Below are 72089 nucleotides of genomic sequence, written 5' to 3' on the forward strand. Positions count from 1 at the left end.
CAACCTCGGGCTTTGTACAAGGCAGATAAACCATATCTTTCATGTGTCAAAGATTCCTAACACTTAGGATCTTTTCCCCATATAGTCATCCATACTCAATTCGTTTATTTAAGAGTCCGCCACAACCTTGGGCTTTGTACAAGGCAGAAAATAATATTTTCCCTAGCTAGAGTCAGCCACAACCTTGGGCTTTGTACAAGGCACATAAAATAGAGTCATTCATTCAATTATCCTCAACAGTCAGCCACAACCTTGGGCTTTGTACAAGGCACACAAATAGAGTCTCCCTAAACAGAGTCAGCCTCAATTCTGGGCTTTGTACAGAACACAAAAATACCCTGTAATTAATCCCCAGTGGAGTCATCTCCCAGAGTCAATAATATTAATTAATCAATCAAAAAGCCTCAAGCTTGGGCCTCATACAAGCCAGCTAAAGTCAAATCTTTCATACAGTAGATAGACATAGCTTATCTCTATAGAGAGATATTTTTACTACTCTACCACATTCAAACAAACAAACATTTCAATTTCAATTTCAATCAAAGTCTCCCATTTAGGACTCTGAAAGACATGCTCTGGCACATCCCCAGACTTGTACACTTTCCCTAATTTGGACGAGCATTTTTCTTTCATTTAAGAGGCATCTGACTGGCATACTTGTACACCCAAGTAAGGTCCCCCTCTTGAATGAAATGAATTCAGTTATTCTGTCACTCCTTCAAAATGTTTGTGGTAGAATAGTACAAATACCTCTCTGTAGAGATAATTTCATGTCTCTTTACTGTAAACAGAGATTTAATTCCAAGCTTCAACCTTGAGCTTCAAGCAAGGCACCAAAAACAATTAATTTCCCTAGTTAGTTCCCCGAACTACATTAAGCTCTGACTTCCACTAGGGATATGTAGGCATGAGGTTCACAAGGAATCTCAGCGAGCTAATAAAATACCAAAAATAGTCAGTCTGTCTATCTGTCTGTCTTTCTTCAATCAATTCAATTCCTTCTCCTAACACAAAGGAGAAACTTTCCCAATCATTAGCAGCAAACACAATCACAATGACACAGAGAAGGTTCCTGTAGAGTACTACAGATATGTAGGGTGTTTAAACACTTCCCTATGTATAACCGACCTCCCGGACTCCAGAATTTCTAGTCTAGGTGAAATCCCCACACTTAGCAAACTCCTAGGGTTTAGTTGAGATCTTTTTTTTCCCTTTCCTACTCGTAGGACAAATAAGAAAGTTCGTGTGATATCGTAGGAAGAACTGAAATAAAATTCATCCCACCACGGGCGCATTCTCCTTCCAAATTTCGCGTGAAGGGTCTAGCGTGCCGTCCTCCCAAGTGAAACGGGGAGGTAAAAGAAAACGACACCACACCATGTCTGCAACTTAAAGTTTGAAAGATGATAAGTTAGGTCATGATACAAACATTTATGTCTCAAACATTTATACCAAAGAAAAGCTTTAATAAACAAACTAAACCATCTATATTGATCATCACTTGTTCATACACAATATATTCACAAGAAATACATACAAAAGGCTAGGAAGATTACATCTTATCTTGATACAAAAGAGATTTAGCTATCCATGAGAATGGTAGCTTGCTCAAGAAGGAAAGGATGAAGATCAACAAGCATCAAAGGCGATTAATCGACGATCAAGGCTTCGAATCTTCAACTCTTAGTTTGCTACAGTGTTTTGTGCTCTTGGTTCTCTCTCAAAATATCTCTCTCTATCTATAAAGTGATCTGCCCCATAAACTAATTAAACAAAGTTTCGCAGACCGCGCTTAGCGCGGTGTAGCCCGCTAAGTGCGCTATCAAAAATTGCTAAACCGCCCAACCGCGCTAAGCGGGCTCCAGACCTCGCTTAGCGCGGAACTCTCTGCCAGAACTTCCTTCTTTTCTTTAAAACCGCGCTTAGCAGGCTCAACCTCGCTTAGCGCGCTTCCTCTTTTCAGCAATCCTTGGCTTTGGTCTTGGAACATCTTCAAAGCCCTTTTTCCATGGTCCAAGCTTCCAAATATCTATAAAAACTACAAAATCCAACACAGATTGCAAAGATAAGAACTATTCAACAATATTATAAATATAAGAATATATATATACCAAATGATAATAAAATACTACTATTAACCACAAAAAGACTTGAGAGTTACCAAAAATTTCCTAAGATATTTACACAAATTGGTAACTAACAGATATCCACTTGTGTGTCATTTCAACTACTAATTTCTAAGTAATGATATAATTTACATTTTTGTTCATTGTCTGATTTTTTATTAATATGGTTCATTGAATTATCTTGATTTTGAAGTAGAGTAATAAAATGAATTAAGCTCAAAGAACATAGTTAACACAATAGTAATAAAATAAATTGAGTTCAAAGAACTTATTTAACACAATAAAACTATGCTTTATTATGCATCCATCTTCGATAGTTTCTCTTAGTTAAATTACATGCACCTGTGTAAAACATAATTGCTGAAACAAAGCATGTATAGCGACATATTAATCAATACTAAGCATGTATTACTCAATACTCAATATTCACCACTCAATACTCAATACTCACCACTCAATACTCAATACTGGAAGCTCTACTCAATATTGCAATAAGATTACTAAAATAGGCAATGTCATTACTTAAATACTTGAAAGTATTAGTCAAACTAACCAGCCACATTAATCAATATTGTGCTATCAACATACAGTTAATACTAATCAATATAGTTACTAAACATCAAAATTATATTTCCCTAAACACCAACATTCTTACTACACAATTCAATATAGAGTTTTTTTTCCTTTTTGTCCTATGTTTTTCTGTCTTTTTCCCGGCTTCTTTCTCGATCTTGTCTACGACCTCTTCAACTTCTTTCTCAAGGTCTTGTTCCATAGAACATTCTTCCTCTTCTTCATCCAAGTTAGGGGCTGACTTCTTTATCTTCACTTTTTTTGTTCTTCTCCGCTTCTTTCTCCAGGTCATCCGCCATAGCACATGCAACCTCTTCTTCTGCCAAGGTCAGAGCTAACTTTGTCAAGTTTTGAAGCAGCTCATCGTCCTCACGCTTCAAGATGTCTAGCAGCACTTTTACTCTTTGAATCTCCATGAAATCATCTTGCTCTTCATTTGTCATCATAACCCAATGCTTAAAAAAATCCCAAATTGCAGCTTGCTTGCTATCCCATTTCTCAATATATGTGAGAACAAACAGCCCGCATGATTTCCTATCATGTTGTAAAGGCAATTTCACATCCTCCCAACTCCATTCATTAAAGTCTATAGGTTCATTTCTCTTAGCATTTATCAACTCCATCCCATATCTCACTTTCCACTTCCCCCAGTTGTCCCATTCATCTTCTTTTCGAAATGTGAACCTTTCACAACTATTCGGAAATCCGAACCTCTGTTCTTTGAAATCAATCACATATGCAGCATAGTGACTCTTCAAATAAACTGGGAAAAACCACTGTAATGATGAAAAGAAATCATGAGTACAATAATCAACATGGAACTTAATACTATCAATACAGATTACTCAATACAGATTACTCAATACTATCAACATATTAATCAAAACAGATTGCTATAGCTAACCTTGTAATTAATCAAAACATATTACTCAATACTATCAACATATTACTTAAACATTATTGAATATTATCCTACATATTTTCTATGCACAATAACTTGACCCTATTTAAACTATGTATACTATTATGTAGATGTAACGCCCCAACAATATATTTCTAGAATAATATCATTAAAGCGTTAAATTTAGTATATAGCATAAGAGTCTAAAGGACACCACAAAATATACAACTAATAAAGTACGACATGATACTAATGTATATGATGTAATTGTCGGTACAAAACTACAACATAAGCACAGCGATTAACATAGAAATATGAGACATCCAAGTCAACAAGTCTTCAAGTCATCTTGCTTTTAACATTATGGTTGCCCAAGATATGTGAAATGAACAACATGAATGGGGTGAGATACTACATTTTAGTGGAGTTTCAAACTACACCACAAGTCCGTTCGGCTATAAGGGTTCTCGCACCCTATTCTATTTTTACAAATGATTTCTTAATACTATCAAAACATATCACTCAATGCAGATTACTCAATACAGATTACTTAATACAGATTACTCAATACTATCAACATATTAATCAAAACAGATTGCTCTAGATAACCTTGTAATTAATCAAAACAGATTACTCAATACTATCAACATATTACTTAAACATTATTGAATATTATCCTACATATTGTTCAATACTAGCACAAATATTAAGCAAAAATGTACTTACATATTCAGGACTTTCGATGTCTATATCATTAAAATCTATGTATTTGAGTTGTCTTATTAAATCTTATGCATACTCAGCCACTACATGGGCTTCTCTATGATCCTTTTTGCGTCTAGTGATCTTGACGCCATGGTCAAACTATGTGCAAATAATTATAACAAAATACATTTAATATGGGAATTTAAACAATGAAGATATTGTAAATTTTAGTTAATTAAAACTAATCAATATGTGATACTTACTTCATATGTAACCGGGAATATGAACCTTTTCATCTTTCCTTTCATCCTCTCTTGTTTATTCAAGAAACTAAAATAGTTTCCAATGACATCCCCCTCTAACTTACAATCCTTCTTGAGACAAAATAAGGATCCCCTGTTAAGGTTTTCTACCATCTTGCATTTGTCTTGGAACAATACCTCCCTTCATGTTAAAATCATTATCAATTAGAGATGAAATATAATGAATCTCATTTAAAAATTGAAGTTAAAAAAAAATATTAAATGGCTGGAATTAAAAAATCAACGTACATAGCTCCTCCATTTGCTTTTGCCAATGTCCAGGCATAGTTGACCAATTGTGTGTCTTCCTCACTCAATTTTGCCTTCTTCATTTGCATTACATATGGGGATCTAAAGTATTGTGACAATGCTGAGATCCTTTTTGGAAGCGGAAACTGTTCATTTTGTGGTATGTTCTCCATATGTGTGTATGTTGCCACATCAGATGGTGACTTTCTACTTTCTTCCATTGGTATTACTACTTCTAATGATATAGGAGTACTGAATCCTAGACTAAAAGAAGGCTGACCCTAATCAGAATCATTCATCTCCCCTGTAACACCATGCTTCTCTTGACTTTCTTCTTCAGGCTGATTTGCATCATCTTCTTTTCCGGGTTGTTCTGCATCATCCTCTTTATCAACTAAATTTGCAGCTTGTTCTTCAAGCCCATGATCCGAATCATCATACTTGTCTTCACTCTCAACCAATTCAGGACTTGCATTTCTAGGCTCATGTGCATCATCCTCTTTATCTCCAACTTCTTTTCCCGTCTTAGAACGATGCTCCTTGTCTCCAACTTCTTTTCCTTTTCTCATTGAAGACTCAGCTTCCTCTGCCTGTTTGACCCAATAAGTCTTCCAATCTGCCCAAAACTTCAGCTTTTCATCACAAATCGTTATTTGTTTTTTAGCCTGCAATGTACATAAAACCACTCAAATGAATAGCCACATATTACTCAAACTAAGCATGTATAGCCACATATTAAACATGTACTCTCAAACTGTAATACTGAATACTAAAATAACAATGAATAGCCATATATTACACAATACTGAATACTCAAATAACAATGAATGGACATATATTACTCAATACTCAAACTGTAGCACTCAATACTGAATATTAAAATAACAATGAATGGTCATATATTACACAATACTCGATACTCAAATAACAATGAATGACCATATATTACGCATTATTCAATACTCAATACTGCTAATATATTACACTACTAAATTTGAATATTGAGTATTTCGTTCAGATATACCTCTTCTAATGTGTAGTCATGTGGAGCCAAATGAGCCTCCATCATTTCATCATCCACATTTTGTGTCTTTCGCTTTTTCCCTTTTCTTTGGATCACTTTCTCTCTACTATGTTTTACAGTCTCAGCAATTTTGTCCTGCATCACTTCATTATCCATGTCCTTTGCTGTCGTACTACTTTCTGGAATATCACAATCTTGTTTATCAAGAACGATCACCTTGTTGAAACCTCCCTTCTCCTTTATTTTCTTCAACTCCAAGATCACAATGTCATCCTCCCAATTTTCACAACTTGGTGGTTTTTCAACTATTTTCTTCTTTTTGGTTGTTTGCACCATATCTAAAAAATGTACCTACAATGAAGATATTAAATTGGATTATTAAATAAAATTTAAAGAGGATACATTCAATGAAAACAATATTTTAATAGATTACATACTAGAAGAAAGTGGAAGTCTGCTTTCCCAGAACATGCATCTTTCTTAATCCCTCCGTTGGCATGTTGAATTAAGTGTTGACACCAGTTGTAGTTACTAACTTTCTTTACTTCGCTCAACACTGTAGCATAGTTCAAACTAACCAAATATGAAGTAGTAGGGCAAAGAATGGTTCCGATAGCCAATAATATAAAACCTTTTGCCCAAGCTTTGTTCTTTGTGATTTCAAACTTCATCAATTTTTCATACAAAACATTGGTATGTATGTTGATCATACTATCATAAGTCTCCCCTATGTACCCGAGTTGCTCCTTAAATTTCTTCAACTTTTCTTTATTTGATTTGTCAACCTTTTCCAAATCAATTATCTTCTTACCCCTTGGCAAATCATATACCCTCTTCACATCTTCTTCTCCAACAGTAATTCTTGCATTTTCATTGACAATCATTCCCCTATGTTTGTCAAAGTTATTTAAAATCCAGCTTACAAATACCCCCGGGATAATGGTGATGTTCAGTTTCAACAATCCACCAAATCCACATTCCTTAATATACTTCTCTTTCTTAATACAGTCTTCTTTCTTCCTAGGATATTTCTTTCCCTCGTTCAACAACAAAACTAATTCTGTCAGCTTCTTAGGAAAACACCTATGCAATATCCTTGATGAAGTTTTTTTGCTTTTCTTATTTCTCATATCAGCAATTCCATCCTCTTCCTCTTCTGTGCTAACTGCAGCAGTACGATCATTTAAGTCTTCCTCTTCTGTTGTCTCAAAATCTTCTGAATGGTCATTGTTGTCAATTCTTGCCGCAGATCTTATTTTCATACCTGTCCATACAACATATTACTCAATAACAAGAACACAAAGTAAGGAACAGAACATACTCAATATTAACAACATATTACTCAAATCCAAAAACAGATTATTCAAATCCTTACTTCTATGCAATATCCTTGATGAAGTTTTTTTGCTTTTCTTATTTCTCATGTCAGCAATTTCATCCTCTTCCTCTTCTGTCCTAACTGCAGCAGTACGATCATTTAAGTCTTCATCTTCCGTTGTCTCAAAATCTTCTGAATGGTCATTGTTGTCAATTCTTGCCGCAGATCTTGTTTTCATATCTGTCCATACAACATATTACTCAATAACAAGAACAGAAAGTAAGGAACAGAACATACTCAATATTAACAACATATTACTCAAATCCAAAAATAGATTATTCAAATCCTTACTTCTGGGAACTTAAATGCTGGATATTTAAAACTATTTGTTTGGCCTTAAGAATTTAACCTTAGTATCCAACACCAAACATCAACTGAAGTGCAAATTTGAGTTTATAATTTCTCAATCAAGAAATTAAAAGGCTAACAACATGTCAATCAACCAATATGCATTAATATCTGAAATATGAAATATATATTGCGTAAAGAGTGCAGATCAAACAATTATTTCAACACCACTCAGTTGATGTCACATGATAATATTACAATGGAGATCTTCATCCTAGCTACATACACAGAAACATATTACTCAAATCTATAAACATATTACTGAAATCCAACACATACTACTCTAAGTCATTATAAATTACTCAAGACCTACTACAGATTATTCAATTTCTGTCACATTACTCAATTTTATGACACATAAGCTATCATAAATTACTTTAATCTATCATACATTACTTATGACCTACTGCAGATTACTCAATTTATATTTCACAGTACTCAATATTATGATTCAATACAAACCACATATTAATCAAAACATAACATTCTTTACTCAACCATGTATATTACTCAATCTTGCCTGCTACAAATAGTGCTCATAGTAGACCACTCATTACTCAATACATATTACTCTATTTCATACATATTACTCAAATCAACATGCATTACTCAGCAAGTTACATATCATCAAGTTACATATCAACATGCATTACCTAAACAAGTTAATCAATCAGATTACTCAATATTACTCAAATAATTGATTTGGAATAAACATTACTCAATCAGATTACCTATTATTACTCAATATTACTCAAAATCGTGACCTAATATGACCTAATCGCAATAACTCAGACACAAATTGATTTAAAATCGTGACCTAATCTGACCTAATTGTAGTAACTAAAACACAAATTGAAACAAAATCGTGACCTAATCTGACTTAATCGGAAGAAAGTTTAATCTTACCTAGATGATTTTGAAGAAATAGTTGTGGATGGCTATGGTGAAGATTCTGCGATGGTGATGGTGAAGGTGTTGCCATGGTGGTGGTGAAGGTGCTGCGATGGTGGTGGTGAAGGTGTTGCGATGGTGGTGGCGGCGAGAGAGAGGGAGAGATTCCGAAGCCCCAAAATCGTGAGAGAGCGAGAGAATGAGATTAGGTTTCCTCTTTAGCAAATGTCTTATGTATGCCTAATATTCACCGCTAGATTAAAATGTTGATCCAAGGGCATAGATTATTCTATGCATGGTGCATATATTATTCTCTATGTACAGTAACTTGACCCGTACTATTGGAGTAAAAATTGGATGAGTTATTTCAAAATGATGTGGCTTAATGGGTCCCACAAAAAACTCACAAATATGTTGCACCATTGGAGATGCTCTAACATTTGCAAGCTCATGATACTCGGTTCGAGCGCTAGTTGCAGGTTATAGTTTTTTTATAATTATTCTACTTTACTCCAAATAAAGCGCTAGTTGCAACATCTTTTTACAAACTTATTTTACTTTACTCTAAATAAAACATGTATATTTATATGGATCGCGAAACTTTTTAAATTTTCTTAAAAATGAAATTTGAATAATAATAATAATATATATATATATATATATATATATATATATATAATTATGTTTAAAGATTAATCATATAAATACATTATTATTAATGTCTATTTCTATTATTTTTTATTTTATTTTATAAAAAATATATTATTAAATTTTATTCTATAATAAAAATTAAAATTTAAAAAATTCAATATTATTTTTATTTAAGACAACATAATTATATAGATAATAAATTAATTTATTAAAATTAAATATTATTTTGAAGAATTGTATTAGAGTTAATCTAATTTGATGTACTATTTATATGATTTTATAGTTTTATTTCACTAGCTTTCCTTATACTTATATATTAATTCTAATAACATCATGAGCCTTTAATTGCTATGTCTTAATGTTTCGAAAGTTTTTTATTTTAAAAATATTTTTAAACTATAAATTTTTAATGTTTATTTTTAAAATCATAGGATCAGTTATTCTCATATTTTACAATTTTAAAATTTAATTGTTTATTAATTAAAACACTTCCATATTAACAATGTATATATAGAAATTATAATTGTATTATTAGTCAAATTCTATTGAGCTACTTTAAACTATTTTTTAGTTTTTAATATTGTTTATAATTTAAATATAAAAATATTTTCCTTTGAATGTGTTGATATAAACATAAAGTTCATATATGTTTCCTCAATACATTTTCACATTTTTACGTATCGATCTTTTTTTAACTATTCACCATCGAACATTTGCCTTCAACGCGTCAGCCACCTCCGATGACAACCACCGTCTTTTCCTTTAAGTTGATACAATGTTCTTTTCTCGCTCTCTCTGAAACAAAAGAAAGAAACACAACAAAAAAAATTCAAAGTTAATCGCTCAATTTTTTTTATCATGGCTTAATTTTTATTATTTGCCCAGGACCTCTAAAAAGTCAGGACCGGCTATATATATATATATATATATATATATATATATATATATATATGGTCTCTATCTTAATTTTAGTCGGGGCTGGTTAGTAATTTCTGAATATTTTTGGTGCTCTTAGTTTTATTTGTACTCTATTTAACTCTTGATTTTTTTATTTTTAATATATGACTCCTAATCTACTATTAAAGTATTAGGAACAAAAAAAAATTTAAGGGAGGCTAGGTTGGGTGAATTTGTTTCTCTAGCCTTAACTCTTTTTTGAAAATAGTTTGGTGTTAGAGCTAAGGGCAGTTGATTGCAAGTGATACGAATGATTAATTAATGAATCCATTAGTTTTAATTTAAATTTCGTTGTTGTGATTCTCTCTTATTTTCTTTCTTTTGTATTAGCCTATTAGGGTAAAGTACATCTTATACTCAGATTAACTTATTAAAGAATATTAATTGTTACATTCTTGAAAACTATTATAGTATGAGATTTATTTATTCAAATCGTGTACACCAAATAAATTTTGAATGAACTTATCTTTAAGTAGGACAAATAAGTAAAAAAACCAAATAAACAAATTAGAAAAACATGCTTAAGGTCGAAAATTCCAAGTACAAGAATTATTTTATTTCATTAAACAGTATCATTTTTAAAAGATAATCAATTTAGAGATTGTCCATCCATGAGAAGAAAATGGAGTTAAGGATTCAACGCATGAAATATGCGATTAACATTCCAAATCAAAGAAATGATACAAATCGGTGCTATAAATTTTCGAAGTCTCTTCAAAACTACTAAATCTACATTACAGATCTCTTTCCAGTTATGAGAAACAACCAATGCAGTTGTGAATGCGCTTACGAAGAAAGTGTACATTGCACTAACCAGGGAAAGAATGCTGATTTCTATAACTGATGTTACAGTTAATAGCAGCAATATGCATAAGATTGTAAAAATGTTCTTGTTAATGTTCTTGTTAACTGGGCGGCATGTCATAATAACAATTATCATCATTTGGAAAAGTGAAACAAGAACTAAGGGAATCACTGAAATTCCTCCAACATTATCTGTAATGAATTTACCACAGCATGATGATGTCTTTAGTGCTGGAAAGATAATCAATAGAAAACATAATACCATTGAGCTCACTGCTACTATTTCCAGTATCTTTTCTTCGCTTACTTCCATCCTATGTAGAGGGAATAGAGATCAATTTTTAATAATTTATTAGAAATGTTACTAAATTTCATATATTCAACTTGGAATTAATAGTTATTGTTAAGGAGATCAAATTTATAATAAATAATAAATAAGAATTATTGTGAAAAAATAAGTTGATCCATATTCTTTTATTGTGAAAAAATAAGTTGATCCATATTCTTTTATCGTGAAAAAATTATTGCATCTGGCCTCCATATTTTTTGGAGTTAGAGTTTGAATTTTAATATTGAACTTTAACAATTTTGTCCAAAAGTGTCCATATGTTTAAAATTAAAAAAAATAACTATCATACGACAAAAACTTTATAAAAGTGGGTGAAAATGTATAATTTGATGGAGTAGTTAGGGAGGTCAACATGATCCGGCAATTTAGAAGATCAACACAATGGGGTAATTCAGATTTATATTTTTGAGATTTTTCATTTGAGTAACATATATTTGTAAGAGATAAATCACATACTTATCCAAAATATGTGAGTTTTCTCGGCTCCACTTTTAATTACTCAAGTATTCTTATTCCTAATCAATTTGAAACTTCCCCAAAATACTCACACTTATAATTCTTTTTTATAAATAATTAACATTTTCGCATAAATTGAAAAATGTAATAAATAAAAGAGAATAGTGATTTTATCGATTATTTTTATTGGTTATTGATATAATTTAATGAGAAAATGGATGATGCACTGACAGTGTAAAATTGATTAGAAATAAGAATACTTGAGTAATTAAAAGTGGAGCCGAGAAAACTCACATATTTTGGATAAGCATGTGATTTATCTTATAACTATCTTTTACACTCTAATTTAATTATCATTAATGTAAAACGAGATAAATAGTAAATTATATATATTTAATTAAAAAATATTATTAAAAAATAAAATTGAAAATTACATTGAAAACTAAAGGATTGGTTCCTTTGAATGTATAGTCTATCATTTCAAATACATTAAAATACACTATTAAATCATATAACAATATTTGTTGAAATTCTAGATACATCCTTAACGTAATATTAGACGATTCAAAAATTAATTTAATTTAATTCATCTTCTTTAAAAACCTATTGAAAATACCTTGGATCATGCTGCGTTTCCTTCATATTCACGTGATCTTCTGTCTTTTTTCACTGTAACAATAACAATGTACACATGTGTGTTCATGAGATATATATACATACAGTTATATAGCTTTCTTGAAAATTGCATAAAGATTAAGAGAATATTATAGGGATGTAGTCACACCTTGGATTAATTGAGTGAGATTTTTCTTCCCTCACTATCACTTAATTCATTCATTCAATATATATTATTATAATAGATGGCATTCATACTATTGTGATACCATTTTTCTCGAAAGATTTAGTTTTGATTTTGAAAAGGTATAGCTAGAGAATCTCTCTTCTAATTGACTCATTCATAATTTAAAATAATTTTTAATCCAAAACAGTACAGAGAAACAAAAATAGATTGGAAGGGGAAAAGTTAATTTTTAATCTGAAGCATTTTTAATTTAAAGGATCTTCCCACTCTCACATAATCCGAAAGCTTGTGATTAGGGGTGTTTGCAGTGCGATTTGAGCGGTTTTGATGCTAAAAATCATCTGAACTGCAAAAGTATGTGGTTCGGTTTGGTTCGGTTGACTTTCAAAAATAAAACCAAATCAAATTAATGCAATTTGGATTGGTTCACTTAGTTGGTTTTTCACAAAAGAATTTATTTAGTCATACATACACATATAGAGGAAAATATAATTTTGTATTTAATCGATCATACATTAACAAAAAAAAAAGTTTATAATTGTCAAAATAAATTTATAATTTGATATATATATATATATATATATATATATATATATATATATATATATATATATATATATATATATATATATATATATATATATATATATATATGTCTTACAATATTATCTTGAGTCTAAAAAATAATATACATAAGACCATATTCGTAAATAAATATTATACAAAGAATATAATAAAATATATTTTATATTTATAAATAAATAATATTATGTTTTTTTGTGATACATAAATTAAAATAAATATTATACAAAAAAATATAATAAAATGCACACATAATTGTCTCTACAAAATTAAAGAAATATATACATTAGTTAGTAAGAAATTGTAACATAACGTGGTTTGGTTTAGTTTGTCAAATACAAACTGTAAATTGAACCAAACCATGCGGCTTTGTTAGAAAATGGCTTAAACATATCTGAACTAAATATAGTTTTTTGCGATTTCAATTTAATTTGGTTTGATTTTATAATTTTTTATTGGATCTAATTGTGTTGTTGTTTTCCTTATTTTCTTTTATTCATAAAAGTTCCTTTTGATATAAGTTTCTTTTGATTTATATTGACAACAATCTCTTTTCCAACTTTGTCTTCTTCCACTAGGGTATCATAAAAAACCACACAGCTTGTAAGTTGTAATTTAATTTCAGTTTGATTTAACAAAAAGATTTGAAAGGGCAACTGAAAACGTGATTTTATTTTAGTCTAACCATGATAGATAAATTTACAAAGAGAGATTGAGGAGATAGAATGATAGATAGACTAAGACGGCACCATAATTGTATTTGGTTCAATACGCTAAATGAGTCTGATCAAGATAGTGTCTGAGAAGGACAATGTAATTGAGTCCATTTTAAACAACCACCTAAAACAATACATTTTTATCTTGTTATCAATAAAAAAAATCTGAAAATTGTAAATTAATCATTTCATCTCTTATAATAACTAGTAATCAACCCGTGCGTTCGTACGGGTTCTGATACGGGACGCGCATTTATTTCAGATATATATTTTTTAATAGAAAAATTTCTGGTACCCGTGAGAAAATAATAATTAAATATATAGAAAAATGTCTGGTACCGTGAAAAAATAATAATTGAATATATAGAAAAATATCCGGTACCCGTGAAAAATAATAATTGAATGTATAGAAAAATGTTTAGTACCCGTAAAAACATTTAGATCAATAAGATCATTTTATAAATAAAAAACTTAAAAATTTAACTAAAATGACATATATTTTTATAAACACGTTTAAATATCTATGAACTGTGCATTTTTTATATATACACATCAATTATACAAACATTAATAATTAATTTTTATGTATACTTATTATACAGGTTGGTATCTAACTATCATTACTATCATAATTCATCATAGAGTATTGATGAATTATCCTAGAGAAAATCAGATCATTTTATCTACTCATTTAATAAAAATAATAAATTTATTAAAATAACTATTTTAGTTATGGGGATAATCCTTTGGTATAACATATTTAAGTAAATGGTATTTAATATTTTCTCTTTTTAGTTATTTTCAAAATTATTTTTATATATGTTATCTTGATTGATATGATAAATAAAATCATATATTTATATATTTATTTTATCCTCTAGCCTTTATATTGTAGATAAAATTTATGCTTTTCATAAACTATAGATAGAATAGTTATAAAAATCAAAATATTTATATATATTATAAATAATATTTATTACTTAAGAAAATTCAAATTTTCTTTACATTCAAATTCAAATTGTCCTAATTTAAAAAAAAAAATAGAAGAGAAATTAATGCGTAGTAATAAATTTCATTACAAATGAGTGCTAACACTAAAAAACTACATTAATTTTCATTTTGTGAACTTAGCTAGTTGTACAGAAAAAAATTAGAAGCCAAATTAATGCATAGTAATAAATTCCATTACAAATGAGTGCTAACACTAAAAGACTACATTTAATTAAGATTTATTTAATTATTTAATTTTATTTATATTTTAAAATATAAGGATATATTGAAATAATTGATTCAATTAATGACATTTAATATTTTCCTGTTTTAGTTATTTTTTGTCGTAAGATCGATAAAATATTTTTCGTTCGTAACATCGTAATCAATTTGACATAAACTATTATCGTATTTACAATCATTGTTTTAATAATTTTTACGACTAATATATAAGGTTTTTAAAAGACATTGATATAAGAAAAACCTATTTGTCTTAATGACATATATTCTTATAAACATGTTTAAGTATATACTAAGACCTATTATATAGTCTATTCTATAGATTTTCTTTGATACAACCAAGACATTAATTATCTATATTTATAACATTTTTTATTTTCAACAAAATTATATATAAATCTATCTATCATTATAAAAAAAAATTATAACATTTGTAGCTTACATTTAGAAAGATTTATATCCATTTTTTTCTAACTTATTTCACTTTTAGAAAAATTAAATACTGATTAGAATCAATTTAAGTAATAATGGTCTCCCTTTGATAATTTCACCAATCTAAAAATTATAAATAAATAAAAATTAGAATAAATTATGAAATAAATAGAAACTAAAGAGAGTTAAATGAGATATATTAATGACACATTAGAATAACATTAATTTGATTCTAATTATATTTAAAATTTACTTTAAGCTAAATAAAATTATTTAAAATCAAATATTTACAAATAAACTCATCAAATATATCAGCTTTAATCATGTTAAACATAAACGATCTCTAAAGCAACAACTGAAATATGAAATAAAAAAGAAAAAATATAAGATAAAATGTTAGAAACAAAAAAGTAAGGAAGAAGAAAAATAAAAATAAAAACAAATTATAAACCTTCCATTTAGAGCATGAAGATGTGAAAGATTAGAGAATCTAAAAAAAATACAAAATAAAATGTATAAAATCTTGAATAAAACATAGATAAAAAACAATAAAAATGTAAATAAAAGTTAAATAAAAAATTATAAAGAAAAAAATACATTAACGAAATCAACCAAAAAAAAACTCTTACCTTATAGATCTGAAACATACAAGGCGGATTCGAGATCTAAACCCGTCAAACTAAAACATGCACAACAGATTGAAACACTAACCTTGTAGATCTGAAACATGTACGACACATTCAAACTCTAACCTTGTAGATCTGAAACATGTGAGACAAATTCGAGCTCTAACCTTTACATCCTTCAACCTTCATAGTAATTTTACACAACATAGGTGGTAGAAAATACAAAAAGTGAAAGGATCTGCAAGAAAGAATCTATTTAAACAACTCATATCCCAAAATACTCGAATCTGAAAAAGATTTATGAATAGCTTTCGATTTAAAGATATAGTTGTTCTTCGATTAGTTCATCTGCACCTTTTATTGCACACACCATAAGAGATCTTGAACATTTTCTTTGCATTCGAGTTGTGCTTATGCAAGATCTGAAATAAACACATGAGTTCATAAATCAAAAGCTAAAGAGAAAGAAGACATTGCTATGAAAACAGAAGAGGGAAGAGAAAGTAGAAAGAGAAAGAAATGAGAAAGTGAAACAGAGAAAGAAAAGAATAAGATATTAGAAACATTTTTTATTTTGTTTATTAAGTAGAAAAAATAATAAACATTAAATAATATGAGCTGGTGGTTAAAAAGCAAAAAAAGAAGGTTGAAGTTCTATGAAGCCATCCACGTGGCAGTGTAGTAGAACATAAGGGCAAAATAGGAACTTCAAGAGCATTGAATTTTCTTATATGATAGATTATTGTCTTGTGTCGATTAGAGGATCCAATAATTACAACCTAGAGAGTAGAATGATACATCAAATGCAAACAAATGTGCTATTCAGGTCAAGAATGCGAGTAATCTCAATCAAAGATCAATCAGACGGATATCTGCTCCCACGCCTGTAGTCAGCAAGTTGTTATAACTGTCCTACTATATAAGAGAGAAAGCGCATCATTTATCTAGTAATTCAAACTAAATCTCATTCACCTCATCTTACTCTCATATTGACTTGGGTGTTGGAACGCTAACCTTATAGGTTAGTCTCTCTTCCATTGTACAAGAAGCTCAATCCATCGTTGTGATTCACATCTATCATTCATCGACCAATTGTGGTTTCCTCGCAGAACAATGAAGTGGTCTATGGAAGTCGACATCTAATTCCCGCATTTTCCGTATTTGAACATTCATCTCTCGATTCACGGAACAATGAAGTCGTCTATCTTGACCGAATGGGAAGTGATACAAGAGATATTTTTAAAAGCCAATGATAATATGAAACTCCACATCAAAGAGCAAATGAGGAAGATGATTTATCCAAAAACCAATAATATGAAACCACTATCTCAATCAATAAAAACAAAATGTGCTCCTAATAAGGTCAAACCAACACTGAGTGACAATTCAACGATGCGGTCTCTTTTGTATTTTGAACATGTTGACAAATTGTTTCCAGATTCTTCGACTTCAAAACCTCAAAAAAAGTGTTTTCAAATGAGCTCGTATTAGCAAACCACCTCATTCATCGCATTTACCTAAAACTCAATTCATCGACGAGATGTTGGTTTTTATGCATAAACACATTGAACGGGTCGTCAGTGTTGATGGTGACGGTAATTGCGGATTTCAAGTTGTTTCTACTTTGCTCGGTAAAAGAGAGGAAGATATTCATTTGTTCACTAATAAATTATCAAAAATTTGAAGGATCGTAAAGAATCATACACACGGCTATATGAGAAAAAAGAAAATTTTGATGCAATTCGTGAATCTCTTGTTCCTTGCATTAGTGGATCAGCGTCGGAGGGACCAGCGTCGGAGAAAAAATGCATGTGCTTCTTTAAAATAAGTCATCTTATAGAAAATGCGTATGAAATAGTGTGTATTGATCTAACAAGATATGGTGTCTCATAAACATTTTTGCCATTACGCATTGTCCCACCTTAAAATCCAAAGGATTGTATTATGTGTATTGGATGACTTTTAAAAATGTGGCACTTTGCTCAAGTTTATTTGAAATCGATATTCTCTATACCATTGACATCACTAGAGTGTACAGCTCATTCAACAAGGGAAACTGAAACTTGGTTGGATTATTTTTTAGATAGGATGCAAGAATTCACCAGATTGAGCGAGATTGAAAGATTAACAAATGAACAAAAGTCAAAAGCAGAACCACCCATAGATATAGATTTAGACGGTGATACATGTTTCAATTCATTTTAGTTTCAATTCAACTATGTATTTATGTGGTTGGACATCTTTTGTATGTAATATTGTCTTAACATTAATGATGTCAAATATATACATTTTCAAAGATTTCAAAATATGTTTTAGTTTCGAAAATATTCCTCCATTTTCTATTCTAAAACAGGCTCTGTTTTTTAAATTGGTGTGGTATGAACAGTGCAACTAGTTCCAAAAATGCATTTTCCGATTTATTCGTACTGTTTTAAAAAAATAAGTTCAGTGAATACTCTGAAAATGCATTTCCGAACTCACCCTAATTTCACAAGTTTCACGCAACATAATAGGGTGTATACGAAAATGCATATTTGAAATGTTCCTTGTACAAGATAGAATTTTAAAGTCCATATTGGCCTAAACATTGTATAAATATGGGTTTCTCATCTCATTTTGTTCACAAAAACACACCACACCATAATGAACGTAGATTGGAAAATCACATTTGTCTACTTCAACGACGCAAATCCCCCATTAAATTTAAGTTTACAGAGTACACCCCTTTTGAAGATCTGAAATACATGTTGGAGATGCTCCTACAATGCTCAGACAATCGAAAAAATTGTAAAGCTCGAGTACCATTCACCATCGATTGACAATGAAGGGAAGATTCAATTCAACAACTTTGAGTTGAAGAAAAATACAGATTTAAGGGTTATGTGCAATACATATAACGGTTACGAAGAAAGCGGTCTGATCGAGTTGATGCAACGATTGCCAAATCGATCAAAGATATTGTAAAGATGTTGAAACATACTTAATGTTGTAATGTACTGTTCGATTTATGTTAGCAATTAGTTATGCAACGTTTTATTTTTTATGTATGTCATAGCAATTATCAATGTTGATTTATCTTCGTTTCTGCATTTGTTTTGTTGTAGTATTTTAGGTTTCGAGTTCAGTTGGTTCTAGACATACACTTCTGTTAAGAATACGAAAATACATCTTCAAAATAAAACCAGTCGTGATTCAAACACTACTAATGTAATTGGCATGCGCTCAAAAATACATCTCCAAATTTATTGTTTTTTTTTATAAGGTGGAGAAACAATCCATTGAATGCGATAAGGAATTCCCCATATTAGATAAGGAATTCCCCATTAATATGGAGATAGAAATGAAAAGAGTAGCATGACAAAACTATAAGGGCTCTTATACCCAAATAAAGTGTCAAAGATGGAAATGGTGTCAAGATGAAAACCTTGAGAATTTTCCAATTTTAAGGTAGCTTCATGCACTTGATTAAAGAAGAAACCGAAGGAAATTTTACACTATCTGTTTTTAGGAATATATATTATCTTTTATTTCAAAAAAAAAAAAAATTACATTATAGATAAAACATAGAAAATAATATATTTAAGGTTTTTGAACTATTTAAGAATTTTTAAATAGTTTTTTCAACTAAAAATAGATGCAAGCACCTTCTTTAATTAATATATTGCTTAATAGTTAGTCTATAATAGTAAGGTTAAGAGAGTTTCTTAATTTACCCTTTAAAAATGCAGAGACAGAAGGTTCCTTCCAATATTGTATTTTAGCAAATTTAAATATATAGAAAGATGAATTGAGAAATTTCCAAAAATTATGTCTAATATTTCTTGAGTTTCTTTTCCCACTCTCATTGTCCTTTAAAAATTGTATTCCTCCATTTTTCTTTAATCCAAACACAAGTCCTCATAACTGTTTTAAACATTCACACATCAAGCTTATCAACCTTGTGATTTCCTCTTCTTTTGAGCCCATGTTGGTCCATAAATCGCCAAGAGGGTCCGGCCGAACCGCCTATCGGTTATCTGCAGTTCCAAACAATCACATACATATCTCACACTCGCAGAAATATCATCAAACTAGAGTATATCAAGTCTATAAAAGTAGGTCTAAGGAACTTTCAATGTTTTAAAAACCGAACTGAATGTTCAACCAATTGAACCGCAAACTAATAATGTCCACAATTCAGTTACTCGAGTAGTTCGATTGTGGTTTCGTCCTAGTGCGAATGGTTTAAAGCAGTTGAACCATGAACTAGTAGTCTCACTAGTTCAATATTTAAAACATCGGAAATATCAAGAAAAAATTGATGGTTGGGTTAATTATGAACACAGTTATGAACATGGTAGGGTTAATTACTCGAATTACCTTAACAAGATGTCCACAAGACTCCAGCATGTCGGTTTTCAAAGGATACTCGACTACCTAGATAAAAACATGAGTTCAATTTAAACTTAGTAACCAGAAGATTATTTAGACCAAGAATAAAAAAGTATGAAAATACTGCATACGATAAAAGTGTCTTCTCCAAGAAAGGGTGATTCCGAAATCAGTCCCATTAGCACCGCATAGTCAACTTGTACGTATGGAGGAGTGACACTAATGTAATCAAATGTGCCCTTGTTTCCTGCATGTGAACAATTCAAACAGCTCAAACTTGACGAAACCGCAATCGAACCACTCAAATAACCGAATCGTAGACAATGATGATTCAAGGTTTAACTGGTGCAACTGTCCAATTCAGTTTTTAAAAACATTGCTTAGAACTTTGAAATATTTATTGCATTTCCTTGAGCAAGACTGTCAAAATACTACATAAAATGAAGGTAAAAGGAAAAAGATGCACATGCCTACAAATTGCTCTGCGCGTTCGAAGAATTTCTCCACGCGGACGGTGTGAATGACTGAATCATCAAGGAATCCGGTCACCTTTAAGTTTGGACGTAAAACATCTGATACAACCCAAGGGTCCATCTCAACAAAATGCACCTAAAATATTTGCTTTTGTTAAAATCACATAAGCAGGAGAGAGCGCAGATAATATGAGAAATGATAATCATGGGATTGTGAATGCAAACTGATTATTGAAAACATTAATACCTCGGAACATCCTCGGCTAAGTGCTTCAATTCCAACAGAACCAGTACCGCTATACAAGTCTAACCAGCGTCCAGGTCTCAAGGATGCAGGAGAGCCACAAGCCGCCTTTACATTATGAAAAAAAAATTACTTGTAAAAACAGCTCATAACTTATATTGAAACAATTTGATTTTATTTTATTTGCCATTATAGAAATAGCTTATACATAAACATTTATATGATGAGCACTTGTACTGTAAACTAATGTAAGATATAACACTTGCGACTTGTACCTGTAATATACCAAAGGCTGCACCTTTCACGACCTCCATCATGGGGCGTACATCCATGCTGTTTGGTGAGAGTAGCTTCGTTCTTCGAGCTGTTCCTCCAACAACCTATGTAGTCATATGAAATAAATGTCAGGTATAAATTCATCAATTCATCGTTTGCGATAATGAATTTGTATAAAATTCAAAGGGAGTATATCAATATGGTCACCCCTTGAAGGTTATAAAGCCTTGATTCAGTCCAGTTTGAGCTAAGGGTTAAAAGAGAATTGAAGGAGTTCAAGGATTGGGATTTCAAACCAGCGCAAGAGAAAATTCTAACGTAACAACTAATACACCAACATTTGAAAACTTAGTAACCATCTTTTCCTAATTAATTGAACCAATTGAGGAAGATGCCGGCAGCAAGATAATCATAGTCATGAAAAGCCATGTGGATAATAGTGAGGGCAACACTAAAGCCCGTCAAAAAGTGGTTGAGGAACAAAGATGAGCGCAGCGAAAAATTAGATAGTGTGACGGAGAAAAACAAACTGGCAACACTAATGTCATTCATTTCATTTCACTTCATTCCTTCAATTCAAATATAGCCAAAGTTCACAAGTGAGACAAGAATGAAAAAAACAAGTCAGAGCGAATCCACAAATTCATCAACTGATTCAGCTCCATCTCTTTCATCTCCATCTAGTAAATGATCAAATATTCTTACTCGTCAACCTCAAAAACTACTTTGTTTCATTTTGAAAATCAAGAAGGCAAGCAAAATATGAAGCTCATAAACAAGCGAGAGTGTTTTGAACTTATAATGGAAACAGAACAAAACTCTAAATATGTCTCTCATCTTAAGCTTATAGATAGATATATTGGCAATTTCGCTGTCGTCTTAAACCCTCTGATTTTCAGAAGAAACAGACCCTAGTAATTCAGAATTCAACAGAAAGGTGTAAAATAGCTTGGCCAACAGGCCAGGGATTGTTTTAGCCAGGCTTCACACTATCATACTCCTGGTCGATTGGCCTATACTAACGCTCGTTAACCTCTAAGCCCAACCACTTGATTAAAATGAATATTTGGAAGTCAAGGACCAAGAAAGGCGATTAAGCTTTTCTACAAAAATTAATTAAAAAGAACTTCTCGAAAGAGTAAGGCACGCTTCACTTGGAATGCACCACTTTTTCACAACATTTTCAGACCAAAGTTTAAACAACCTCACAGCAATTTATCCATAAACACACTCACACAATCCTTATTTTCCTCATCAATTAGCACTTCTAAATCCCAAAAATGAGATTACCTGAAGCAATTTATGTGTAGTACGAGGAGGCTTAGGTTCCTCAGGTGGATCCTGCACTTGCTTCCCTCCTCCTTTTGTCTTCTGGTGATCCTTTTTCCTCTTGGACTAATCAGTTGCATTCACAGCAAAGTTCATAAAACAAAAGAATTAGAGACAGTTTTCACAGGCATTTAAAAAATAGCATATTCTTGTATAAATGAAATCTAGCTATTGTATCTCAAATAAACTCATATCTCAACTTCAATCTAGTAAGCACTTAATTGTAAATCAACAACAAAAACTAATTCAAATTACAAAGGTTAACAGTAATCCAATTCAAACAGAGCTCACAAAAGGTTTAATTGACATATGAAATTGAAATTTACAAGCATAAAAAAATGAAAAAAACCTTTGGAGACGATTGAGAAAAGTACTCATCAGCATCAACATCATAACCATACCGTTCAAGTAAGATTTTTTTATCTTCCTTCGCCAACCCATTTTCTGATTCTGCAAACAATAGAAGAAACACAAAATACCCATCATTGTAAAACACAAAAACAGATTAAAAAAATGATTTTTTTTCCTTCAAAATCTAATTATATGAAGGGAAAAAAATAGCAATGGTGAACTTACTTGAAGAAGCGAAGAGGGTTAGTGAAGAAGAGCGTTTGGATGAGAAAGTAAGAAGGGGAAGAAGATAAGAAGGTGAAGAAGGAGAAGAAGATGGAGAAAGATTGGTTTGGGTGTTTAGAAGAAGTGGTGAATGTGTTGGAGGGGAGAAAAGAGACATTTTTTTGTTTGAATTTGATGAGTGTGAGTTGTGAGTGTGAAATTTGGTTGGAATTGAAAGAAGAAATTGAGATTGTTGAAGGTTGTGGAAGAAGGTGAGAGAGAAAATATGAGCAAACGTTGAGGAGGAACACGACCGTCGTGAGAAAGCAGTTGTGTTGAGTTAAGGATAAAACGACCGCCAAAGGCTGCACTGACAACATAAGCTGAACGAAGACAAGAGATATTATTTTCACTTTTTTTGAGTAAAAATAAATTTTTTAATTCTTTAAGAAGATAAAAATGTTAGGAATTTGTATGGAAAAAAATGATGACTCATTTAGTAATTTAATATTAATCAAAAAGAAAAATTAACTAGGCAATTTATTATTCAATTTATTGTTTCTTAATGCTTACTGGTTCCAAGAGAATGGACTCTTGTAATCTAGAGTTCCTACCGAGAGATCATGACACTGACTAAATATTGTTTCTACAAGACATCCAAATTTAGTATCCAATTTAGCCCAACATAAAAATTATTAGGTTTGTCTAATCCATCGGTGTAATATGTGGTTATTTTATCTCACTATAATTAGAGTGTCTTATATAAATTGAATATTAGATTTGACAAATCCAAACTCAAATCAGCTCATGTACATCCAGAATAATCAATAATGCAAAACTCACTCTCTAACAACCGGAAGTCCGGAACATTTGGTAACTAGTTATGGGCCAAAGTATCCGGTTACTCTCATTGAATTATCCTTTTTCTCAATAAATTTATCATCATTTGAAAAGAAAAAAAACGTTAATAAATTACATCGCGCGCTTTGTTTGAAAATTCATGCTTTTTCTGATTCGTGATTCGGTTAATCATTCTAATTTTCCTTCCACTACTGTTACTAAAGAAAAGCCGCATGTTATATTGTTGAAGTTTTCTACCAAATTTCCACATGCCAGTGTTTAGCATGATTATTGTTGTTCATGCAATTGCAAATTATATGATTAAGTCAAATAAATGTGGTGTTCTCTTTTATTAATTATTCGTGATTTGATATGTTTCATCCTTTATATTTTATGGAGTAATACTTTATGCTACATGCAATTTTCATATTTGAAGCAAATATTTAAGAAGAGACATAAAATTTTATTTGTTGAGTTCTTAGTAATTACTTATTTGATAGCTTTATGATTTGTTGAGAGTTTAGAATGGAGGCAAGGGATGGCATAGGAGGGGAGAGAAAGGAAAGGGAAGAGGAAGGAGAGAAACTCCTTGTCATATTTGAGAGTTAAAAAAATAAAAGAAAAGACAAAAATTATTAATTTAGGTTTATAAAGGGAAGAGGCCTAATTTGATAAATTTACTATTTTACTTCTTCTTTTTAAAAAGATATTAATTTGCCTTCTTTACTTTCTAATTTATAACTTATAAAAAATTAAAAATATAAATAGAGATTTAAAAAACATGATAAAAAAAAGTAATAAATTAAATTTCTGTTTTTTAAAAAATTGAATTATTTTTTATTTCATTATTAATTTTAAAAATTCAAAATATTGATAAATATCTTTGAATAAATTTAAACTATAATTTTTTTATTTAGTAATTCAAACAATAATAAACTGTCTTTATCGAAATTAAGAAATTCATTGGTCATTGGAATAATTTTTGTAATATGAATTTTAAAATATAAAAAGCGGATTGTTGTGCAAAAATATAATTTTATTTAAATAATATTAATTTTTTAAAATAATAATATTTTTAAAATCAATTTAAATGATAAACACAAAAATAATACTATTTTTCTTATTTTCTTTCCATTTTTATTTCTTTTTATTTTGCAAGGTTCTTTTTTAATATTTTACATTTCTTTTTTACTCTCTCCTTTTACAATTTTCATTAATCTCAAATATTTTAATTTTGTTATTTATGTTTTCACATGTATTAAATAAATTGAAATTAGTTTTAAAAAAACAAATTTGTCATTGCTAAAAATATAGATCGGTAAAGAAACAAGTTCGTTTTGATATTTAGTCTAAGTAAATAAATATCTATATAATATATTTATGGACCATTTCGTATAATTTTTGTACAATCTACATCTCAGATATCTCCATTCTATATTGTAAATTTGAATTATCATGTTTTCACAAATATCACCAAAGTTGGAATTAGTTACAAAAGAAGTTTCAAATCAACTTCCAACATAACATATTCAAATATAATTTTTGCAACAACAATCATAATTTTGACTTCTTTATTCCATTAACGAATAGCCTTATAAATCCAAAATGATAAACTATGAAATAGATATGAATATTTCAATGTCATAAACTATGAGAACAAACTAATTTGTGAAAAGAGGAGGAGGGTGGAGTAGAAATAGGAGTAGGGGGTGGCAAAACGCCCTAATTGAGTCGAGTATTTTCAATGAAAAGCCTTATAAATCCAAGATGATAAACTATGAAATAAACATGAATTTTTTAATGTCATAAACTATCAGAACAAGCTAATTTATGAAAAGAGGAGGAGGGTGTAGTAGGAGTAGGAGTAGGGAGTGGCAAAACGCCTTGATTGAGTTAAGTATTTTCAATGAAGAAGCAGAGAAGTAGAACTAGAAACAGAGATAAAAGAGTTATAATTAGGTACTAATTAATTAGATAAACAGGGTATTATAAATCTGTTTAAGTTTTGTTTAAAATGTTGTAAGTTAAAAGTAATGTTTTCGTTATTCTATAATTAAACAACTAAAATATTAAACTTAAACGTGTGGTCTGTTTATCCTTATGTTTTCATTAGTATACTCATTACTTATTTTTTTCAAAATTAATCATTCTTATTTAAACTATTGATGAATTTATATATTTTATTTGATTATTGTGTGTAATAATTAAATAATTATGGGGTATGAGGGTGTGTGACTTTGAGATAGAGGTGTTGAGAGAATAAGTTGATTAGAATAATTTAGAATTACTTAAAATCATTTAATAATTAAAAAATAATAATTTATTTGATTTATTTAATTAAAACGAGAAAATAGAGAGTTTGGACTTAATTTGAGAATTAAAAGAATTAAAGGGAGTGAGGAGTAAGAATAATTGTAAGTGGGGAGAGAGAATTATTATTTTAACTAAAATACCCTAATAATATAAATTAAGAGGTAATCTAAGTTTAGAGAGTTTGTTGAACATAACGTAGAAACAAGAGTTGGAGAAAATAGAGACAAGAGATTAAGAAGAAAAAAGAGACTTAGAACTTGGGGAGGAAGAAGAGTATCAAAACCAAAATTTTATCAATTGCTGCTAGAGAACCAAGTAAAGGGCGAGAAGTTTCTTCTTAAATGGGTATATTGCATAAAAGGTAGAATGAGAAGTCCTTAACCTCCAATAGAGTTTTATTTATCTATTTGATTGATGATAATTCCATGGATGATGAGTACAATTATGTTTTTATGACATGGATTGATGTGAAATTGTCTTGTGATGTTATGGTGTTATTTGTTCTACGAGCAAATTGATTCAATGATGAATTTAATGTGGAATTGGGTGTTTTAGGGTAGGAACATAATTGAATAATTCATGATGAATTAATAGATTTGTGATAATTAGTGAATAATTTATATGTTTAATCATTATAGAATGAGCAATTGTATGTTTTGAATGTTATAATGAAGGTTGGAATGGAGTATGTGAGAAAGGCAAGGAGGAAGACAAACGATATTGTGAAAACTGTATTTATTTTAAAAAATTGAACTATGTCAATCGATTACATGCGTGTGAAAAGTTAAAAAAATAACTATGTTAATCGATAGATATTTTGAATTAATCGATTGAATGAAGTCCTGAAGTAAAATTTTGAAAAACAATGTGCAAATAGACTGGATGTCGATCGAATAAAACCCTATGTCTATCAATTGATGCTGGCTTAATTTTGAAAATTTTCTAAACTGAACGGTGTTTTATTACCCGATGAATTATGTCGTAACTTTAGTTCCGTAGGTCCAACTGACGCGTCGTTTGAAGCGATAGAAAGCTAACGCGAAGCACTATCTTATGGTGATGGTTTAGGAATTTAATTATGTATGATGAATGGAGATGAAATCGTATGAATACGTTAGACATGTTTTCATGTTATTATAAAGGTAAATATGCATAATTGTTTTTGTTTTTGTGGTTGTTTCAAAGAGGGAACTATGTTGGTGTATGATGTTTAAGCTTCAAAAGGGGGTATCGTGGAGGGAAAATTGGAGATCAAGCTATCAATTAACTTGACTCACAAAAAAGCAAGAGTCGCCACCGAACTTTATTGTTCCTAAAAGAAAGAAAGGGAGAATATCGATAAAACTCGACAAAAAGAAAGATCTAGGTACGGGGGATGGTTATGCAAGGAGAAAGTATTAGCACCCTTCACATATGTGGTACTCCACAAGAACCTTTTGAAATATTTGTGTTTTTAGGCTAAAAGGTTTGTTTTCAAAAGAATGATGAGATGGGAAAATAAGTTGTTTTTTATTTTTGTATACTCAGCAAGATGTCACATCTTGTGCCTTCATACGCCTTTTGTGCAATGGGGAAGTCAGAGCATGATATCTATACCTTGGTTGGCTATTTGACGATGATACAGTTAAGGCTGGGTTTCATGATATGTAAGGCTCCCGAACAGTGTGGTATCAAATCCTGTACAAAAAGAAGAGGTGCATATAGTATGAATATAATAAAGAGAGTGAATAAGGGAGAAAATCACTTAAACATGGAAACACCTGAACCAAACACTCAACCTATTACTACTACTTCTTATTTATCGCTTCCTAAACTCTATAAAAAGAATAATTCTTATAAAATAGAAAATCTTATGGAATACTCTCATGTTCCATAAGATTCTCAAATTGCAGAAAAAATACCCCCTCTATTAAGCAGGTACAACATCTTCAAAAGACAAAGAAGTTTTACCAGATCCATCCAAAATCTTATCTCTACAAACCGCCCTCATATGAAAAAATACGTCTAGTCATCCAGACTAGACCAATGCTGGAGGTGGAGAAAAACACAAGAAAGGGGAGGTTTGAATTGTGTTCTTTAAAATTTATTTCCCTTTCAATAAGTTTTTTTTTCTTTCTTCATGTATCTCATCTTTTGGATATGCTTTGATAATTGTTGCGGAAGCATGTTAGAGATAACACGACATAACCAATGAGATTCATATTCAATTTAACTTCTTAACTCCATCAGTACTTCTGACTACATCAAGGACAGTTCTGAAGATAATTAGTGTGAATGTTCCGAGTTAAATGAAAGATGCAGAAGATAAAAGACACATTTATTTGTATCCTGGTTCATCTTCTCAATAAGGCTACCTCCAGTCCACCCTCCTCAGGTATTTTGCCTCTCTCAATCGAGGACTTAATCCACTATAACCAAACTGATTACAACTGCACAATCAACTATCGTAACTGACTTCCTGCACAAGCTACCCACGAATGACTAACCCTAGATGATGAATCGTTCGGTGATCTCAGCAAGATATAACGTTCATCAACCTAGCAACACTTGCACAAGCCAACTGCTCGTGACTAACCCTACACAAGCCAACTGCTTGTGACTAACCCTACACAATAAACCATTCAGTGATCTCAACGAGATATAACGTTTATTGACCTAGAACCCTCTAAGAGCCTAACAGGACTGCTTGGACATCTCAAATATCCTAATCAAAAGGATACTCGAGGAACACCAATTCTTACAAGAATTGTCTTTACAGAGATTACATTTTGCTTCTTGTCAGTCAGATTTTCTCCTATATTTATTTCCTATTTGTTTATGACTCACTGACTAGAAGTCACTTCTGGAGCCTAAACACTTTATCAGAAGATTCCTAAGGAATAACACAATACGAGCAACAACTCTTGTGTTTTACAGATAATCACAAGAATTAAGGTATCTTGCATTCTTCTTGGATTTGTCTTCTGGATGAGATCTTCTCTTCTTCATTTGACAAGCAGATTTAGAGCAGTAGCTCTTCTGTTGATTGCTTCTGGTGCATTGATCTTCATCTTCTTCTTGAATATCGATCATGAAGGTTGTTACGGCTTGGCAACATGTAACATCCCGAAAATTCTTATTTAATTAATTTAATTAAGTTTTAAATTAATTATTGGAAATTAGCATTTTTATCGAATTATGTGGAAAAATATAAAATGTTAAGTTGTTGGGCCATATGGTGGAATTAGTAATGTGGGGGTGTAATTGTGAAGGAGCTCATTTATAATTTTATGTTTTTCATAAAATAAGGGAAACAATAGAAAGGAAGTGAGAACGTGAAAAAGAGAAGCTGAAAGAGGGAGAGCTGAAGAACGTGAAGGAGAACCAAAGAGGAGAAGACCAATTCAAGAATTTGGCTAAGGTAAGGGGGACTTATTTTGTTAACATCTATTATCGGGTTAGGAGTTGATAGTACAGAATAGGCATAGAATTTGTATCGATTGAGTCATATGATAGATTTAGGGATTTGGATCAATTGAATGATAATTGATCATTTGGTTGGAATCTATGATGTTTGTGTTGTTATGACTTCAATTGATGCTTAATTGATGTATTATGATGTGTATTGTGTGTTGTATGTGTGTTCTATTTCCTTAAAATCGTTCTGGAATGATTTGAGTGAGATTGGAATGCTTAGAATGCTGTAATTCTGCATATTTGGAGTTGCAGGTACGCAGTAACTGGTTACTGAGGGTAGGGTAACCGATTACTGCAGTGTAAAATGGCAAAGATTGTTGGCTGGGAGTCGGTAATTGGTTACTGAAAGAGGGGTAACCGATTACCCATACAAAAAATAGGGAAATGAGTTTCGTAAAACAGGGTAACCAGTTACTGGCCTTTGGGTAACCGATTATCACTGATGGTTTTTGAAAAATGAAGTATTTTGTAAAACTCACAACTTTTGAACCGTTGGTCCGTTTTGTGTGTCGTTTCGAGCTAAACGAACCTTGTGAGATAATCTATGTGATGATTAATGATGTGATTATGATTGAATGATGCATATATATATATATATATAAACATGCTTTGATGATGATGATGATTATGATGAAATGAGTATTTTGATGATGTTACTCATAGACTTGACGATGGTATAAGTATGTTCATGTATGTTTGAATTCATTCATATTCATTATTGATGTTGTATCCATGATGATGTGTTGGATCAGTGAAGGGCATGATTCCCAGTGTGTGGAATCTGTGCTGGCAGGGCCGTATCTTGATGATGTTGGATCGGTCATGGGTTATTCCCATTTGATGATGTTGGTACCATATGCATAGTGTCAGTTCATACATATGCATAATTTTATAACATGATTGGATGTATTCCAGTGTTATAAATATTGATGATGTGTTGGTTGATTGTTTGTGATGATGAAACTTGTCCGAATGTCTGTTTATGAAACAATTGGGTGAATGATGCAACTATGATGTGTTATTGCTTTATAACCTTATAAAATTTGTTAATTATGATGAGACTCACCCTTATATGTTGTCATTTTCAGATTGAGGATAACGGTTGTTCGACCCAGTGAGGATTAGCTCATGTGTCAGTTATTTAGTTAGCGTCAGGTGTCATGCTCTGATATTTGTAACACTGGGGACGCGATGTTTTAGAGTTTATGGTTTATAACTCTGGCTGTGTTTTGATGTTTTGAAGGATTACTTTTAAAGATGTTAAACTTAGCCCGTATGATTTAATTTCCGCTGTGTTGACATGAAATGTTTATTTGATGATGATTTCCTCAGTGAATGCATGACATGGCTGAATGATGTTTTAATTTATTTTGAATTGTGGCACCCTTATTTTCATGTACTCTGAATAAACTTATTTGATTTCCGCGGTGTTATAAGGGTGTTATACAACACATTGATGAACTTAAGTGAACATGAAACACTATCGAGCAGCAACTCAGTGTATCCAGTTTCTTTGTCATTCAGTATGAAAATTATTTGACTCATCATGTATTTGTGGATCTTTCTTAAGTGTGTTTCAACTTCTCATTACTCCAATGAAGGATACTGCATAACTTGCAGACTTTTATATTTATCACTTAAGATTTTCTTCTCATAGGCTAATTTTGTATATTTCAACATTCTTGTTTTCTCATCATACAATTCGTGTATGTTGCCTCTAATTGATGCAGCGGATTTTTCTTATATTGTTTGTGCTTGCACGCCTGCTCTCATACACTCTTGAACCGTCACTTTTTGACATGCACTTCAGTTTCGATCTTTACTCTTTTTATAGGTTAGTTTTATTACCGTTGGAGCATAACCGTTGAAGTCTGTTTTAAAGATAGCATTTAATGCTTGCAGTAGACTGAATGTTGACACACGTATTTCCAAGGCGAATCTTATCTTTTGGTAGCGTGTCTTCCTTGTTTGTCTTCTATCAAGACAATTTCTCTTGGTAGTGTGTTTCCCTACATTTTATCAAAATGTAGACAACAATAGATGTCATAATTTTGTCTTTACATTGAGTAACGTGATTTCTTGCTTGTGATTTAATCGAAGCAATTTATGTTGTTCTTCGAAGCTTCTAAATACAGAGTTAAGACTTCTGGTGTTGTGTTCGTTGATGTCGCTTGTACTTCTGAGGAAGCTTAATCTTATTTGTAACGTCAAGATTTTTGTTTCTATGATGAATTATGATCTATTGTCACTAATTGTTGAATTCTTGCTTTATGATCAGAACTTCTGATCATTTGCTCATGTGATCTTCTTGTTGTAATGAGACTACATGTATCTGATATTTCTGTTTAATTCCTTGACGTTTGTCTAAATTTCTTTCTGTTACTGTCGTATAAGGCTTATAGCATAATATCTACACACTCAACGAAAGTGTTGATGCTCTATTCTGTATTATTGTCTGATTGGCATCTATGTTTGGCTAAAACATATAATAGCAGCAAAAGGTATTTATTGTGTAAGTCTTGCAAATATAAAAGAACTGTAACACGGTGGGAGAACTGATTTTTTATTTCGTAAACAATGTTGCGGTGAGCAAGAGTCGCCACCGACTTTTATTTTGTCCAATTTAGGAAAGGTATAAAAGTACAGGAAAGACCTTTATAGAAAAAGAGTTCGGGGGATAAGTTATGAAAAGGGAAGGTGCTAACACCCTTTTCATCCGTAGTTATCTACGAGCTCTTAGTTTGCTTAGCTCGTTTTATTTTGTTTGAAAAGCTTGAAAAAACAAGTGTGTGTGTGTGTGTGTGTGTGTTTTGAGAAACGTTTTGATTTAAAGATGTCTGGAAAGACAATGTTGAAAAACAAGGTGTGAAAAGCATTTTTATGTTGAGCAAGCAAACTGAAGGCTACTTACCCTATGTTTGGTCTTTCCTATACTTTCGATATTCATTTAAGGGATAAGACTAACCCTACCATTTGTGGTTAGGTAGTCTTATCTATTGGACGTGTTCGGGACAATCCAAGGGTCATCGGATGGTCATAGAAGGAAACATGTAAAGACGTCTTAGCATTCGAAGGGACAGTCATCATTTTATCGCAGGCAACTCAAAGGGACTATGATGACGTTAATCGGAGGCAACCTTGCTAAGACATCCCTACGTTCGAGGGACTTGACCATTATTTATCGAAAGGCATCGAAGAGGGGAAACCCTAAAGGTGAGTGGGTGAACAATAATAAAGAGTGTGTTATGTTTAGATATTTAGTCTTGAATTAGTGAGCTATGTTCAATTAGTTGATTTTGCCATACAATTCTATTAGCCATACATCTAGACAGTTCATAGCAATTATAAGAGTGCGGAAAGTAAATGTGAAAAATAAAGAGTCCTAAGCTATTACATGGATTTTGGATAGATACATAATAGGAGGTGCGGAAAATAAAAGTCCTAAGTTAAACTATTACATCAACATATTTAAAATAGTACCTCACCATCAACAACAGAAGTTAGTAATGAAACATGAAATGATATATGAGAGAATGTCCACAACGGTCCAAAGGCTCAAGATAGTACCTCACCATTAACAACAGAAGTTAGTAATGAAACATGAGATGGTATATGAGAGATAGAAAAAATATGACCAAATATTTAAAAATATAACAAAAGAAATCTAAATAAACCATAGAAAATTCTAAACAACATATTTTTTGGTGTTTTTATAAAGTTAAATAAACAAATTAAATTAGTTAGAAAGGACTAATAACTAAACATTTTCTTTTGTATCTTCATTCGAATTGTTTAAGTAAATACTATAATGACATAGTAAAACCAAAATATCTCAGCAAAACTGTGAGATATTGGATCGAACTCTAGTATGGTCGAAGGGTAGCTTCTTGGTTCGACAGGATTAAGCATGAAGTCGAAGGTTGTTCACATGCTTGTGTCGAAGATGTTAGGGTTGTTAGCATGTTAAATTAGGTTTTAGTGTTTAAACCCTAATTTGTTAAGTTAGCTTGTTTATTAAGTTGGCTTGTGTAATGGGCCTTGTGGAAAAAGCCCATTAGTTAGTATGTTAGGTTTTATTATAAATAGCATACTAGTCTCTCATCATTGCTAAGCTGCAAATCCTAATTTAGGGTGAGAGAGGTTATTTGTTATTCTTGTAAACTTGTAATCTTGTTTTAAGAGAAAGTAAAAGAATAGCAGTTATAACTAATTCTTGTGTTCCTCTTCTTCCTTGTCCTTTATTCATCCCTTATTTTATACTTTGTTCGTGGCATTGAATTCACAACAAAAACTAAATTAAATAGATTAATCTATACAATTAAATATAGTCATTCTAATTAAACTACATAAATGAATGAAACTTAAAAAAGGTGAAATAAATAAACATGATATGCTAATTAGCAAAAGTGTAGACATAAGTTAAAACCCAAGTAATTTTTCTAAAAAACTGATTCTACACTTCATTAAAATAAATTAAATAAGAAAGTTTCTTTACCCACCTCCTTATGGGGGTCACCCCCAGCGAAATCCCCCAATTGCCCCTGCTTCGGAGATGCATCTCCGAAGTTATTTTTTTTTTAGATTTTTTTTTTTACTTCGGAAATCCATCTCCGAAAACACCAAAAAAGTGGTGTTTTCGGAGATGCATTTCCGAAGTCAAAAAAAATTCAAAACCGTGAATATTTCGGAAGTTCATTTCTGAAATCATATCTGCATATACAATTTTTTCTCCTTCACTATTTCATCATTTTTTCTCCAAAACTTCTCCAAACCCTCTCCAAAACTCAATCAATCTCCATCCATTTTTCGTCCTAAAATCAAGTTTCAAACCGTTGATCACGTTAAAGGGAGCATAGAAAGTTACAATTTGAGGTAAACATCTCTCATTTCATCCCCTATTTCACTACATTGATTCAACAAAATTCTACTGAAACCTGCGATGGTTCGGAAGTTCATTTCCGAAATATGATACCTAACAAATTTCGGAAATGAACTTCCAAAATAAGCCCTGGCAGTTAAAATAAAATAGTTTTGGCCAATTTTGCTAATGTTTGCATATGTTAGGTATGGTGCATCCGGACAACATTGTGCAAGACGATGACGTAGTAGTTCCGGAAGTTGTCAACGTTAATAACGATCCGGTTATCAACGTTAAATCTATGATCAATGCGGTTGATGTACGACAAGAATTTACAAATGATCGGAGCTTCGGTAGTCGTGAACAATTGCTTGATTGGGTTCGGAACAAAGCTAGTAAACTTGGATTTGGAATTGTTATTTTAAGGTCCGACAATGGAAATAGTAGGCGGAAAGCTTTCATTGTTTTGAATTGCGAACGGGGTGGGAATTATGTACAATCAAACCGGGTGCTAAAACACGAAGACACGGGATCGAGAAAGTGCGGTGTCCGTTTAAGTTGCGTGCTACTCGGAGGGTTGATAATTTGTGGCGTTTAAGCGTCATTTGTGGAGTTCATAATCATGCCTTGGATGCCAAGTTACACGGGCATCTAATGGCGTGTCGTTTGTCCCGTGAAAAGAAGATTGTGATTTCGGATTTATCGATAGTTAAAGTAGCGCCTCGCAACATACTTGCCGATTTGAAACGGAAAAAACCGGATAACGTTTCAAATATCAAGCAAGTTTACAATGAACGACACAATCTCAAAGTTTTGAAGATAGGCCCTCGGTCGGAAATGCAACAACTTTTGAAACTATTAGGCGATAACAAATATGTGTCAAGCTTCCGAACGTCCGAGGACAAAGTTACGGTGCGTGATATTTTTTGGACTCATCCCGAAAGTATCAAATTATTCAACACATTTCCAACCGTTCTAGTCATGGATTTGACGTACAAGACAAACAAATATAGGCTTCCTCTTCTAGAGATAGTCGGTGTGACCTCGACGGACAAGACTTATTCGGTCGGGTTTGCTTTTTTGGAGTGTGAAAAAGAAGAAAACTTTACATGGGCTTTGGGAATATGCAAGTCTTTGTTAGTTGATCAAAAGGTTATGCCAAACGTCATTGTCACCGACCGGGACAATGCTTTGATGAATGCGGTCGATACCGTCTTCCCGACATCTACCGCGTTACTTTGCCGGTATCACATAACTTGCAACGTGAGAAGTAAGTTGAAACCCGCGGTTGGGACAAAAGATAGGCCGGATGAAAACGGTAAAGTTATCAAAGCCGGTGTTGTGGTTGATAGGATAATGGCGGCATGGAGGGAAATTTTAGATGCATACTCCGAAGAGGTGTATACCGAGAAATTGGATCACTTTAGGTCTTTGTGTGGTTCCATTAAGACTTTTTGTCATTACGTCGAATCCACCATTCTTGACAAAGTCAAGGAAAAGGTCGTGTTGGAAGAGTTGGAAGTAATAATGGAGAAGTTTGCTAAAGCGGATGACACAATGAAAATGCACATAAAAGAACAATTGCGAAAAATTGCATTTCCGGAGACCACCGATTTGAAACCGCCATCTCAACTGGTTAAAACGAAAGGTGCACCGAAAAAGTCCAAAAATACACAAGAAGACACATCAACAAAACGATCTCCTTCCTACTTTGAACATGTTGATGCATCATTCCCGGATTCACCGACACCGAAGTCCAAGTGTAGTGGTAACAAAGGAGCCCGTATTTCGAAGCCACCTCGCACACCGCCGATCAAAAAATCACCCATTATCTACATTTATGAGATGCCACTTTTTATGCACAAATATATCGATAACATCGTTGATGTTGGAGGCGACGGCAATTGTGGATATCGGGCCGTTGCGGGTTTGCTCGGTAAAGGGGAAAATAATCACACTTTAGTTCGACGGGAACTTATTGCGGAGTTGACTTCGTATCGGGACATCTACGGCCGACTATATGAAAATCAAGAAAAGTTTGCGAAAATTCATGATTCACTTGTTCCATCACTTACCGGTATCGCTCCGGTTTCGAAGTGGATGTCATACCCCGATATGGGTCATCTAATAGCAAATGCATATGATATGGTGTGTGTCGATTTGACGAGGTTTGGACTAAGTGAGACTTTCTTTCCACTTCATAGTCGACCGCCATTGGACGCGTCGAGCCGCATCATATGCATTGGGTATCTACGATCGCGGCACTTCATCCAAGTGTTTTTGAAACCGGGGTGTCCTATACCGGCTACTTCTTGTCAATGGACGGCACATCATTCAAATGAGGCGGAGACTTGGCCGGATCCTTTCGTTTCAAGAATGGCGGAGTTCGAAGAAATGATGAGCCAAGAGCGCGAGCAAAATAGAGAGCGGTCGAAGAACATACCTATTTTGGATTTAGGATCCACCGATTGGTTCGGTGAATTTTAGTTTGTTCCGGATCGTTTTTTGTTTGTAATGACCATTTTTGTATGTATTGTTGTTTATCATGTAAAATCGGACCGATTCAATACATATATAATATAAGTATGTTTTATGTCATCATTGGCTAATTTATGTCTATTTTGAATTCCTTTTGTATTTTTTACACAAAACACTAAGCAATCAACAAAATCCAAATTTTAGCTCTGTTTCTGCATAATTCGGAAATGAACTTCCGAAATATACTTGTCTGCCTCCAATTTTCGGAAGTTCATTTCCGAAAAGACCACTGAATGCAGGATAAGGTTTGTTGGGCCATTATTGCTCCAATAAGTCTATAAATACAACACACTCTTCTTCATCCTCTTCACACCACAAAACACAAATGACACAAACCTACCCCACCTAGCATTCGTCTACTTCACCACTGGCTACCCGATGTCGTTCCAATTCCGCTTCTCGCGCGACACGCCGTTTGCGGAGTTGATAACGTCGCTCAACACGCTATTGCAATATCCCGAAAATCGAAAGGTTGTCAAGCTCGAGTACCGCTCGCCATCGCTTAACGACGAGGGTGACATTGAGTTCACACCTTTTGAGATCAAGAACGACGAAGATTTAGCGGTTTTGTGGATAACTTTCGACCGACTTTCTTCGAAGGGCCCGATCGAGTTGGACGGGAAACTTCAAAGATCGGGGGACGATGTTATCAAAATGTTGACTCATCCCCACCTACCCGTGTTCAACAATATGTAACTTTAATTTTATGTAATGTTATCGTTGTAATCTTCATCCGATTAAATAAAGAGAATTGTTGTTGTTTGTTATTTTTCTTCTGTCCAGACCTTATTTCGGAAGTACATTTCCGAATTCCTCCAAGGGGGGTGAATTCGGAGATGAACTTCCAAATACACCAATTTTCTGGAAAACAACTTTATTTCGGAGATGCATCTCCGAAATCAATAAAAATAAATACGTTTTCGGAAATAAACTTCCGAAACCGGGAGTATTTTGGTAAATTCACCAGAGGTGACCAAGTAAGTTAGGAGGTGGGTAAAGAAATTCTCTTAAATAATAGAATAAAATAAATAAATAAATAAATAAATAAATATACATTGGGAACACGCCTCTCCCTTTCATATGCTGATTAACAAATGTTAGTACATGTATCACACTTTGAATTTTCAAAGTAAATCAATCCCCCCGATGGTTAGTTGACACGTGGTAGATATCAAATGAATTAAAAATAAAAACCAAGCTCATACCATTGGGCCACGTTTCAGTAACTTTAGCGCGGCAAAGTTACGGTAACTTGCCTCTATCTCTCTCCTATTTTCCCCCCTCTCTCTCATCTTATCTTCTATTTCATTTTATTATTTCTTTAATAAAACATCAAAATTATACTAAAGTTACAGTGACTTTACCCGCCACAAAGTCACCCAAGTTGTTTCCCATACCATTATACGTTCAGTAACAAACACCAGTAAAAGGGATAATGGATCCTTTCTTCTCCCTCCAATTCTCATGATAGATCTCTCTTTCTCAATTCTCCATTTTTCACTCCATGAACAAATCAACACAACACAGATAAATTAACTGTAATAACGTAAAAAGAGGAGGCTAACCGACAGTGGAGTAACGATACAGTTCAAGTAAGATTTTTTTATCTTCTTTCGCCAACTCATTTCCTGATTCTGCAAACAATAGAAGAAACACAAAATTCCCATTACTGTAAAACACAAAAAATGATTAAAAAAATGTTTTTTTCTTCAAAATTGAATTATATGAAGGGAAAAAAAACAGCAATGGTGAACTTACTTGAAGAAGAAGAGGGTTAGTGAAGAAGAGCGTTTGGATGAGAAAGTGAGAAGAGGAAGAAGATAAGAAGGTGAAGAAGGAGAAGAAGATGAAGAAAGATTGGTTTGGGTGTTAGAAGAAGTGGTGAATGTGTTGAGGGGAGAAAAGAGACATTTTTTATTTGAATTTGATGAGTTGTGAGTGTGAAATTTGGTTGGAATTGAAAGAAGAAATTGAGATTGTTGAAGGTTGTGGAAAAAGGTGAGAGAAAATATGAGCAAACGTTGAGGAGGAACACGACCGTCGTGAGAAAGCAGTTGTGTTGAGTTAAGGATAAAACGACCACCAAAGGCTGCATTGACAACATAAGCAGGACAAAAACAAGACATATTATTTTCATTTTTTTTAGTAAACGTAAAATTAAATCGGACCGAACCGGACCGAAAACAGTCCTAAATTTAGTAAATAAAAATTGAAGAAAATATTAATGCACTTGTATCTTAAGATACAAATTAAGTAAGATTAAATACAATTTATATGGTCATTGGTTGTAATTAAGTAAGACCTAAATATACTAGAAAAAAAATCCAAATAACCATGTTTAATAAATAATTTACACCAAAAACCATGTTTTCGGCAAAATTTCGCATATGACCAGGTTTCAGAGGTGGTCTCCACATAGGAGCCACCTCAGGTGGCGCCAATGCCCATTTTTTCATAACCTATGCGCCACCCAGGGTGGCTTCAATTTGTATTTTCCTCTTTTAAGCCACCTAGGGTGGCGCCTATGTGCATTGTATTTTTTTTTTTGTTTTTTTTTTAATTGTTTCTATACTATTTTTTTTTAATTTTTTTTGTTTTTTGATTTTTTAAAAATTGTTTTAAGATAAATAAATTAATTATATTTTGTTTTTTTGATTTTTTAAAAATTGTTTTAACAATTAAATAAATAATGAAACACCACATGTCATTCATTCCAAACATTACAAATACGAGAAATGCAGAAACAACATTACAAATACGGTCATACAGTACAAACATTACAAATACGGAAAAAAAGGAAAATTTTTAAAACATGGATATTATGCTATTCACGACCCCTCCGACCATGACCCCTCCGACCCGGAGCCGGACCATGACCCCTCTCACCGCCAGTTCCGCAATCTGGAACTATTCGAATCCGGTTGGAAGGATCTCGACGACCCACTTCTCCACGACCCCCCCTATTCCTTGGTTGTTCTTGTTGTGTCTGGGTAGGTGGTCCTCGGATTAGCCCCTCCATGCGCTCGTTGGACATGTATTCTTGTATGCTGCTGTCAAATAGTCGGGTCCTCATGCCCTCAAAGATTGGTCTTGGCGGTGGAGTTGCGTCATATGGTCGGTAAAACCCAGCACTTGATTGGCCTTGGAAAAATGGCATTGTTTGTTGGGGTGTTGTGTACCCATATTGTTGGTGTTGTGAAAATTGGGGTGTGGAGTATGTAACACCCTTCTAAACCCCGCGACAATTTTAATAATTAATCAGAGTAAAAACATATGCACAAGGGTGCCACAATTATTCAAAACAATTATATCAACTAAGGTCAAAGTCATGCTTCATTAGGAAACGATTCACCAAAACACAATCATGTTTAACACAGCGGAATACTAAACATCATCAAATACAACCAAAATGGAATCATAATCCAACACCAAATAAATTAGATAATTCCATAAAAACTCTATAACTATCGTTCCCCAGTGTTACAGATCAGAGCATGACCAACACGACCCAACATAAACGGATAAACTCTATGAGTCATCCTCACCAAGCACTAATGCCGCTACTCCTCAATCTGAAAATGACAACATGTAAGGGTGAGTCTCATTCTCAATTAGTAAATATTATGCAATTCATAAGCAACAAGCATCATAATATACCGTTCACCCAATTATACATATTCAGATTCACATCCATTATTAATTCACACAGTAATAGATTACAACACATACTACAGAAATCCATACAATCATATTATGACAAAATGCATATGACACAACTGACACTATGCATGTGGTACCAATAAACCGTGGAATCAATCCACCTAACCGATCTACGCCTCATCGAGATACGGCCCACCGACACAATTTCCACACAATGGGAAATATGTCCACCAACGATCCAAACATCACCGGGATCCAACATCAATGCATATGACTGAATGAAACACATATAACATACTTAAAACACACTAAATCACGATGAGCAACTCATCTCAACACCACATCACCGAATAAGTATGTACATGTTTTCAACATCATTCAAATAGTCATGCATCCATCACAAATCATAATAACAAATCACACCAATTCATCATCACATCAAACACATTGTCACACCTATCTCATATGCATACAATGTTCAATTCTTATCAAGTAATTAAATCGAGTTTCAAAGAAATAAGGTCGGATAATACCAATATTCATCGTTCATCATTTAAAACCTTTAATTACTTGCACAACGCCCAAAACGGCACTAAGAAATGATTCACGGATCAAAAGATACGTTATTTTGAAGTTTGGAAAAATTCACACACAGCAAGATTCGCTCAGCGGAGCAAGGCAGAAGCGAAACCCTTCAGACCCCCGCTCAGCGGACCTCAAGCGACGTCAAACAGAAGCGAACTACGTTGGGACCTCCGCTCAGCGGACCTGCGATTTCAGCAAACCCCTGTCGCACGCTCGCGAAAAAAGAACAGAGTCGCCACCAATATATTTATCCCATAAGGGAAAGGAATATCAGAAAACCTAACAAAGGAAAGGAACAGGGTCTCGCGACCAGAGAATCAAGGTACGGGAGTCGGTTACGCAAGGGGAAGGTATTAGCACCCCACGCGCCCATCGTACTCGATGGTATCCACCTATGTTTGTTTCTATCTAAAGGGTGTGTATTATGTCTATGTCTAAATGCAAAATGAATGCAAAATGTAGGGAAAATAAAGAATTGTACTCGCACGGGCCCTACCCCGCTGCCTACGTATCCTTTTCAGGAATCAGAGTTACCGTAGCTCGGCTCAAGATTTCTGTTTGTTTTTGTGTTTTTTAGTTGGGCGGAGTTAACGCTCGCGCTCTTGCATAAGGGGACAGCCTAGGATGCAATGGAGCGGAGATAACAATGCCCTTAAGAAAGGAGAGAGAGAGAGAGAGAGAGTTTGAGTGTTTCGAGGAAATCCCTAAAGCAAGGGAAACTCGAGTTACTCTATGGTTTGTGTTTTTTAAAAGTTGGGAACTTACGCCTGAATGGGACCCTAAAGCAAGGGAGATCCAAGCACTCGAACATTCCCTAAAGCAAGGGGTGTTCAAGCTTCCATTCCCTTTTTAAGATTTTCACTTTTTTATTAATGTTTTAAGTATTTTCTTTGTATTTTTTATGGGGAATTTATTCAAGTATTTTTATTAAATGTTTTAGAGTTGAAAAGAAAAAGAATGCAAAAAGGGAACTAGTCCTAATTTCTACATCTATGTTATTGATTATTCTAAGGGAAAATGAGGAGGAAAAGCAATTAAGCATTGAAATATATTCACAAAAGGAAAAGAAATTAAACTCTAAGCTATTTTGAATTAACAAAGAAACTATTTATTTGTTTATCAATTAAAATTCATGGAAATCACACAATTAAAATTTCGATTAAAAGAGAATAATATTCTAAAAATCTAATCGGTTAGAAAAAGTGTTTTTTTGTTATTTTTATTTAAGAAAAGAATTATTAATTGCAAAAAGAATTTAAAAGAAAAAACGAATTTTTATTATTCTTTGTGTTAACAGCAGGGAGGGGTGTATTAGTAATCAGCATGAACTGAGATTAGTTAATAGCAGACTGGGCTGTAAAACAGGGGGTGGAAATAGCGCTAGCGCTCAGGCCCAGAGTCATAAGTGTATGGTGTATTAGCAAATGGGGGGAAAATCCAGAGAAAGGGCGTGGTCCAGCAGCGTGAGGCCCAACGTGGCTCTATTACTACTCAATCCCCATTTTATTGCTTCATTTTTATTTCATTTCAGTTTTTGTCATTTTCCAGATTTTATTGATGTTAGCATGCATATTATATGGTTTTTCATTTAACAAAACGTGACATGCATGGTTCAGCAAATGAAATCAATTGGTCAATGTGCAATTTAATGGAATAAGACAAAAGTGTACTCGAGCCAATCACACACTGCCACCACACATTCTAATCATTTAACAATAATAAAACAACAAACAATTGGGAGCCTGAACGAATGATATCGCGCCACGTAAGTAATCAGAGGGAAGAAGAGAGAGTGAAGCGCAGGCGCCGGAGAAGCTTCCGGTCATCTTCTCCGGTAGGTCTCCGCCGCGGCTAAGGTTCAAAACGCCCAGAAATGGATGATTCTACCACCGTCCGACTCGGTTTTTCACGTAGATCACGGATCTATCCTTGGTTTCTTCTAATTCGTCCTCTAATTCACAAACCGAAGCCGTTTCATAAACCCTAACTTGAGCAAACCTTACCAAAACTAATCCTAAACACATCAACAAGTTTCTCATGACACGCAGAGCTCATATTCGCACAGAAATCAACAAAACAACAAATCAAAACGTTTCAACTAGATTCACAGAAGATTGAATTGCTACACATTATATTACACGCTGCTGCAAGTTAAGGAGCATCAATCACCATAGCAAGATCCTAATGAATACATCTATATGCTAGGGAGATTCTCGAGGCTTACCTGAATGAATCTTGAGCTGAAAGGTGAGTGAGATCCTCTTCTTGCAAGCTACTTCTTGCTCCTTCTCTTGCGATGGAGATGATGATGAGTGCAGATGCGAGATGAAAATGGCAACGAGATGAAGGCTTGAGTTGGATGAATGATAGTTAGAGGAAGTTGTGGTGGCCGGAGAAGTTTGTTGAAGACGGTTAGGGTGGCCGGAGCTATCAGTTACGGTGGTGGAAGGGGTGGCCGGAGTGAAGAAAGAGAGGACGAGGCAGAGTGAGAGTGTGAAGTGAGGGTGAGAATGAAGTGTGTGAAGTGAGTCTCCTCTTTGTGCGTGGAATGGGAGTGTGTTTATATAGGGCAAGTGTGAGGTGGGTGAGAAGGGTTTCTTGAATGTGGGGCCTTGATGAATGAGACTTTGCAGCAAAGTCATTTCTTGGGTGTGGGACTTAAGATTCTTGATGATCAACACTTTAGCAAATATGGAATGGTCTTCACGTAGCTTTTGTACATCAGCTTTTGCAGGGCTCTTTATGGCAATGCATGATGATGATTTGCTAGCAACATGTTCACACAACACATTTCTAGGACATCTCTTTAGCTTATGTAAAGCTATGGCTGTGGCTCACTATCTTGTTCAACTTTTGAGTCAATCTTGGAGAGCTCATGGCATAGAACAAACTTGGAGTTGGAGGCTTCTTGAAATGATGCTTGGGAGTGTAGAAAAATGGGCTAAGACATGGTGGAATGTTGCTGCATGCGTGTGACTGGATTTTGGGACTGTGTTCTTGGCAGAAGTATAGCTTGGTAGGAACATGACTTTGGGGTTTTGTAACTTGCTCCATACGTGTCCAAAAGTGATGAGACTAGGCTCAATAGATAGGGGACATGTCAAGGAACAATTCAATATCCAGCTTGTTCAAGTTGAAGACTTGAGGAGGAAGAAAGAGGCATTGAGATTTGGCAGCATTTTGTGCCTTGGCTGCCTGTAGAGTTTGGTCAGGATTGGGGCACCACTTTGATGACTTGTATCTCACTCAATTTTTGTCCAATCGTGCCCATTCTTGTTTCAATGGATAGAGGAGATGGCAAGAAAGAGAATGATACCAAGTTTGCATTCATATCACTTCTGTAGAGCTCAAAAAATGGCTGGAGATTTGGCATGCCATGTGTTTGTGAAAACGCCAGGTCATGACCTGACTTGTGACCTGGAATATGCCCTGATTTAAATGAGTTTTCAGAAACTTCACACCACTTTAACTCTTCATGCAAGCTTCAAATGAAAAAGTGTCCAACTACAAAGTTGTTCTCCTCCGTGAGAGGAACAACTTTGATGTTGGAATTTTCCTCAAAAAATGCCATTTGCCACGTGTAATTCAGTGCTGAAGTGGACTGCTCATCAAGATTTTAAAGTTCCAAAAATTTTCTAAGTGTTGGAATTTTGTCTTTTTGCTATTTTGGCAATTTTTTGTCGAACTCCCGATTTTAGCCATTCTTCGACTTTTCTTGCCCGATTTTCCATCAAAAGTCAATATTTAAATAATTCTTTTGATTTTGACCCAAAAGTCAACTATTCTGATTTTTCCGACTATTGATGAAATTCCCGATTAAATCCCCTCCAGTCAAATCCAGTCAAACAAACATATCCACATAGTCAGTATGAGAAGCTCTTCACACATAGAAACCACCCCTGATTAAATATTGACCGGAAAGTCAACTGGTTGACTTTGGTCGAAGAAAGCCCTGATTTAGAGAACCGGATGATTTGCAAGCCAGTATCCTTCAATCAATGCCTTGGATTGAGATTGAGGAAACCCTAATCCAGGAGGGCTTCCTTGAACACAGAACCACTTGATTATACCTCAGTCTCCTTATTCTCTGATCACAATTCTTTGCAACAGAGCTTTTTCTTGCTGGCCTTCGAATAACACCAATGATATGAATGCATGAGTGTGAGTTATGACCTAAGTGATGTATGCAAAACCTAAGCCAGTTAGAAGTTAAAGGGTAGGACAAATTTGGGGTATGACAGCTGCCCCTATTTAATCGTCTTAAACCTGAAGGTGAGATTGGCGCTAGCCTTTCGAACATTCGAGGTAGAAGAAGATTAAATACCCAAGTACCAGAAATTTGTCCTAAAGAGAAGATGGTGTAAATGATATCCTTATTTTTTGTTTTTGCTTTGATATCTGCTGGGGAAAGAGAGGAATTTGTTTAGTTGGTGGATGTATTTACAATGAGTAATTGGAAGAAGGGTGATAGCTTGTAACGTAGCCTGAGGTGCCAATACAAGGTTCTCAAAAGAAATGTTAGATGAAACAATGACTGAAAGGAAATAGATCTCGTGCGATCTACGACTCGACATCAGGAGAAGACCTCGTGCGACCTTCAAAACAAGGGGAAGAGTAGATCTCGTGCGACCTACAGGACCAAAGGAGATAGATCTCGTGCGACCTAAGACTCAACATCAAGAGAAGATCTCGTGCGACCTTCAAAACAAGGGGAAGAGTAGATCTCGTGCGACCTACAGGACCAAAGGAGATAGATCTCGTGCGACCTACGACTCAACATCAAGAGAAGATCTCGTGCGACCTTCAAAACAAGGGGAAGAGTAGATCTCGTGCGACCTACAAGACCAAAGGAGATAGATCTCGTGCGACCTACGACTCAACATCAAGAGAAGATCTCGTGCGACCTTCAAAACAAGGGGAAGAGTAGATCTCGTGCGACCTACAGGACCAAAGGAGATAGATCTCGTGCGACCTACGACTCAATATCAAGAGAAGATCTCGTACGACCTTCAGGACGAAAAGGGGATAGATCTCGTACGATCTATGACTCAACATCGACTCGACATCGGGAGGAGAAGAACAGAAAGACTTCGTGTCAGCCATTTGTCAGGAATTGAGGACACCTCGTATAGGCACCACAGCTTAAAAGTGTTTGTAGTATGATAACAGATATCAGGCAAAGTTGTACAGGTAACAACTTTGAGAGGATGGGTCATTGTTCTGATTCAACATTGGCTCCTATTATCTGGCTTATGCTTTGTATGCATGTTTGAGTTTTTATGGCATAATGATCCATTGTAATGGATATGCTACGTTTTTGAGGATGCAAATGCTATATGCAATGAATACTATATGCAGAGAGTGCCAAATAAAGGCCCTTGGTGGAACAGAAGAGTAGGATCATTGGGGTCCGTTGCCTGTGATCTTGAACCATCATTATGGATTGATATTGGAAACCTACAGTACCAAAGATTATTGGTAACTGTGTTGAGGGTTGGAACATAGCCCCTTGGGGTTGAAATGATTTTGCTCGACTTTCCTTACATCCTATGCTGCTTGGGGAATCACGAGTTTTGAGAGACCGCTCTTCGTCTGCCATATGGAGGAGGGATATGGACCTTTTCATGTGCTCCATGCTTGCCAGTACTGATGAATTATACTCTGGAACTTTCATGTGGGATGATGGTGACCTTTGTGACATATCATGAGCCAAGATGATGGCTAGAACCTGCAACCTGCACAGGAAACAACGTTTGGATGCAAATGGTGCCCCTTAGAGCACTTTTATGTTTATGTAACATCATGTTTCGTTTTGATTTTGTGATTATTGCCCCCGTGCTTTCAATGTAATGTTTAATAGCGAATTAAATCACACCTCGCATGCGCAAAAACGAAAGAAAGAAAGAAAGCTTTTGCATCAAAGGATCATTTTATTGATGGAATGCCTGTAAATAGGCTTCTGTACAAGGAAGCAACTCCTAAATGAGGTAGTTGCGAAAAAGAAAATAAACAATGCAAAGAGCAAAATGGCAAAGAAAAATGCTCGGATTTCCATTAAAACTGATATTGCTACAGTTCCCATATCCTCGATCCTCTCAATGCTTTGCTTCAAAAGGGTAATGGTTGGATTGATCTGTCTGTTCTGCCAAGGGCGTATAGTGGTCTTTGTGAAGGATATTCAGACTGCAGCCTCTCGCTTTTGATCCCTAACTTTTGCCTGGATCGCCCTTTCGGGTTTTCGATCCAGCGGGATGCCCCTTTTTGCCTAAATCGCCCTTTCAGTTTTTCAACTTAGCGGGTTATTCTCTTTTTTGTTTTATCCCTAATTTTTGCCCAAACCCTTTTGGTTTGCCGGGATGCCCTTATTTTTGCCTAGGTACGTCGACCTAGCGGGTCTTTTATGCGTAGTATTTTTTGACTGAGTCTGAATTGACTGGAAGCGGAACGTCTTCCCCATCCATCTTTGTCAGGATTAAAGCACCACCTGAAAATGCTTTCTTCACAATGTATGGTCCCTCATAGTTGGGAGTCCATTTGCCCCTTGGATCGGTGTGAATTGGCAAGATCTTCCTTACGACTAGGTCACCTGTGTGGAATTCTCGAGGCCGAATTTTCTTGTCATACGCTTTCTTGATCCTCTTTTGATACAACTGGCCATGGCAGATAGCAGATAAGCGTTTCTCCTCAATTAGATTGAGATGATCAAGCCTCGTTTGAACCCATTCTGTTTCATCGAGTTTGGCGTCCATCAAGACCCTCAACGAAGGAATTTCCACTTCGACAGGTAGTACGGCCTCCATACCGTAGACAAGAGAAAAGGGAGTTGCCCCAGTTGAAGTACGAACCGAAGTCCTATAGCCATGTAAAGCAAATGGCAACATCTCATGCCAATCCTTATACGTTCTAACCATTTTCTGGACGATCTTCTTTATATTCTTGTTAGCAGCTTCGACTGCGCCATTCATCTTTGGCCGATAGGGTGATGAATTGTGATGTTCAATCTTGAACTCTTCACACAACTCTGCCATCATCTTGTTATTAAGATTGGACCCATTATCAGTGATGATCTTGTTTGGAACCCCATATCGGCATATAATCTCTTTCTTGATGAAGCGAGTAACGACTTGCTTGGTTACGTTCTTGTAAGAAGCAGCTTCAACCCATTTGGTGAAGTAGTCGATAGCAACAAGAATAAATCTGTGCCCATTTGAAGTTTGTGGCTCAATTCGTCCAATCATGTCTATGCCCCACATAGCAAAGGGCCAGGGCGACGTCAGGACATTCAGAGGAGTCGGAGGTACATGAATTCTGTCAGCATACACTTGACATTTGTGACATTTCTTCACATACACATAACAATCACTTTCAATCGTCATCCAATAATATCCTGCTCGCAAGATCTTTTTGGCCATAGAATGTCCACTGGAATGAGTTCCAAATGATCCTTCATGAATTTCCCGCATGATCAATTCTGCTTCGTGTCTATCCACGCATCTGAGCAAAACTGAATCATAGTTTCTTTTGTACAGGACGTCTCCTGACAAGAAGAATTTGGATGCTAACCTTCAAAGCATTCGCTTATCACCAATCGTAGCATCTTCGGGATACTCTTGCTTCTCAACATACCTCTTGATGTCGTAATACCATGGCTTTTCATCATACACATCTTCAGTAGTGAGACAGTGGGCAGGGAATACGTGTGCAGGTTCCTCGTAGCGGAGGATCGTTATGTCCGGCACTTCTTTAGGGGAGCTAACTCTGAACATAGCCGCCAAAGTAGCCAAAGCATCTGCCAATTGATTTTCCTCTCGGGGGATGTGATTGAAAGTGATTTCCTCGAAAGCGGGCAGCAACTCCAAGATGTAGTCCTTATAAGGAACTAAATTGGGGTGTCTTGTCTCCCAATCACCTCTCACTTGATGTATAACCAAGGCAGAATCCCCATACACCTCAAGGGTCTTGATCCTCATATCAATGGCCGCTTCGAGGCCCATTATGCAAGCTTCGTATTCGGCGACATTGTTTGTGCAATCAAAGCATATTCTAGCTGTGAAAGGGATGTGAGTTTGACGAGGAGAAGTCAAAACTGCCCCAATACCATGGCCCATAGCATTTGATGCACCATCGAACGTGAGAGTCCATCGCTCTCCTGGTTCGGGTCCTTCGTTATCATCCAGTTTCATGATGTCTTCATCGGGAAAGTCAAACTTCATTGACTGATACTCTTCTAATGGCTGATGAGCAAGATGATCTGCAAGGACACTTCCTTTGATGGCCTTCTGTGTGACATACTGGATATCATATTCTGATAAAAGCATTTGCCACCGGGCTAGTCTTCCTGTAAGGGCCGGTTTTTCAAAGATGTACTTTATCGGGTCCATTTTTGAGATCAATAGAGTGGTGTGAGTCAACATATATTGTCTCAGTCGGCGAGCAGCCCATACCAAAGCACAGCAAGTTTTCTCGAGTAGTGAGTAGCGGGATTCACAATCGGTAAACTTTTTGCTCAGGTAATAAATGGCGCACTCTTTTCGACCAGACTCGTCATGTTGACCCAGCACACACCCCATAGATCCTTCGAGCACAGTTAAGTACATAAGGAACGGCCTCCCAGGAACCGGAGGCATGAGAATTGGTGGCTCTTGGAGATACTGCTTGATCTTTTCGAAGGCTTCCTGACAATGATCATCCCAACGGATGTCTTGATTTTTGCGCAGCAGTTTGAAGATGGGTTCACAAGTGTCAGTGAGATGAGAAATGAACCTGGATATGTAATTCAATCTCCCAAGGAACCCTCGAACTTCTTTTTCATTCTTCGGTGCTGGCATGTTCTGTATTGCTCTTACTTTATCAGGGTCGACCTCAATCCCTCGTTGGCTCACAATGAATCCAAGTAACTTTCCAGATCGCACTCCAAAAGTGCACTTGTTTGGATTAAGCCTCAACTTGAATTTACGCAAACGAGCAAACAGTTTCTCAAGATATACCAAGTGTTCCTCCTCAGTTTGGGATTTTGCAATCATATCATCGACGTACACCTCAATCTCTTTATGGATCATGTCATGGAAGAGAGTCACCATTGCTCGCTGATATGTTGCACCAGCATTCTTAAGACCAAAAGGCATCACCTTATAACAATACGTACCCCACGGAGTGGTAAAAGTGGTCTTGGTCATATCTTCAGGAGCCATCTTTATTTGATTATAGCCAGAAAAACCATCCATGAAGGAGAACACCGAATACTGAGCAGTGTTGTCGACTAATACATCAATATGAGGCAGAGGAAAATCATCCTTCGGACTTGCCTTATTCAAATCTCGGTAGTCGACACACATGCGTACTTTTCCGTCCTTCTTAGGAACAGGGACGATGTTTGCAATCCAAGGAGGATATTCACACACAGATAAGAAACCAGCCTTCAACTGTTTTTCAACTTCCTCCTTGATTTTCAAAGCCATATCAGGTCGAGTTCTTCGTGGTTTCTGCTTTACAAGCGGACATTCTGGTTTGAGCGGTAACCTGTGCATAACTATATCCGTGTCTAAACCAGGCATGTCTTCGTATGACCAGGCGAAGATGTCAACATACTCTCGAAGCAGCTCAATCAACCTTCTCTTCGCATCACTTTGCAAAGCGGCCCCTATCTTGACTTCTCTCTTTGCTTCTTCTGAACCGAGGTTGATGATTTCTATGGCTTCTTGATGTGGCTGAATAGATTTCTCCTCTTGTCTCAAAAGTCTTGCCAATTCCTCAGGGACTTCACAATCTTCCCCACTATCCTCATCAGCTTGGTCAATTGGATTCTCAAAGATATTAAGACGTGGAACTGTAACATTATCATTTTTGATGGAACTCGAGCCGGATCTGCACGATGGATGATTTATGCCTTAGAATGCAACACATAAAAAGAAAAAGAAAAAGCTTTGCCATTTTTGAAAAAGTTTTTAAAGTAAAACAAAAAATGAAAGAAATGGAACAGTAATTGCATGCGAATATATGATTTTCATTCAATATTAAACAAATTGAAACAACATGGGGGCCCTTCTTTGTACAAGTGGTCAAAATGCTTAGGGCGAAGCATATGACTTATCGAAACAAGAAAATTACATCTCCATAAAAGTGACTCTGGGGATGTCCAAGATAGTCCAATTGTTGAGCTCCTGTCCATGCGCAGCATGGCAAATGAATCTGGAGAGATCTTCTTCATCACCATCATCCACAGCGAGAACCTGACTTCCAGAACTGGTGCTTGCACTGACGAACACTTGAGAAATGGGGGGAATCGCCTTCTTTCCAGGAATTATGCTGAGCTGAGTAGAATAAGATGGTTGATACCCAAGGCCATACTTGTCTCGCTTCTCATGAACATCAATCAGCTTGCCCCAGGCACTATGGGGAGTACCAGCTTCTAAGAAGGCCTTAGCATCATTTAGAGACGAGAGGGGCGCTCCGAGTTCCTTCTTATTCTCAACCACGGGGAGTTTATCAACCGACACAATCTCTAAGGCCTGAAAAGGTGTCTCTTGTATCTCTCCCTCCACTTCAACATAACGGTATGACGCCAGATTATTGACTATCAAATCCTCTTCACCAGTGATCACAACAATCTTGTCACTCACAACAAATTTCAAACACTGATGGAGGGTAGATGTCACAGCCCCAGCAGCATGGATCCAAGGACGACCCAAGAGGCAAGTGTATGAAGGACGTATATCCATAACATAAAAGGCAATATAGAACATGTGAGGGCCAATCAGAACAGGCAGATCAATTTCCCCTTCTACGGACCTTCTAGAACCATCAAATGCTCTGACACTCATAGTGCACGGTCTCATCATAACCCCATCCATACTCAGCTTAAACAAAGTAGTCTTGGGCATCACATTAAGAGAAGAACCTGTATCAATCAGAACTCGAGACAACACAGCATCCAGACACTTGACGAAGATATGCAACGCTTTGTTATGTGCTCTACCCTCAGGTGGAAGTTCATCATCAGAAAAACCCAAACAATTACCAGCAGCAATGTTGGTCACAACCCCTTCAAACTGAGGCACGGTAATGTCTTGAGTTACGTGAGCGGAAGCCAGAACTTTCATCAGAGCATCACGATGAGCTTCAGAATGCACCAAGAGAGACAAGATGGAGATCTTGGCTTGGGTTTGATCAAGTTGGTCAATCACTTTGTAATCACTTTTCTTAATGATTTTCAAGAGTTGCTCGGCATCTTGGGCATTACGTGTTACAGGAGGATCAACAGCAACTTGCTTTCCTTTTGCTTGTGTACTAGCCTCTTTATTGGTCTCTCTAGGAGGCGGAGGAGGGGCAGCAAAGATCCGACCACTACGGGTAATGCCACTAGTGCCAGTAATATTAGTGATGCTAGAATTACCCACTGGAGGACAATCATATTTCTTCCCTCGAATATACACAGCATTATAACTCCAAGGAACAGCTTTAGAATTACTCACAGGAGAGGGAACGAGAGATGAGGTTGGAGAGGTCAGAGAGGCATCTGGAACCTGAATAACCAACGGAGTTCTCGGAGCTTGAATAAACAGAGGAGTACTCGGAGCATGAATGACCAAAGAAGTGTCCTGAGTCTTTGATACCTCAGCAGGATAGTAAGGGATCTCTAAAGTGGCCACATCTTCACCAGGGATAACCCTTTCCACCCTAAGAACGCCTTCATCCATTAGTTTCTGGATTTCTTCTTTCAACCTAGTGCATTCCTCAGGGTTAGAAGAACATTGCAAACAGTAGTCATGTAGCTCACACAAAACCTTTTGTTGCATAAGATATTCTCTGACAACTGCTAGCGGCATCTTAACCTCATTAACATCATTTACCAGGATCTGATCATCACATAACTCAATAGCATTGGTCGCACCAGCATGCGGAGGCATAGGGTTATTCTGCACATTGGGACCAGTGGGGGTGAACGAGATAAGTTTGTCGTCAAGGAGATCCTGAACCTTCAACTTGAATGCTCTACACTTTTCAATAGTATGGCCTGGGGCCCCTGAATGAAATTCACATCGAGCATTAACATCATAACCAGGAGGAAGAGGACTAGGTGGGGGTCCAAGTTCACGGAGTTGTACCAATTGACCAGCAAGCAATTGAGGGAGGAGTTGGGCATATGACATTGGAACCGGATCGATACGCCTATCTTGGAATCTTGTTCTTTGTGGGCCCCTTTGACCTTGAGGCCTAGGGTTCTGTTGACGAGTCTGAGGAGCAGCAGTCTGTTGTTGTGGTATGAAAGGCTGTTGGGGTGTCATCCATGGTTGTGGAAGAGCAGCAGCATATGCCTGAGGGATATATGGACCAGGAACAGCATAAGGCATCGGATAATAAGGAGGTGGAACAGCAGAATATGCAGGAGCTCGGCTTTGGTCAACAGAGGCAGTGCTAGTCTCACCTTCCTTCTTCTTCACAAACCCAGAATACGGCTTCTTACCATTACCACTTGAGGTGCTAGGACTAGTGACACCTTGAATGGTACCAGCTTTGACACAGTTCTCAACCCTCTCACCAATGATGACCACATCCGAAAAGGAAGGAGAAGTATTACTAACCATGTGCTGAAGATACGGCCCCTTCAGAGTTCCCATAAACAGATCAATCAACTCACGGTCCAGGAGAGGAGGTTGGACACGAGCAGCAAGCTCACGCCACCTCTGGGCGTATTCCTTAAAGGACTCTTCAGATTTCTGTGACATATTTTGCAGCTGTGCACGGCTAGGAGCCATAGCAGTATTGTAATGGTATTGTTTCAAGAAGGCATCAACAAGTTCTCCCCAAGTACTAACATTAGACCTCTCGAGTTTCATATACCACTCTAACGGGGCTCCAGTGAGACTATCCTGGAAGAAATGCATAAGCAGAGGCTCATTCTCAGCGTGAGCGGCCATCTTACGGCAGTAGGAACGAATGTGAGTCTCTGGACAGGTGACTCCCTTGTACTTATCAAAATCTGGCACCTTGAACTTCGGGGGAATAACAATCCCAGGTACCAAGCACATAGCAGCGGTGTCGAAACTCGAAGTTTTAGCAACTTCAACAGCTTTAAGACGTTCTTCAAGAGCTTGGTACATCTTAGCAGTCTCAGTCAACTCAGCAGTAAGATCATGTTCAAGATCAATAACCTCGTGGTGGTCATCCACTACTTTAAGTGTCTCATTGATAGGTGTCTCCTTAGTTTTCACCCCTCCGTTAGCAGAATTGGTAGGAGTATCTTTGATCAGCCCAGCAACGCTCTTTCTGAGCTCTTCCTGTCCTTGGACAACGACATGGAGAGTCTCCATAAGTTGGTTCATTCTTTCCCCCATAAGATCCATATCCCTACGGAGGGCAGCTTGATTCTGTTCAAATTGATCCATGATTCTCTCGTTGCTCCTGGTGCGGTAAGGATGTAAGAAAGTCAGCTTCGTCGTCGGGAAAAAGATCTGTTGGAAGGGACCCCGATTAGAATCTGATAAAAACCTGTAAATGTAATATGCTATGAGTGCATGGGTGCATGTGTGCATGTGTGCATGTTTTATTATTTTCAAGACTTTTTAGCTTTGTCTCAAACCAACAACACAAGATAACGGAGAAGATAGTGAAGCATAACCAAGATAAGCACAACCGAGATAAGCAAACAGGATAAGGAGACATAATCGATTAATTCCACAACCAAGTTTTTGAAGTACAAAATATTCTGCTCCCATGAGCCAACAAATACAGAAATAGAAATAAGAACCCCATCCAACAAAACTGGTGGTGATTCTACAACAAAAGTCAAAACTAAGCAGGATCTCCCATGTCCAAATGACGAAGAGGGCTATCTCCAATGTTCTTATCACTCCAAGTCTTCATTTCTTCAAAGAGCTCCTTGGTCTCAGCACGGGTGGGCCTCTTAATGATCTCTTGAATCAGCAGATCTTTTCTGAAATGCATTGTTTCCATGTGGCGATTCTTCACCTCCCAATACCTAGCTTCCTCTTGAACTTGGACATTACTCTGGTCTTTTTCTCTTATCTGGCCCTTCAGCTTTCGGATCTCTTCATAACACTTCTCTATGGTATTCTGGCGATCCAACAAGAGTTTGTCTGCTTTCTTGCGACGAGATTTCTCTGAATTGGCATTTTCAGTCTGAATCTGGAGTCTTTTAGTCAATTCTGCCAAATGAGCCTCGTAATGTTCCTTTATCTTCTTCTCCTGGGTTTCAGTAGTTTTAGAATTCACAGTCATTCTTGGCCTCTTCTGAGAAGTACTTCCTCTAGCATACAATTCTTCAAGCTCTATTTCTCTCATTTTCAACTTATGAAGAGCAGAAAGCTTCTCTTGCCTATCAGTATTCATCTTAACTTGCATTGTTTCCATTTGTTCAGTCAATTTTCGATTCTCTTCCACAGTTTGGTTGTAACGGGGCATGGAAACAATGTTGGGTTGTTTACCAGCAGGAGGGTACAAAGGGTCCTTAGGAGGGAAAGGCATCCCTTGAACAGCAGCCACAGACTCGATCCACTTAGTATAATCCTCATAAGTAGCACAATCTCGCTGACCAAAATGTTTCTTATCTCTCCAACAAATACTCTTCCAGGCTTGTACAGCTTCTGCCATCTGCCCATTGTCGGTGGCCACATGATAGAAAATGTTCTCAGCTATCTCTGTTTGCTCAGGTGGACTGATAAAAGCATATCCAAATGTTCTTCTGGCCAAGACGGGGTTATAGTTGATTCCGCCCCTAAGACCCATGAGAGGTACGTTTTTGAACTTTCCGCAACTCATAATAACTTCCCTGTCATCTAAAGCGCTATTGTACCAGACAATATCTTTAGCCCTCAGCCCCATAATCCTTTCAGCCCATTTAGATGTGTGCCTATTATCAACGAAAGCTCCACGCTCAGGCAGATGTGACCTGAACCATCGGTATAACAACGGAGCATAGAATCTAACCAGACCTCCCTTACCTCCTTTCTGACCATTCTTGTGATGAATGGAGTGATAAACATCCCCCAAAAGTGTAGGAACCGGATTCTGCAAGATGAATATATGAATTGCATTCATGTCAACAAAGTTAGGAACGTCTGAGAACAGCATGATGCCATATATACTTAGAGCCAAGATAGCCCTAAATGTGTCCCATTCTTTTGCTTCAGCAGCCTCACAACCCCTTTTAACCAGAAACTCCATGCAAAAACCAAAACCTCCTCCCTTCTTGGTGAGATTTGCTTCCACGACCGACTTGCTCAAATAAAGAGCCTTAGCAATTTCGATGGAATCGGGGGCCTTCATGGTGCTATAGTATGGCACTTCCTTCTTTATAGGGATGCCAAGAAATAGGGAATATTCTTCCAATGTAGGAACCAAGAGGTAGTCGGTGAACGCGAAGCAGCGGAGGGAGGGATTATAGAACTGAAGCAAAGTATGCACCCCCTCTTGCTCGTACTTGGTGAACGGCATCTTGAGAAGGCTCAGAATGTACCCATATTCCTTTCTGAAGTTGGTTGTCTCATCTGGCGTAATCTTCTTTGCTAAACACCCAAGGGAATCCAGATTCGGATTCAGGAAAGAATAAGAGGGGTTGCGTCTAACAGTCTTCATTGGTGTGTGTCATACCCCAATTTTTGACCCTAAGATCATACATCATTTGCATTCAATCATCAATCAAGAGCACCATTATGAAGCTTTATCTTTGATACTGTGATTATCTCTGAGGGGAATTATCGAGCATTTATAGCCTTTTTATTTGTTTATACTAACCAAAAAAAAATCAAAAAAATATATGTTTTGTCTCTTTTGTTTATATTTTACAGGTGAAAGATCGGGCAAAAATCAAAACAGTGCAAAAAAAAACAGTTTTTGAAAATTTGAAGGTGGAAATCGATTTACCCCTGTGGGAAATCGATTTCCTGTGCGCAAAATTCAAAAAAATATAAGAGGGAAGCTTGACATCATTTTGGCACCTTTTTATTTGATCATTTTATCAATTTTCCACCTCATCAAAATTAACTCATTCATTAAACCCTCTTTAACCTCATTTTACCATTTTTACCATTTAATTGCCACTTTAATCACCAATTAAACACAAGCTAATTACCAAGTGCAAAAAGACCAAATTACCACTACTCTTTCTCTCATCCTATAAATAGAGCCCACTACTCTCTCATTTCTCAAGCTTTTGATAGCCAAAAAAGTTCTTGCAAATTCATTTCTCAAGCTTTTGAGAGCCAAAAAACCTCTTGCAATTTCTCTCCTCATTCCTACCAAATTCACCAAAGCTCTTCATTCTTTCATAAAGTTTGTGAGTTACATCTTGAACCTCAAAAACTTTGAGCTAAACCACCATCCATTTCACTTTTTTTTCTTCAATTGTTGAGAGATCAAGATTTGTGTTGGTGATTCTTGAAGTAGATCCAAGTTTTGTTCAAGATTTGGTAAATTTTCTTCATCCTTTTTGTATATCATGATGTAGATCTTTGTTGCTTGTGTGTGATGCATCTTTGATGCTATATTGGTGCTATTTGATGGTGATTTGATGGAAAATTCGTGCTCCAATTGATATGTGATCATAAGGTGTTTGTATGTTTGCTTAAGTCAAGTTTTATGCCTTTAAATGTTGTTTTTGCTGAAATTTGCACTGGTCAAATCGATTTCCTTAAGGCTCAAATCGATTTCATGCTGTACGTAACTTGTTTTTTTTTTAAAACTGCCTTATGGAAATCGATTTCCCTCTGCATGAAATCGATTTCCTGCTGGCAGAATGTGTTTTTTTGCCTTTTTTATGCTTGTTTTGGCTTCCTACTTCCTCCACTTCATTAATATCATTGGATCTAGGATGTTGATAGGTTTGAAATGACCTAATCCATAATATTAGATGAATGATATTAATGATAGTGTGAGTTGATTATCTTTTGTGAATTTTATTCTTCTTCCTCCATTTCATTAATATCATTGGATCTAGGATGTTGATAGGTTTGAAAGAACCAAATCCATAATATTAGATGAATGATATTAATGATAGTGTGAGTTGATTATCTTTATGCATTTTATCTTCTTCTTCTCCTTTTTTTCTTTTGATCGATGAAAGTCTTAATACTTTGAGAATTCTTATGGATTCTTAGTGAAGACTAGATCGTTACCTATTTTCTTTTCGTGCGGTATTGCTTTCGGAAGGCGATCTATATATCGTTCTTCTCGCATGCATTAGCACATAAAGTTTTGACCGGCCTCGTTGTAGGGTGATTTCTACATAAATCACTTGGCGATCTGCTTAACATAGCGCAATATTTCGTGTCCCGAATAAAAAAGATCAAATATGGAAGAGAATTGTATGCGGTTGATTTAAGACTTGTGGAGGTTTTTATCGTGTAGTCGCTATGATTCTATCAAGCTTCTGATAAACCCCATTGAATTTAAATCCGAGTACATCATTCACTCACCATAGATCTTCCTACTAACTTTGATAACATACTTGACAAGTTTCAAGATGGTTATCTTTAACACTTAACAACTAACTTTAATTTCCGCACCTTTACTATACCGCTCTTTATATTACCGCTCTTTATATTTCTCGCTTTATCGCTTTACTTTATCATTTCATCATATTTACCTTCCGCCATTTTTTTCCTTTGTCCACTTGGACATATGTTTATGTTTCCGTTATTTTTTTCTTTTGTCCACTTGGACCATACTTTACTTTTTTTGCTAAAACACTAATAAACAATCAAAATCTAAAAAATACATAAGGCTCTCTTTGGACTATCGGTTACTATCCTTAGCACTTTGGAGATTCGGACTTATGGACCTAGTACCTCTGGACTCATTCTATTGCTATCCTGTGATTGTTCTGTCTGTCTGGCATTGTTCTGTTGTATGTTTATGTGTGCAGGTATTTCCTTGAAAGCCCTTGATGGTTAATTCCAAGGCACTGATATAAGGATTTTACCCGAAAACAGCCGTTACTCTGCCCAATTTTCGTCAGAATCTTAATGTGCTTAATGAAAAATGGTGCTAAGACAATAAGTTCATCTGGATCCCCAAGTGTTAATGTGTTGGTACTGATAAATCCAAAGGATGGGAAAACTACCTTGGCTCTTAATGTCAAGTGTTGGCTTCTTACTTGGTTAGGCCGTTTCTTTCCTTAGCTTTTATTTTACGCAATAGGATAGCCTCTTCATCTCCTTCCCATTCTTAAATTTTCAAAATCTTCCCCCTTTTTCCAAAATATTCTTATGTTTGCAAACCTTTTCAAAACTTTTTTTCTTAAAAATATCTTTCGCCCTTAGTGGCTTTTCTTCAAAAGTTTAGACACCGTTAATTGTCGAAACGAGTGGTTATACCCCACGATTTTGAAATTGATTGATAATAACGAGATCTTTTCCGCGTGAGAGAGCTAGTGGCATACTCGTTGATTTTATCCGAGTTGGAGCCCTTCTTTCATTTGCGATGCAAAGAACTTGTTTGTTCTCATGCTCAAGATCAATGGCTGAGTATTTCTCTCTAACGACAACAAAGTGTTTATTCGTTTTAAAAATGTTTTTTTCCCAAAAGCGGAACTACATTAGCTCTAACTTCTCCATTGCACCGAGGAGGTATGTACGCCCAAAGCTTAACGCTTTGCCGAGCTTATTTTGAAAATAAAACAAACCGTTTTTTAGCACACACAACACAGATTTTCAAAAAGGTTCCCGTGGAGTACCACGGATATGAGGGGTGCTTTAAACCTTCCCCTCATATAATCAACACCCGAACCTGAGTTCTCTTTCTTGTTTTTTTTTAAAAACAAAACTTTGGGTTTTACGTTCTTTTCCCTTTTCCTTTGAAAAAATAAAGCGCGGTGGCGATTTCAAAACGGAATATTGATTCGAGTCAATCCCATGGCTTCGATATCAGATTTTCCCCGCTACAGAAAAATGGCGACTTCACTGGGGATCCAGTTTTAAGTGTGTTAAGCCTATTTTTGTTTATCTGTGTGTTTTGTATCTGTATATATTATTGTGTGCTTTGTTTGTTTATTTTCTTTTTTTCTTTTTGGTGCTCGATGGTTCCTCTGTGATGAGATAAAGTTCTAACCCGAACTTTGGTGAGTAACTTGAGATAGGAGGTGGTAAGACCAATAGTTGCATGTCAGGAGCAATCCTTAACATGAGCATCATATGGTGGAACCCCAATCAGTGGAGGCCTCATGGAAGGTAGTAGATGTTGTTACGAACTATCGTAAGAACGCTATTACTTTCAATAGTGAGTGTCCGTAGAAGCTGAATGACCTAGAACCATTTTAACCAATCTAAGCCTTTTTAGGATGTAGTGCAGAAACAAGATCAAGTACCAATTTGAGCTTGTTGTCATGCGATGCTACGCTCAGACGAGGTCTTTTTAGGCATATTATTGGCGCCCATGAGCAATTGTGCGTGCCGGTAGTATCCGATAGAAGATTGAAAACTCTGGGAACCTTTGTAGAACCCGTTCGGCAGGTACAAAATTCCCTAGTACATACCTTTGTGGGTGGTTCTTAACTTTGACTCCATGCTCGTGACGTCGAACCTTTGAACCCTGTTTGTGCGACCATGTGTGATCTTGATTGTGATTGATGCATAAACCATGTATCCATGCATTCATTTGATTTCCAAGGAACTCATAGGTCTTTCTTTGTAAACATCATAAGTTTCATCAAACTCAATGGATCTTGGGTGTCGATGAGGTGAAAACCTTAATCCACCAAAATGGATGATTGATCTTGATGATAACTTGTTTAATGCTTTGATCCAATTTAAGATTTACATCCTTCATGTTTTGATGTTTACAAATTAATAACTTGAATTCATTGAAAATCAAATAAATAAAAAACAAAAAAACAGCAATTGCATCATTTGCATACATACATCCAGGTTGTCCAGAAAACTTATTCTCGTCTGTCTCCATCTTTAGAGTGGTTTGCTTATCTGTCAAGTTGATTCCTCGACACATTGAACTAGAAGCATGTATCTAAAGAGTATGGAAGAACTTCAACAAGACCAAGAGTTGCTAAGAGCAGAGGTTAGCCAGTTGAAAAGCCAGATGGATCAGATTGTGGAAATCCTGCAAGTCTTGTTGAAGAGAGAATGCAACATTCCTCCGATTGTTACAAAGAAAGTGGGTACTCCTTTAGCCTTTTCCGTTGCTACTCCAACTCAAGGGCAACCATCTGTTGTGTCATGTAATTCATATTTTGAAGTAGAGAAGGAAACGCCTGTTTTCTTTCCTCGATCAGTGCTTCGTAGGACTCTACATCAACATTCATTGTCCTTTCCATCAAGGTGCAGCAGGCCATGATTTAGAAAGATGTTTCCCTCTGAAGGAAAGAGTTCAAGAGTTGGTTAGATCAAAGATGCTCTCTTTCAAGGATATGGGTCCTAATGTTGTCACCAATCCTTTGCCAGATCAAAGTGGCTGAAGATAAGTCAAAGCCCGATTTTCCTAAAGCCAAGTGTTTCAGACGAGATAGCTCATCTTTGTTGCTGATTAGTCACTAGGCCTTGTTTCTGTATTGTTCGTATTTCCTTTATTGTGCTATTTACTTTCAGACTTTGTTTGTTTCTGAATGGTAATTTTAATGAAATGAGCATTGCATATTTTGAATTCATTCACATATACTATGTTTATGCTTTCTTTTACAAAACTTTTTCTTCCATTTGCTTTCTCTATCAAACTTGTGTTTTATGCAGAGATTGGAGGGAGGATGATGACAACGAAATACCCAAGTTGTTGAACTGTATGCTTTCAAATAAAAACTTTGCTGATGATGTACAGGCATTGTTTCAATTCCCAAACACTGGAGAAATAAGGAAGTTAATCCCTTGTCAACCCCTCTGAGCCTTTCGAAGTAGGAGTTTCTTTCTGTACGAAAAAACCCACATTTTAACCTGGGGCAGGGTAGTTCTCAGTTAATTTGGCTGTGCATTCTATTTTAAGAGAATCATTCAATACACCTTTCAACAAGTGCTTCAATCGCAAGCTTTCCTCCGCATACATCAAAGAAATGTTGGAGATGTCAATTAAAAGCCAATGATGGTTCATCTTAATCATTAAGCAAGGCAGTCACCATCTTTCAAAAAAAAAATGTATCAAAAAATGTATACAAAGAAAAGCCTGCTAAGTCAAAACCAAAAATGATGACTTAGGCAAAAATAAGGGCATCTCGCTGACTGTAAGTTCAAAATAAACAGTCCAGGCAAAAGTTAGGGATATATAAAAAGAAAAGATGAAAAAAGAGAAGTCAATAAATTCCTGAACAACACAATGTTGTGACTACCAAAAGGAAGAGGTGACTGCCATCTCAAAAGTTCTCTTTGCTTGTGAGCTATCATCATTACAAAGGTGCAATTCCAGAAGCCTCTTGGAACCTGAATGCATAAGTTGAATTAACTGAGTTTTAGGACTGGAGATCATCACGAAGGGGGTGGGTACAATCAAATTTTGAGCCTTATATCCTTTGTTTCTAAAACCGTGAACCAGGCCACGTTACAACCTTTAAAAGACCTAATTGAGGCAAGGTTTGTTTGAAAGCATACTACAACAAGGTTGCGTAAGCTGACTCCCATGAGATTTTCCAATCATTTGTTTGATATCATACCTTTGCTTTATCTTCACTTTGAATGTCTTAACCTTTATGTTTTGACCAGTGATTCCATTTGCTTTACATCAATAACATCATTCCGATAATGATTTTGATTTCAAAAATATTCTTTGAGCATTGCATTAAAATTACCATTCTTGAATGAACATTTTATTTGCAAGTAAGCACTCACCTTTCAGGAAGTTCAAACAGTCGAGAAACTTGATCAGTGATCCTATCAGGGGCACGTTACTTCAAGATCTTGTTGTTCAGATGTTCATTCAAAGATTTGTTGATCAGAATATCATTTCAAGACTTGTACTGGGACAAGCCATCCCAACATGCATTTAAAGAATTGAAGCCATAATCAGTTCATCCCAAATATAGTTCAACTAAAGCCATAATCAGTTCATCCCAACATGCATTTCAAGAACTGAAGCCATGATCAGTTAACTTGCAACAATTAGTGAATCAGGGGCAATCTTCTTCAGCAATCCCCAAGCAGTTTTATCAGTCCTTCTCAAAGGATCATCGTTTTGATACAGTTACCAGTGTAATAGAAGTATGTCCAAGCATCTTCTTCGTAAGCAGAATTGGCAGAGTTCCCGTGTTGAGGAATCGAGTTCCTATCACGCCTCACAAAAGAGTCTCCCTCAGTTGTAACAAACAATTGCATTGCATTGATCATATATCATGCATAGAAAAATTCAACATCATGCATTGAAACAAATTTCATACTCATTTGCATTTTTCGAGGTTCTGTTGCTATCAACACCCGTACCTGAGATCTCTTTCTTGTTTTTAAAAACAAAACTTTGGGTTTTACGTTCTTTTCCCTTTTCCTTTGAAAAAATAAAGCGCGGTGGCGATTTCAAAACGGAATATTGATTCGAGTCAATCCCATGGCTTCGATGTCAGATTTTCCCCGCTACAGTGTGGCCATGTGTTGGTCGGAGACAAAGCCAAAAGTTCCTGAACATAAATGAACATGCATGTTAAATGATATGGCGGGATGCAGTTCATTGGGAGAATCCTAAAGTCTTTTCATTATTTCTTTTCTTTTTCTTTTCTTTTTCTTTTCTTTTTCTTTTTCTTTTTTTTTGCAAAAAAGTATACATCTTCTTTTTTTTTTGGAAATAGACTTTAGGATTCTCCACGAATGAAGTGAGGTGGATGCAATAGCATGATGTGTCATGTGTGTGATGTAGTGAGAGACTGAATGTCCCTCGCAACTCTGAATAACTGGGTAAGACTGAATGTAGCAGGTTCAAAATTCCGGCTTCAGATTGCAAAATGGAAATCAGGGTATGATGAAGGCTAGTATCCTGTCCCACCCCAAACTCACGGGTATGAATTCTAGACACGGACAGGTGGTCCCTAATGGTCACTAGGGTCTACAGTTTCCATGGGGTACAAAGTGTTTGTGGCAGCAAGGGTGCTAGACACAGTGTTCCATGAAAGAACCTCGCCCAGTTGTGGTACCCCATGTTGAACTCGATCGTAGCAAGGGCCACGGGAGTCAACATGAGCATCCACGCTAATCCTATGTGTCACTTGGCCTGGGTAGTGGGCCTTTTACCTCAAAAACCCCCACCTGCAAAACAGAACAGAAGACCCCAAGGAACACAGAATATAATCCATATGCATGATATGCAAACAGAACTAAACATGATATGCAGGCAAAGAATAAGCATGCAAACATATATACAAGGTATAGACATAAAACAAGTAAACACCCAGTAAATAAACAAACAAACGCAGGCTAGGATCGACTCGCTAAGAATGGACCCGCAATAGGTCTAGCAACATCCCCAGCAGAGTCGCCAGCTGTCGCACGCTCGCGAAAAAAGAACAGAGTCGCCACCAATATATTTATCCCATAAGGGAAAGGAATATCAGAAAACCTAACAAAGGAAAGGAACAGGGTCTCGCGACCAGAGAATCAAGGTACGAGAGTCGGTTACGCAAGGGGAAGGTATTAGCACCCCTCGCGCCCATCGTACTCGATGGTATCCACCTATGTTTGTTTCTATCTAAAGGGTGTGTATTATGTCTATGTCTAAATGCAAAATGAATGCAAAATGTAGGGAAAATAAAGAATTGTACTCGCACGGGCCCTACCCCGCTGCCTACGTATCCTTTTCAGGAATCAGAGTTACCGTAGCTCGGCTCAAGATTTTCTGTTTGTTTTTGTGTTTTTTAGTTGGGCGGAGTTAACGCTCGCGCTCTTGCATAAGGGGACAGCCTAGGATGCAATGGAGCGGAGATAACAATGCCCTTAAGAAAGGAGAGAGAGAGAGAGTTTGAGTGTTTCGAGGAAATCCCTAAAGCAAGGGAAACTCGAGTTACTCTATGGTTTGTGTTTTTTAAAAGTTGGGAACTTACGCCTGAATGGGACCCTAAAGCAAGGGAGATCCAAGCACTCGAACATTCCCTAAAGCAAGGGGTGTTCAAGCTTCCATTCCCTTTTTAAGATTTTCACTTTTTTATTAATGTTTTAAGTATTTTCTTTGTATTTTTTATGGGGAATTTATTCAAGTATTTTTATTAAATGTTTTAGAGTTGAAAAGAAAAAGAATGCAAAAAGGGAACTAGTCCTAATTTCTACATCTATGTTATTGATTATTCTAAGGGAAAATGAGGAGGAAAAGCAATTAAGCATTGAAATATATTCACAAAAGGAAAAGAAATTAAACTCTAAGCTATTTTGAATTAACAAAGAAACTATTTATTTGTTTATCAATTAAAATTCATGGAAATCACACAATTAAAATTTCGATTAAAAGAGAATAATATTCTAAAAATCTAATCGGTTAGAAAAAGTGTTTTTTTGTTATTTTTATTTAAGAAAAGAATTATTAATTGCAAAAAGAATTTAAAAGAAAAAACGAATTTTTATTATTCTTTGTGTTAACAGCAGGGAGGGGTGTATTAGTAATCAGCATGAACTGAGATTAGTTAATAGCAGACTGGGCTGTAAAACAGGGGGTGGAAATAGCGCTAGCGCTCAGGCCCAGAGTCATAAGTGTATGGTGTATTAGCAAATGGGGGGAAAATCCAGAGAAAGGGCGTGGTCCAGCAGCGTGAGGCCCAACGTGGCTCTATTACTACTCAATCCCCATTTTATTGCTTCATTTTTATTTCATTTCAGTTTTTGTCATTTTCCAGATTTTATTGATGTTAGCATGCATATTATATGGTTTTTCATTTAACAAAACGTGACATGCATGGTTCAGCAAATGAAATCAATTGGTCAATGTGCAATTTAATGGAATAAGACAAAAGTGTACTCGAGCCAATCACACACTGCCACCACACATTCTAATCATTTAACAATAATAAAACAACAAACAATTGGGAGCCTGAACGAATGATATCGCGCCACGTAAGTAATCAGAGGGAAGAAGAGAGAGTGAAGCGCAGGCGCCGGAGAAGCTTCCGGTCATCTTCTCCGGTAGGTCTCCGCCGCGGCTAAGGTTCAAAACGCCCAGAAATGGATGATTCTACCACCGTCCGACTCGGTTTTTCACGTAGATCACGGATCTATCCTTGGTTTCTTCTAATTCGTCCTCTAATTCACAAACCGAAGCCGTTTCATAAACCCTAACTTGAGCAAACCTTACCAAAACTAATCCTAAACACATCAACAAGTTTCTCATGACACGCAGAGCTCATATTCGCACAGAAATCAACAAAACAACAAATCAAAACGTTTCAACCAGATTCACAGAAGATTGAATTGCTACACATTATATTACACGCTGCTGCAAGTTAAGGAGCATCAATCACCATAGCAAGATCCTAATGAATACATCTATATGCTAGGGAGATTCTCGAGGCTTACCTGAATGAATCTTGAGCTGAAAGGTGAGTGAGATCCTCTTCTTGCAAGCTACTTCTTGCTCCTTCTCTTGCGATGGAGATGATGATGAGTGCAGATGCGAGATGAAAATGGCAACGAGATGAAGGCTTGAGTTGGATGAATGATAGTTAGAGGAAGTTGTGGTGGTCGGAGAAGTTTGTTGAAGACGGTTAGGGTGGTCGGAGCTATCAGTTACGGTGGTGGAAGGGGTGGCCGGAGTGAAGAAAGAGAGGACGAGGCAGAGTGAGAGTGTGAAGTGAGGGTGAGAATGAAGTGTGTGAAGTGAGTCTCCTCTTTGTGCGTGGAATGGGAGTGTGTTTATATAGGGCAAGTGTGAGGTGGGTGAGAAGGGTTTCTTGAATGTGGGGCCTTGATGAATGAGACTTTGCAGCAAAGTCATTTCTTGGGTGTGGGACTTAAGATTCTTGATGATCAACACTTTAGCAAATATGGAATGGTCTTCACGTAGCTTTTGTACATTAGCTTTTGCAGGGCTCTTTATGGCAATGCATGATGATGATTTGCTAGCAACATGTTCACACAACACATTTCTAGGACATCTCTTTTGCTTATGTAAAGCTATGGCTGTGGCTCATTATCTTGTTCAACTTTTGAGTCAATCTTGGAGAGCTCATGGCATAGAACAAACTTGGAGTTGGAGGCTTCTTGAAATGATGCTTGGGAGTGTAGAAAAATGGGCTAAGACATGGTGGAATGTTGCTGCATGCGTGTGACTGGATTTTGGGATTGTGTTCTTGGCAGAAGTATAGCTTGGTAGGAACATGACTTTGGGGTTTTGTAACTTGCTCCATACGTGTCCAAAAGTGATGAGACTAGGCTCAATAGATAGGGGACATGGCAAGGAACAATTCAATATCCAGCTTGTTCAAGTTGAAGACTTGAGGAGGAAGAAAGAGGCATTGAGATTTGGCACACCACATGTATGCTGAAATGCCTTGCGTGCCCAGCATTTTGTGCCTTGGCTGCCTGTAGAGTTTGGTCAGGATTGGGGCACCACTTTGATGACTTGTATCTCACTCAATTTTTGTCCAATCGTGCCCATTCTTGTTTCAATGGATAGAGGAGATGGCAAGGAAGAGAATGATACCAAGTTTGCATTCATATCACTTCTGTAGAGCTCAAAAAATGGCTGGAGATTTGGCATGCCATGTGTTTGTGAAAACGCCAGGTCATGACCTGACTTGTGACCTGGAATATGCCCTGATTTAAATGAGTTTTCAGAAACTTCACACCACTTTAACTCTTCATGCAAGCTTCAAATGAAAAAGTGTCCAACTACAAAGTTGTTCTCCTCCGTGAGAGGAACAACTTTGATGTTGGAATTTTCCTCAAAAAATGCCATTTGCCACGTGTAATTCAGTGCTGAAGTGGACTGCTCATCAAGATTTTAAAGTTCCAAAAATTTTCTAAGTGTTGGAATTTTGTCTTTTTGCTATTTTGGCAACTTTTTGTCGAACTCCCGTTTTTATCCATTCTTCGACTTTTCTTGCCCGATTTTCCATCAAAAGTCAATATTTGAATAATTCTTCTGATTTTGACCCAAAAGTCAACTATTCTGATTTTTCCGACTATTGATGAAATTCCCGATTAAATCCCCTCCAGTCAAATCCAGTCAAACAAACATATCCACATAGTCAGTATGAGAAGCTCTTCACACATAGAAACTACCCCTGATTAAATATTGACCGGAAAGTCAACTGGTTGACTTTGGTCGAAGAAAGCCCTGATTTAGAGAACCGGATGATTTGCAAGCCAGTATCCTTCAATCAATGCCTTGGATTGAGATTGAGGAAACCCTAATCCAGGAGGGCTTCCTTGAACACAGAACCACATGATTATACCTCAGTCTCCTTATTCTCTGATCACAATTCTTTGCAACAGAGCTTTTTCTTGCTGGCCTTCGAATAGCACCAATGATATGAATGCATGAGTGTGAGTTATGACCTAAGTGATGTATGCAAAACCTAAGCCAGTTAGAAGTTAAAGGGTAGGACAAATTTGGGGTATGACAACCCCAAGTCTGCGACAGACCCTGCGATTTCACTCCCCTTTCACCCAAAAACGATTCCAGACATCACATACAGGCATACAATCATCATATATTCAATTACACACCACAAAAACATCATTTAACGTATTATTAACCAAATAGTTCACACAATCATCATCAATTCAATCCAAATTAGAACACCCTAACCTAACAATCCCAATGTCTAATTGAATCAAACCATACATCAATCTACCTATCACCTAAGATCACATAAGAGATACTAAAAGGAAGAGTCCCCCCTTACCTCGATGAATCTCTTGAATGCTCTCCTTCCGGTTTCACGTTCTTGCCCCTTTCTCTTCTCTTCTTTTCACGTGTTCTTCTTTTCTCCCCAAATGGTTCCTTTCTTCTTATTTTATGAAAAATAAAATAAAATAAATATCACAACTTAGTAAAAGGCCTAACCAATATAGCACCCCTCTTTTACTAACATCACACCATAAGCCCAATAGCCTCATATTCCATCATTTTCCAATTAAAATACTAAATTCCAATTATTTAATTTAAATCTTAATTAAATTAATAAACTGAAATCATGGGGTGTTACAACTCTCCCCCACTAAAAGAGTTTTCGTCCTCGAAAACATACCTTAGACGAAAAGTTTCGGGTAAGAGTCCTTCATCTGGCTCTCTAACTCCCATGTAACATTTCCACCGGCTAGTCCTCCCCAAACCACTTTCACCGTTGCTATATCTTTACCTCGCAACTGCTTCACTTTACGATCTTCAATCCTCATAGGTAACGTCTCTACAGTCAGATTATCTCGCACCTGTATATCATCTACCTGAATCTCATGAGACGGATCTGCAATGTATTTCCTCAACTGAGATACGTGGAACACATCATGCAAATTAGCGAGTGCAGGCGGTAAAGCAACCTGATAAGCAACCTTTCCAATCTTCTTAGTAATCTGAAATGGACCAATGAAACGCGGAGTTAACTTCTTCGACTTCAAGGCTCTCCCAATACCAGTCATCGGAGTAACTCGCATGAATACATGATCTCCTTCCTTAAATTCAATATCCTTCCTTCTCTTGTCATGGTAACTCTTCTGACGACTCTGAGAAGCTCTCATCTTTTCCTGAATCATCTTGATCTTTTCTGTAGTTTGTTGTACAATCTTCGGTCCAACCACCGTGTTTTCTCCAGATTCGTACCAACACAAAGGTGTTCTACATCTCCTACCATACAATGCTTCAAACGGAGCCATACCAATACTCGAATGATAACTATTGTTGTAGGTAAACTCAACCAAAGGTAAATAACTATCCCAAGCACCACCTTTCTCTAATACACAAGCTCGTAGCAAATCCTCTAACGATTGAATCGTCCTCTCCGTCTGACCATCTGTCTGCGGATGATAAGCAGAACTCAACCTCAACTTAGTACCCAAAGCTTCCCGCAATCCTGTCCAGAACTTAGAAGTAAATCTCGGATCTCTATCCGACACAATACTAGCTGGAACACCATGCAAACTCACTATCTTCTCAACATACAACTGAGTCAGCTTCTCCATCGGATAATCCATTCTTATTGGAATAAAGTGAGCAGATTTCGTCAACCGATCTACAATAACCCAGATAGAATCACAATTCTTGCTCGTTCTAGGTAAACCAGATACAAAGTCCATAGAAATTCCATCCCACTTCCAATCCGGAACAAACAACGGTTCCATCAATCCAGACGGTTTCTGATGCTCAATTTTCGACTTTTGACAAATTAAGCAAGCATAAACAAACTCAGCAATTTCCTTCTTCATTCCAGGCCACCAAAATAGCTTCTTCAAATCATGATACATCTTGGTAGCACCAGGATGAATGCTCAATCCACTCCGGTGTCCTTCTTCCAGAATACTCTTTCTGATCTCAGCAACATCGGGTACACACACTCGGTCTCCAAACCTTATGACACCATTCTCGTCAATTCGGAATTCACCTCCTCGACCTTGGTTAATCAATGTCAACTTATCTACCAAGCCAACGTCAGATTTCTGTCCGTTTCTAATTTCTTCAAGGATACTATTAGTCAACTTTAACATCCCCAACTTGACGCTATTAGAAGTACTTTCGCATACCAAACTCAAATCTCGAAATTGCTCAATTAAATCCAATTCTCGCACCATTAGCATAGACATATGCAATGACTTCCTGCTCAATGCATCAGCAACAACATTTGCTTTGCCAGGATGGTAATTCAAACCGAAATCATAGTCCTTCAGAAATTCTAACCACCTTCTCTGCCTCATATTGAGTTCTTTCTGATCGAAGAGATACTTCAGACTCTTATGATCGCTGAATACCTCAAATCGAGAACCATAGAGATAATGTCTCCACAACTTCAACACAAACACCACAGCCGCCAATTCCAAATCATGAGTCGGATAATTATTTTCATGAATCTTCTTCAACTGTCTTGAAGCATAGGCCACTACCTGCTTATCTTGCATCAAAACACCACCTAAACCCATCAGTGAAGCATCACAGTACACGTTAAAAGACTTCGCTGGATTAGGCAAAATTAAGATCGGAGCACTTGTCAATCTTGTCTTCAATTCTTGAAAACCCTTTTCACATTCTAAATCCCATACAAATACTTGTCCTTTTCTTGTTAACTTAGTCATTGGTAATGCCAACTTCGAAAATCCTTCAATGAACTTTCTATAGTAACCTGCCAGACCAAGAAAACTACGAATCTCTGAAGCATTCTTCGGCGTCTCCCACTGAGATACAACTTCTACCTTCATAGGATCCACTGCGATACCGTTCTTCGAAATTACGTGGCCAAGAAAACTTACTTCCTTCAACCAGAATTCACATTTAGACAATTTCGCATACAACTTCTTCTCTTTCAATAACTCCAATACCACTCTTAGATGCTCTGCATGTTCTTCATCACTCTTCGAGTATATTAGAATGTCGTCAATGAACACTACCACGAACTTGTCAAGATACGGGTGAAATATCCTGTTC

The 72089-nt window shown here is 35.9% G+C and overlaps 1 protein-coding gene and 1 long non-coding RNA gene across 2 annotated transcripts; both read right to left on the minus strand.

Annotated features, from left to right (window-relative positions):
- Positions 1 to 10724: 10724 nt before the first annotated feature.
- On the minus strand, positions 10725 to 12524 carry LOC131647300 (uncharacterized). Its single transcript, XR_009297776.1, has 3 exons — positions 12499 to 12524; positions 12331 to 12383; positions 10725 to 11223 (listed from the first exon to the last, which is right to left on the minus strand). It is a non-coding gene; the product is annotated as an uncharacterized LOC131647300 (long non-coding RNA).
- A 7349-nt stretch (positions 12525 to 19873) lies between these two features.
- On the minus strand, positions 19874 to 23759 carry LOC131647301 (uncharacterized). Its single transcript, XM_058917208.1, has 9 exons — positions 23372 to 23759; positions 23145 to 23245; positions 22757 to 22861; positions 21466 to 21570; positions 21194 to 21298; positions 20944 to 21082; positions 20605 to 20720; positions 20462 to 20518; positions 19874 to 20118 (listed from the first exon to the last, which is right to left on the minus strand). Exons 1-9 carry the CDS (start codon positions 23526 to 23528, stop codon positions 20035 to 20037), a joined length of 969 nt encoding a protein of 322 aa, XP_058773191.1. The 5' UTR covers positions 23529 to 23759; the 3' UTR covers positions 19874 to 20034.
- Between the last annotated feature and the right edge of the window lie 48330 nt (positions 23760 to 72089).

Source organism: Vicia villosa, linkage group LG2, assembly GCF_029867415.1.
Source record: "Vicia villosa cultivar HV-30 ecotype Madison, WI linkage group LG2, Vvil1.0, whole genome shotgun sequence".
Classification (NCBI taxonomy): domain Eukaryota; kingdom Viridiplantae; phylum Streptophyta; class Magnoliopsida; order Fabales; family Fabaceae; genus Vicia; species Vicia villosa.

What these genes read in the sequence shown, in the direction of transcription:
- LOC131647301 (XM_058917208.1), bottom strand. Translation starts at nt 23,528, where the DNA reads ATGTCTCTTTTCTCCCCTCCAACACATTCACCACTTCTTCTAAACACC. An exon ending in TTGGAGAAGACACTTTTATC is followed by an intron (nt 20,519 to 20,604) that starts GTATGCAGTATT and finishes GTTTTTATCTAG; the next exon opens with GTAGTCGAGTATCCTTTGAA. An exon ending in CTTGTGGACATCTTGTTAAG is followed by an intron (nt 20,119 to 20,461) that starts GTAATTCGAGTA and finishes TTGGAACTGCAG; the next exon opens with ATAACCGATAGGCGGTTCGG.